We start from the raw sequence: 72089 nt of genomic DNA, 5'->3' as shown, positions 1-72089 counted from the left end.
TCTGTATTTTGGATCTTTCCATATATTGGAATATTTTGGAATTTTTGCATATGCATAATGAGAATTTGGGGATGGGACCCAAATTCATTTATGTTTAATATACAATGGCAGGCTTTCCGACTCCACCTACGATGCAGTATACACTGTATTTTATTTTTTTAGGTGAGAGGAAACATTGAAAGCAGGCAGCACAAATCTGCCTGCATGTCAGCTCAATGGGTCTGGTTTTCCGATCAGTCCAGATATGGGATGTCCGGATAAGGGATCTTCTACCAGTATTAATAGAACTGTTTAAAACTTAGTGATGCATTTAGCTGGAGCCAATTAGTTTTTCTCAGGATGGAAACAGTCAAACCAACCGGGAAAAGACCTGTTTTATCAAAGGGAGTAAATCCACAGTTGCAAATGAATCGTGCCATTTGATTTAGGGTGGGGGCTTGTCATGTGAACCTCCCTAATTCTAAATGCCTCAACCTATTTCAGGTCTGGCCCAGATGTTTACAATTCTGGTCCTGGCACCGAATGGTGTTTGTAAGCCAGCCCTCCCTGCTAGTTACCAAAACTTGTTTGGGCAAGGAGAGAAGGTAGCTGGCAGCATGAAAAGCTTGCCATGTACAAATCCCATGCTTCCTGCATTGGATCAAGAGGCAGTGAAAACTAGGGGTGATTATCTCAAGTTATGAGCATCATTCTGTGGGGGAAACAGCATGGATCTGCATGTAGCAAACCATCTTCACTTCCAGCTATCACCACCTTATCAAAGGAGAGGTTTTTTGCTTAGAAATAGTGGAGGTAGTAATTGACTACAAAGAGCAGATGGGGTGCTTTGCCCACTTGTATTTTTTTTCATTCTTTCCTGTCAAATGCTTCAAAAAGCCCTTACGTTTTTCAATCATTTGACAGGAAAACTTTAAAAACCCAAATGATTTTTGAGGTGGTGGTTGTGGTTTTCACATCACTATTGCTAATTTGCAGGCGATATCATGTGAACATAGTGTCTCTTGACTTGTGTCAAATGAAGGAATAAGAATAACTGAAAATGTTTACCATTTGTTGCAGATCAGTGAAGACAGACGGAAAGAAGTGAAAGATGAAAATGAAGTATCAAAAACTGAATCAGTCTAATATTACACGTTTTGTATGGGGAAAGAACACAATTAAATTGACAGTGTTTCAACTACCAATTTCATTCTTTAAATCTTTCTCCAAAGATGAATTTTAATGAAAAGTTTCTTGATTTTAAAGGAAAAACCAAACTGGATATTTGCTCTTGCTCCCATTTGGTTTTAAATCAAACCAGAATTTAGGCGTCAATGGAAGACCCAGCAAAAATTTCATTAGGTGGGGAGGTTTGCTGTGCCTTTGAGTATTTTCAAGCTTTCACTGAATAGTGTGAGCAGGGTGCCTGCACTAGAAATCAGAGTTCAAATCCTGGTAGATGATATTTCTCCCTTACAGCATAACACCTAATACAATTTGAAGCTGATGATGTATAACGCCAAAGAATGGAAGATGAAGGACACTGCTACGCATCACTTAAAGGGAGAGTTTGAGATTGAAGTTCAGTAATGAATGATGTGACCTGATGCGATAACTTGTCCAGATGTTCTGCTTCAAGCAGGAATTGGGAGTTGGATTTCAGTTTTGTTCCTAGTTGATTCTGTTACTGCTTCAGCCTGTACCTAGCCATAGTGGACATATTTGATAAAAGTACAAATGTTACGGTTCTTGTAACATTTTAAATAATTCTGATAGGCAAATGTGGGTATAAGATGAAACCAAACAGTTAAATAGTAGGACTAGAACCCAGTGATCTCTTCAGTTTGTCTTCTACGACAGGATGCATTTTGAGCAAACACCCATTTAGTCTCCAATAGATCTGACCTTCACAGCTCAGCCATTTTTGAACCTCAGGCTATGTTATTCAATTTGGAAGAGGGTCATTGCTGCAGTAGTGGAGTATGTGGTTGGTAAACTACTGGATTCAGTCTTTGGTGTTTCTGGTAATAGGGTTCAAGAAGGGGAGAGACTGCTAACCAAAAATTTATGTTCTCATCTATATCCTACCTGTACCAAAACCTGTGGGTGGCTTGTCAGGTCCTTCACCCAATGAAGTGCTCGCCCTGCTCTCTGCGCTTCTGGCTAGTTGCCAGTATATGCTCTCCCATATTTGTCTCTCTAACTGTAGCAGTGCCTTCGTATGGGTTATCTGATACATAATGGACAATATTCATATGTGGGGGAATGGCAGCCAGCCATATGGTTGTGTAGTGGGCAGGTGCAGTTGATTGTGGTGAAGACGTTGACTTGTATTCTAAGTAGTTTATTGATTTAGAATATCTGGTACAGACTTCCATCTGTGGAGACAGAGTCTCACTATAAATAAATTACCGATGAGGTGGTGTTAAGCATTGTGAGAGAAGCTTAAATTAGAGCAATATTACACAGAAAAATGTGATCCACTGACCACAATATCTGAAATACCCTCTTTATTCCTGCATAGTTGCTGTGAGTGCCTTTTTTGCTGCTGGTATTCAAAGTGTTGAAAATGTAGACGACTGGGGAAGGCAATGGCAAACCACCACATAAACATAGTCTGCCTAGTAAATGTGATGTGGCATCACCCCATGGGTCAGTAATGACCCAGTCTTTACACAGGGGACTACGTTTACTTTTTATTCAAAGATGTCTTGAATTAAAGATACAAATCTTCCAGAAGGTTTTCGACCATGGGAAATAATTGATTTTATTTTTGAATAAATATATTCTTGAAAATGCTAGCGAAACTCAGTCATTTTCATAATTGGAGTCAGTGTGCAGTCTGTGAAGTTCAAAGTAATCAGAAGATAGGACGTTTGCATGAATTAAAAGCAACTTCTCATGCTCGCATTCATTTGTTCCATGATGTTATTTGTCTGTTTGAAACATCAGTTTATTTTATTTGAGGCCAAAGCCTGGAAAATTTGAGCCAACCGAGAAGCAAGAGGAGAATGGCTGTAGTATATAAAGGTGTTGTCAGTGTTACAGGAGCAATATTCTTGGCAGACTCATTGCAGTGTGTATTTGAGATTCTCTTCTAATCCCAATATCAGGATGCTTTAAATTGTTTTTGTGGCTGAACGAATTTGGGAGTGGGAATTAATTAGGTTTGAAGAAAGTATTTTTGTTCTGATCTTCAACTGCTCTCTTCTGGGAAAAACTTGGTTTCAAAGAAGCTAGAGCCCTTAAAAGCTTCATACACCAGGGATATTGGTGTGCGTGCTTGCTAGTGTTGGGACTTGCATGCTTGTCATGGAACTCCAGCTTTTATTAACTGCTGTTTCAAGTTTGATTGTTCCAAGCTCTATTTGTGGGACCAGGTTAAAGGCCTGCATTTTTTGATCACTTTGTTACCTTTTTGCTATTGTTATTGTCTTCTGCTTTTCTAATAATTTACATAGGGGGTTACCGCATTATGTATTCCCAGCGATGTATTTAGAGTTTGAAAATGTTAGAAAAACACCGCTTTAAACGGGTTTTTGGATGCCACGGCTAAAAAATGGTTGGAAGACGTCTTCACAGCTAAAGGGCCCAAACAAAGTGCGAACAGTATTTTTTATAACAGTTTCAAACTCTTAATACATTGGTGGGAATACGTAGAAAGTGCGAACAGTATTTTTTATAATAGTTTCAAACTCTTAATACATCGCTGGGAACACATAGAAAGCGCGAACAGTATTTTTTATAACAGTTTCAAACTCTTAATACATCGCTGGGAATTCATAGAAAGTGCGAACAGTATTTTTTATAACATTTTCAAACTTAATACATCGCTGGGAATACATAATGCGGTAACCCCCATTACTTTACATTTTGAGTTTTCCGTTAATAATAACTTTATTCCTTCTCAACCTACCTATATACTAATGACTACCGATTAGTAATAATCTCAAGCTGCTGGAAGCTTCAGCAAACTAATGTTTCCTGTTTGCCTTCAGCATTCCATGACTCCTGGAGGTCATTGAGTGTGCTTAGTCCACGTTCGTGTTTGTTTTTCTTTTATGTGCTAATTTTCATTTGCATGCCTAGACAGTCCAGCTCCTCTGAAAGGTATCTGTGGGTGGTCCCATTTCACTGCTCTGCGGATCAGAACCATCTAAATCATGATTGGACAGAGTGATGCTCAAGAAGCTGTGGCTGAAGATGGAAGTGCTGGCGGCACAATGGCTGCCCTCGACGCCCTGCTTTGTCTCTGATGAGGTATACAAATTCCTCCCATGCTATGCTTTTTGCCAACTGTGCTATGGAAATATGAGTAATGTGTGTAGGCAAATTAAAGATGTAGGCAAATTTAAGATGTTCCATCACTTACAGGTTGAGTATCCCTTATCCGGACCGCTTGGGACCAGAAGTGGTCTGTATTTTGGAACTTTCAGTATACTGGAATATTTTGCAATTTTTGCATATACATAATGAGACAGTTTGAGGACGGGACCCAAATTCATTTGTTTTATATACAATTCATACACATCGCCTGGATGTAATTTGAAACAATATTTGTAATAGTTTTGTGTACATTGAACCATCAGAAAGCAAAGGGGTAACTATCTCACCAGAATACCTGTATCAGCTGTTAAACAAGATCAACAACAAAGTAACAATTGGCAGGCTTTCTGTCTCCACCTACGACGCAGCGTACACTGCATTTTAATTTTTTTAGGTGAGAGGAAACGTTGAAAACAGGCAGCACGGTTCAACCTTCATGCTGGCTCGAAGGGTCCTTGTTTCGGATCAGTCCAGATATGGGATGTCCGGATAAGGGATACTCTACCTGTACTAGAAAGACAGTCCACACAAGACCTGGTTGACATACATAGAAACTGTTCAAGTATGCTTGTCCTGATAGAGACTTCTTAATTAAAGCTTTGTTTATAGCAGAATTAAACCAATACATGTTGTTGCTCTTCCAGCAGTTGTTCACTAGCATCGTAGTGTGGCATTCATGTTTCAGCTTTTCTCCCACATGTGGAATCTCAACTGAGAATAGGCATCACACACTGTTAATGCTAATATGTAGGAGTCAGTCAAAAGATAAAACCCCTATCACGATTAGCATTAACTACATATGGCCTGCAGATGACATCCTAAACTTAGAGTAGGAGCTCAGAACTGAAGTTGCAGCATTTCTCAGGTGATTCATCTGTAATGCAAAGAGAATAATGACGTTACAGAGAATGCATCCTGGCAGTAAAATGTTCTATAAACTTGTAAAGTTTTTCAGTATGTGTAAATAAACATACATTTTCTGAGACCCAATTTATTTTCTCCGTTTCATAAAGTTTGATCATTGTATTTTATTAAAACATATATAACCATGTTTCCCCATGGCTCAAGACAGTTTACAATACATACTTAAAACATCAAACAAAACAGCCCCCAGCTCCTCAATATATACCAATAAAAGAAGGCTGTGTTTCCTTGCTTTTTCTTACACTGATATCTTTACATGCTCTGAGAAGACTTCACTGTGAATGATCCAGTTCAGAATGGGTATTCTTAACATTCAAGTGTATACAGTCACAAGTTCAGTATTAACACCACGCTTTTACCCTTTTCCCAAAAAGCTCAGAGCAAGAGTTTGGTTCTCGAGCATTCTGCCAGTAGGCCAGGTTGAGAAGCAGTGATTTGTTTAAGGGCCAGTCTGTGAGCTTCATAGTTGTGTAACAATTTTTTTGGGGGGAGAGGGAAAGGTCTCCTTTGTCCAGATTAAAGGCAGTAGCTTCTATATTTCATTGTATGGTGGAGTTTGAATTGTTCACCACAAGGACTTTTGCAGTGTGGCCTATGCACGTGTCCCAGATTGTTTCAGAAAGTTATTTCTGTAAAGTCAAGAACAAATATTTTACAGTTTCTCTTTTTCAGGAAGTGAATGAGACTGCATCTATTGCATAGCAGTATTTATTCTTCACTGATGGGCATTGAGGAAGTGAGTGCTAGGTTAAAATCCGGGGGGTTAATTTAAGTGATAAATGGAAATGGCCTCTTCCTTTATTCTAAATTAAACTACTTGAGTGAAGCCACCAGGCAACACGTGCAAAAGGCCGGAAGACACAGTTGCCGAAATGCGGCACATGCTGCAAGTGTGCAGCTTTTTGTAAACATGCTTTCAAGGTGACTCAGCATTGGAGTGAGTCTGTAGAATAAAGTTAAAGCTGCGCTGCTGGGATTCAAAGCTGGCCCTTCGCAGTACTGATGAGTAGAATTAAGAGATCTCTCCCTGCCTAGAACATTAATCACTGTGGCTTCAAAATGCCCAAGTAAGGTTACCCAAGTATAATAGCAAACTGCTAGTCTTCCTGTTTGTTGGAGGCACATACTCAAAGGATGAGGACCAGCATAACAAAACACCATGTTGCTTTCCATATGCCAGAGAAACACAAATGGGGGTGGTCCATTAATACAAAGTAGGGTTGTGAACTCTGGGTTGGGAAATTCCTGAGTATTTGGGAGGGTGGAGGCTTGGGGTGGGGAGGGACCTTAGTGGGCTATAATACCATAGACTCCACCCAGTTTCTCCAGGGAACTGACCTCTGTAGTCTGGAGATCAGTTGTAAATTTGGGAGAACTCCAGACCCAACCTGGAGAACGGCAACACTAACACTAAGTCAGACCAATATATTGTGGGGAGCAACTGGGCAACTGGTTGGGGTTAATATTCTGCATCTGAGTCCTATAAAAATTAAACTCTCCTCCCACTTTCTACCAGTAATTGATACCAGTTTAATTGTAGACTCATGAAATACCCACAGCATTGGTTATATCATGGACATTCATTTCGATACCTCATTTTCTTCTGTTCACAAAAAAAAAAAAAGATTTCTGAGACTAGCTGAAAGTAAAGAATGCAACCTCCTCAATCGAAAGAAACATTGATCCAGTTTAAACACAATACTGACAAGGCAAAGTATCTCTTCACCTTTGCATGGGCTTTGTGATTCCTTTACACTCGGCCCTGGATTTCCCTCAAGGTGCACAACTTTGAAAGAAAAGCACACTGGCCATCCACCGGCTAAGGGACTGAGTTGTACATAGTAAGACTTTTCCGGATTTGTATCATTATGCTGCAGAAGGGCATTGCTTTGTACACAGACTCAAATGATATATTTACATGGGTGTGTGTGTGTGAACATATATAGTTCAGAATTTTAAACATGTTTATTCAGGAACAACCAAGGAAGACTAGATTTGTCCACAGCAAATAGTTTGGCCATAGCATATGTTCAATTCTATCCTTCAGAAGGGTTTGACATTTATTGGCCATAGCTGTATGGGCTGAATTAAAGGCTGAATTTCTCATACAGCTACCTCAAAGATCTATGTACCTGTATAAATATTTTCAAAATTGCTTGCACTTCAGTACATCTGGACACATGCACACAAAAATAGTAGGGACGGGATGCCAGACTTGGGAGCTTGGCCAACTTTCAAGCTGACTTGTACACTTTTTATTTTCCAAGGCAGACACTGATATTTTCTTTGTGTGCAGTTTAAGTTTTGCATTATTTAACATTTATATAGGTTTTTGTTTTTTAAATGTTGCTATTATACATCACTTTTTAAAATCCCTTAGAATATAGAAGCAGCAGTAAGTGTTCTAAATGAGAATTGAATTGTACTTTAACTGTATATTTATGAAAGAGGACTGCAGCAAAGTGGTTGAATGAAATTTCCCCACATTACAGAATGTCCTCCTCCTCCTAACTTTGAATACTATTAATTTTAACAGGGCATCAGTGGAACTAATTTTTGGAATGGGATGTTTGATCTGTGGCCCTCAAGTTTAGCAAGCCAATGCAAGTATGCAACTTGCAAAAATAAAAAACTGCCTTGCAAAAATCAATATTTTTTTTCCACTTATGTTATTTACAGTCTGCCTTTCTCAAAGGGCTCAAGGTGGATTACACATAGTGAGTCAGTACAATCAACAAAATGGGATATTCAATAACCAATGTGTTAGGATTGTAGAAGTCTGGAACCACCAGAAAGAACTAAAGCATAGCATACGTGTTGACAAATTAAGCAGTGCAGAAATTACATACGTAATAGGATCCTACTTACAATAAGCTATACACAGTGGTATAATCCACAGTCCTAATCATTTATCCAAGTAGGTTTGTGAACCATTTTGTGTAGTGCAACAATAAAAGGTGGTACTATTAAACACTGGTCCTTCTGCAGATGGCATAATGTTAAATCAGAAGCAAGTCTCGTAAGATTTAAAGCATTAAGACTTTGCCTCTATCCTGGAGCTCCTATTTATGTGTATTTACATCAGAGTATGAGTCTAATGAACGTTTAAATATGTTTCTATTGGTGAAGCAAAGACTTTGAAGCTCCTCTCCACTCATTTCCAGCGCTTCCTCCCCCCCCCCACCTGCCCTGTATCTCATTGCACATCATCTTTTAAAAAAGCATCAATCCTCCTACCTGCTGTTGGAAGTCGTTTCCACACCGATGCGAGCTGTTCAGCAGAGAAGCCACTGACTTCCTTTTCTTTCACCTCACACTAACCCAACAGCACGAAATGTGTTGATGAGAGAAAGAGAGAGAGAACATGCAAGAGCGCACACATTTGTACAAAGCAAGCGTTAAAGAAAGTGTTCATTAACCCAGTGGTGCAGTTGGCTCCTGTGCCTGGTTCAGTGCCTGTCATCCTTGCAGTATAAGTTAAGTGAAGAAAGCTAGCACCAAACAACTCTGGGACCCTTTATAAGTCGTGGATGTGACTCATACCCTTGCTTTCAGTAAATCCCCAGCCTTTTTTTTTTCACTCTTCTCAGAAAGTAAAGTTTGAAGAAAAAAAATAAGGAAAACAGAAAATTCCCATGTAATGTTAAAAAAACCTGTGTACTTTCCTTACAAATTATGATTTAAATATCTAGCTTTACTTGTCACAAATGCAAATGATTGGTTTGTAGTTGCGGCCATGTGTTGAAGTAAGAAATGAGCTTAGACGGAGGCAGATAGGCATATGAGACCACCTGCTGGAATGTGTCTTGGTATAGTTTACGTGGTTTTATTATTATAGTTGGGTGGAAGGAGTATTTATATAAGAAGTATGCCTGCCGCTCCTCTTGTAGAAAGCCAAAAGACCTTACTAGAAAAATATAACACCCAAGAAACCTACAGCAGGAAATGTCCTTGGGTCATTAAAGGAAATTATGGAGTTGCGTTCGTTGGAAGTATTTGAAAAAACGTTAGAGAGGCATCTTCAGAAAGGCTTTAAGTATAAGGAATCCCAGTGGTTCTTAATTTTTTTGAGTTGGAGTCCACTTTTAAACTTTATATTTTGTGACCCACTGCCACAGTACTACAAACTGCTGACGGTGCCGGTCTGGAAGGCAGTGACTATAGATTATATCTTTCACCTCCCATTGCTGGTATCTAGGAGTGAGTAGAAGTGTGGAATGGACAAGGATGCAGAGCAAAGGAATGAGGAGGGGGAATGCAGCAAATATGTCCAGTTATTGAAAAATGTAGTCAGGATCCAACCCATAGGTTCCAGTGGTCGAACCTGTTACCTGCCACTCCTAAGAATTTTGTTATGAAACTTTGACCTTGAGCCAATGTTGCTATCCTTGTGGGAGCAATAATATCTTATGTTTTAGCTAATTCAGAACATGTTTTATGTAATCTGATGTTAATACGTGCTGAATGGAACTGGTAGTATCTCCATTGAAAAGCATATAACAAATGGAAGGAAGGATCCATCAAAACTAGCAGATCAAAACTAGCAGATCTAGTTAGAGCGTTGTAGTAGGATCTGAGAGACCCAGGCTTGAATCCCTAGTTTGCCACAGAAGCTTGCTGGATGACTCATAAACTCTCAATCTGACCTACCCCACAGGCTTGTTGTGATCATAAAAGATAAAGGCAAGAATACTGTAAGCCACTTCGGGTCACCATTAGGGAGAAAAGTGGGGTATAAATTAAGTAACTAAATTATTAAATAAATTCTACTGGCTGGTTGTTCTGCCAGTATGGTATAGTGATTACAGTACTTGACTAGGGCAGTAATCCCCTATGCCCCCAACCCACAGTCGGTTGCCTGCTACCCATTCCCCACCCACAGTCGGTTGCCTGCTACCCATTTGCTTCTTCACTAAAGTGTAACTTTGCCAAAGAAAAATGCTGGTCCTGGCTTTCTGCTGCCTCGCTGGAGTAAGAGGTGCTTCAGAAAAACTCAGGAGGCATCACCCTTGTGTCTGTATGCAGCACCCGTTCAGAAACAGCTGTCTCCATAGTTCCTTTCCTACAAACTGATTTAAAATGCATTATTTATAACTTAGCATATAAAATTGTACAGTTTGGCATATTTATGGAATTTAAAAGTATAAATGTCTTCATTTTTATAGGAAAAAATTTAAGTATTCCCAATTCTTGATATTGCTTGAGTTGCAAACTGCTATGCTACCATAGCACATGTATATTTAATTTTTGCCATTTGGGAGGTAGGAAAAAAAGTTAAAGTTGAAGGCAGAAAACAAATTAATTAGTTAACAAAAGAAAGTGTGTTATTTGGACAGAAACTCTCCTGTAGAACTACCACTGTATTTAGATACGAAGCTAAGCATTATAACATCAAAAACACTGAACTTTTAATAACTTATTGTTATTAAACACATTAAAGCATATTAATTGTTTCCCAAACTATTTACATTTTTTAATCTTTTAAATCTTGAAAATGTTATGTATGTCTACAGTGTAACAGGTTTTCCACCAGTGTTTCCCCATATTTTCAAGTTTTCCCCCTGGAAAAAGTCCTCAAACTTTTTTATGGTATATATTTCAAGTGTGATAAACTTTGGCTTAAGAAGCATTTAACTAAGCATTCCTAAAACAGAAAAAAATTTCCATAGGATTTTTTTTTCCTTCAGTGCTCCCTCAAAGTTTTCATCATAATTTTTTAAAAACCTCTTTCTATCTCCCCCCCTATGCTTTTACATTTCTAGGATCCATTATTTCCCCCACTGGAGAAAATACATACACTGATAGGCTGCAAATAAGTTTCCCCAGTGGAGCAAATAGCAATCCACGATCCATTTCATGTTGGGAAAATGGCAGGGGAACCTGAAGTGCTCTCTCCCTGCAAGATATGATCCCAAACTGAATCAGGGCCACACATGCCTGGGAATTAAGTTTCCAGCACAGAACTCACAATGTGTGTCTGATGACATGAACCCTGGGAGGATGCAAAGAAAATGTAATCCATAGAAGAAGCACTGTTTCAAAAATTTTGTTGTTCTTGTTCATCTGCTCTACAGGTACCTGGTATGATGGGCTTTCTATAGCATTTTGAGGATTCTCTTGCATTGTAGATAGTTGCTAACTCTACCCCTTATTTTATATGTTTGTGTCCGATCTTGGAAGCTAAGCGGCATCAGCTCTGGTTACTATTTGGACAGGAGACTACCAAAGAAGTCCAGGGTCGTGATGCAGAGGCAGACAATGCCAAACCGCCTCTGAATGTCTCTTGCCTCGAAAACCTTATGGGGTTGCCATAAGTCAGCTGCAACTTGATGGCAGCTTTCCACCAACAACCATGCAATGTGTCCCCAAACAGTATTTTTTTCAGATTCGTATGTTCAGCTATAAGTGGCAGGTCACTGACAAATGTGATTGTGAATGAAGTAAATAAACGTGACAACCAGCCATAAGCATCCTAAGGGTATGGCTATATGTAGAATAATAATTATATTTATTTAGGTGATTGGCAGCCCATTCCTGAGCCGAAAGGTCAAAAGTCCTTAGGAGGCCAGGAAGGGGGCTGCTCCGGCGTCTGGCCCCCCTGCACAGCCGCACATGCCACTTACGTTGCCCAGGGTGGCGGGGTGGGGGGATGTCATCCTCCCAGCGCTGCCGTGGCAGTGCTGCCCAGGGACACCAGCACAGCCTTGCGCATGCGTCTAGATGGCACACCTTTGTGTGCCGTCCTCCCAGGGGCATTCCTGGGAGAGTCCAGGGGAGGAGCTGCATTTAGACGGCCTCCTAAGCCCTTTGGGCCCGGGAATGCCCCCTTGCCCTTACTTGCACTTACGCCACCTAGGGAGCAGTTCCACAGGGCTTGCAAGTAAGGGCAAGGTTTCAGCTTCAGTGTGTGTGGGGGTCGAAACCTCCTTTGAAGGCAGCGCGACTGCGCTGCCTCCAGTCACCAGTGCAGCCCTCCCATTCAGGAATGGGCTGTCAGGCATGTAAGAACACCCATTCTGTAGGTAACACCAGCTTCAGGCAGGTAAAAACACCCACTCTATAGGTAATGTTCTATATGTATCTCACACCCAGTCTATGGGGCAGGTGAGCTGCCTATCACCAGTTCGGCACGGCAGTAGAGGTGTGCTGTGGCGCCTTTCCCTGCTGCGGACATGCCTCCTATCCCCACACAGGGGCAGGCAATGTAGCCTAACATTGTCTGAGTCTCTATCCCCAATGCTTTTGTTCTGCCTTTAACATGCAAAAGAAGGAAATTTATGCTCGCCAGACTGAACGTCCTTCCAACATCTGAACTGAGCGACCAATTTAATAAAATCCCACTCTCAGATAGGCTTTGCTCCTGTGCATCAGGAACAACTGAGTCACTAGACCACCTTTTGCTATTCTGTGATCTGTGGGCTATATCCAGGGCCACCTGGATCGCACCTATTTTATCAAGATACCATCTTCCTGCTGAATCCTGGGTGGTCTCATATCTGATGAGTGATGTTGATCCAGAAATAACTAAATCTGTCGCAAAATATTTGGTAACAGTAATTTCTCTAAAGGGACGACAAGATTAAAATCATTGTTACATTATGTTTACCACTGTAGTTGCTGTTGTATCTGTAGAGCGACATGAGCACTATTGCATTCTCTGCTGTGTCTGTAGAGTAATTTAAAATTTGTCAAATGATCTTGATTTTAATGTTTAAGTATTTTAAGAATCCTAAATTACTCCTGTTGTCTATTTTAAATTTGTATACTATAGTATTTAACTTATTTTAATTTACGTATTTGTGCTTAAGACCTTTGGTCAAAAGACCCTGAAATAAAAAGAAAGGCAAAAGAAAGTCTTTGCCTTGCTTAGTAGGCAGTGGGTACAACCCATGAGAACCGAACAAACATATCTAATGTTAATACAGGACCTATTCTTAGTGCTTTTTGTTTGTTTGTTTGTTTGTTTAAAAAAAGGAAAAGTGCCATATAAGGATGCGTCAATTTCCTCCATTTCCTCCCTCAGGTCTTGGGACAACCTGGGAAAAGGGTTCTGGTTGTAGCAATGAGTCGTGTCCCAAAAAGCCCTACCTTTTATTACGTAAAATCAGAAAGGCCTCCAAAGTGAGTGAGATGGTCTGATGAGTGGAAGAAATTGGAAACACTGCATACTTAAGTACCGATCAAGATGGTACCGTTGGCCAGGAAGATGGGATAACTCTTCTGGTTATAAGGTACTCCTGCCAGGCTAAGTGACCTTACATTCCTGCTCCCTCCTGATTCTCACTATGAGAAGATAAACCGGACAGCAAGGTACAGGAACAATAGTCAGATCGGAAGGTTTCCGGTTGTCCTGGATGTCAGAAAGAACTCTGTTTGAATTCAGAGAATGCACAAATGTGTCAGATCTTGGTTAGTACATTTCCAACTGTACCTTCCTACTAGAAATCTTTGTATTATTAAGTATACTGTTGCTATGGCTTCATGTAACACAGCTTTATTTCTACGTTTCATGACTTTCTTCTGTTTCTTCTGGCTTTCTTCTGTTTTGTAAAAATATTTGTCATGATGTAGGCATAAAACTACGTTGCTTTAACCATATGAAGAGCGTATTTGTTAACATAGGAAAGACTGTGCGCATTGCCATGGAAACATTTATTAAACAGGTTTCGCACCAAAGTTTGACTGTTAGTAATAGAGAATGACTAATGGCCCCATATGACACATGTTGTTCAGAAGCAAAGCTGATAAGAGTCACCACTGAGCCCCAGGCAAAGATTCCTTCAGTGTCAGCCTCACAGCTAGCTTTGCCAACCTCCAGGGAGTAGCTGGAGATCCCCCGCTATTACAACTGGTCTCCAGCTGATAGTTATCAGTTCACCTAGAGAAAATGGCCACGTTGGCAATTGGACTCTATGACATTGAAGTCCCTCCCCGAACCCCGCCTCCCTCAGGCTCCGCCCCAAATATCTCCAGGTATTTCCCAACCCGCAGCTGGCAACCCTACTCCCAACTCAAACATCATATGAAAATAAACCACTTGACTTGCCTAGTTCCATGGGCTTTCAGGGTAAACATAAACTCAGGAATTTTGCCTCCCTAGATACCCGCATCCCCTGCCTTAACAGCCCTGCTCAAAAAGTGCATTGCGTTACATTCAGTAGGGCTAGGGTATTGTGGTAATAGTTTACAAGTGAACATTTTTTCCCATTCTGTGATACCACCTGGAAGACATGATGAAAGCATGGACTCAGCAAGGATTTCCTGACCTATTGTTCAATGGGTGAATATGAAAAATGGTGGTGCATAGTTAGTCTAGGTTAAGTATTTAAGGATATATTATTTGTTTTGTTTTCTAAGATTCTATTGATTCATTAAATAAACCATTAGTATTAGTAGTTCATCGTTACTATTAGGCCTTTATTTTTTTTAATTAATTTTATCAAATAAACCATTTTAAATTTAAATGTTCCTCTGGGTTGAAGATTAAGTCAGTCTTCAGTCACTGAACATGTGCCATGGATACATAATTATTAAGGTTTTTTTTTTAAATTCCCCTCTTTGCAAAAGTGCTCCCTAAAGAGGCTTGCAAAATATAAACCTGATCAATAAAATAAAAACACAGAACTAAAACAACAGAACAAAATCTCAGTAAGCTCTTTGCGTGACTTACAGGAGACTAATTTTAAACAATATCAATGTACCCGTGGTGACATTGCTGTTATGTTCTTAATCTTTATTGGCGCAATGCCGCAATAAATCTACTACTACTACTACAGGAGACTAATCACCAAGAACTTTTGATTAGCAATATAATGGCCAGATCCTGGGCAAAGGAGACTTCTCCCCAAGACAGCCAGTTGGCTCCCTTTAAGGCAGTGGTTCCCAACCTTTTTTTGACCAGGGACCACTAGGACTTTTTTGATCGGTGAAGACCCCAAGGTTCAAAATAAAAATTCCGAGAATTTGAAAATAAACTTTAATCATAACTGTTAATTAAATATTAAACTTAGAATAATATTTGAATATATATATTTTATAATAGAAAGCTTTTAATCAAAAATATTAATTTATTATGGGTTTATAACTTTGTTTCGCGGACCTTAATTTAGTTCTCGCAGACCCCTGGGGGTCCTTGGACCTCTGGTTGGGAACCAGTGCTTTAAGGTGATGAAATGAGGTGCAGTCCCTCTACTTTACTGGTTCTTTCTTTTGTCTCAGCAATAGTCAGAAATTGTTTCCTGACCTGAATCAAAGACAGAAGGGAGATTATTTGAACACTAAGATGGTGTATGCGGTGGGGTACAGAAATATGAACCAAAATGAAGCAGTTTGGCAAAACAAATTGTATTGACATACAGATTGGAGATTAGACGTCGTCTGGTGGTTTTATTTTACGGAATAATGGCTAAGGTCTTAAAGAACCACTTCAGTCATATACTTGGAGTTACACATCTTCAGTGGGATTTTTGATCTTTCCTTCTCTGAATAGTAGTTCCAGTCCCCATGCCCTGTCACCTTCTGCTTTTAAAAGCACCTTCAGTTTCAAAAGCAATTTGAGCTATGGCATGGGAACGAGATTCCACTTGAGGAAAAGAAGTCTAAAGTCCCTTTGAGCGTGAGGCACTAGTTTTATTTGGATCCTGGCCAATGTGCTTGAAAAAAATTTATTAATGTAATGTAATGTAATGTTTCTTTCTTTTAGAGCACAAAACATGCTAGAACTAAAATATGTATCAACTGTAGTAGAAAAAGGATACATCTAGGGCATTGCAATTGTTTTTCTTTATATAGCAGTGTATGCATAGGCTGGATTGGGGAAGGGTTGGTTCTCTGTGTGCTTTATCTGACATCTCTATACAAGCCGGAAACTTCTGAGCACAAATTTCCTGTAACAATAAAAAGTTTAGCTATCTATATTTAGTACAACAAAAAGTCTTAAGTGGGTATCAGTTACGGCAAGAAAGAGAAGGACCAAGTCTCCGTCTTACAATGAACCACGTAGGTGGGGAGATTTTAGAAGCTACTCATAGTTCAGAAACCTTTGAACTATCTCTATTCACTGATCACTGGGTAGGGGATTTTAAGGCATGCATCATAATTTGCTTTTGCTTCCTAGAAACTTGTGTATGGCACAGTTAGTTAAATGAAACTGGGATTTTTCAAAGGAAATAAGTGGATGCCTCCTAAATTAATAGCTTTGTATGATCATCTAAGTAATTTTATTCTACAAAAAACCTCTTTCAAAACAAAATTCAGCCTAATGACCATCAACATTTTAAAAAGGGTTTTTCAAAATATAGATATGAGAAATACATAATTCATGGGATTAGTTCCTATGAACAGTGCGTGCAAAGTGCTTTCCTAATTCCTCCTTCCCCCCTTCCAAAAAGGGGGTGTTAAGCTAAGGAGTCTTGTGGGCAGAATGTAATGGGGTGTGGGCGGGGGAATGTAGTTAGTAAAGGGAATTGAGTGAAATTTCCTCTTTTTCCTCTTTTGCCAATGACACCTCATGTACCAGTGAAAATTCTACTAGCAGAAGACAAAGAGAGGTTATTTCACCGGGTTCTGTGTCCTCACTGCAGCCCCCTCCCCAACTACCATGGCAGTTTGTTCACAAGATTCCTGTTATGTTTGGGGAGAGAGAAGATGTGAAAAATCCATATCCATGAATGCCTTTATACTCACAGTTTGTAGAATCCAATCCATGTTTTCAAAATGACCCTGGGTAGTAAATAGTAATGTAATTGTAAGAATATGTAATTGTAAGAATGGCATTATGCAGACATGTTGTTGGAGAATGTACAGAAATAGCAAAGATTGTGTACATTCTTATGAAGATGTGAAGTATGTGCGTGAACTGGGGATGTCACACTTTGAGTGGTCAACAATGTACAACCTGAGGACTGAGTCTAAACATTCAACTAACAAAATTACCGGTGTGTGGTGTTTAAAACACATGCAACACTTGCACTATTTATCCAATGGGATGCTGGGAATTCACAAAGTTGAACAAGTCTGAGGGGAAAAGTTGCACGTGGTATTGGAGGATGCACAGAGGAATAGTGTGGGCATTGTCTGGTCAGTATCAGCTCCCAAAAACGTTTATTAGCCTGCATCCTCTCCAAAACTGCCTCCAGACACTGGTTCAGGGTTTCTACAGCCTCCCTGGGATTAGCTGGATGCGTAATATAGAGATGAATGCCATCCACAGATTGGTGACAACCCAGCACGAATCTTCGAATGATCTCACCCAACATTTCCATAGAGATTACAAAGAGCATGAGGGACAAGATGGAGACTAGCGGGACCCCAAATGTCAAGAGGCTTAGCAGCCGTCTGCCAGCACCACCTTCAGAACCCTCCCTTCAGGAAAGACCAGAACCAATGAAAAAGAACAATTATCCCGTATGTTTTATATACGTGACTGTACACAATACTTTAGGGTAATATGAATGCTCTTGGTCTCGGATGCTGATCTCTTATCAGTTCCAGACACTTCCAGTTTCATGAGTCAAGATCCTTCCAGTCCTAATTAATCACAATCTCAACACCAGGCCTTTCTAAACAGCAAGGGGGCAGAGCTCCTTGAAGTGTTGAGTATCCTGGAAATGCCTGGGTGACGTGTGTCTTGAGGTGAGCATTCCTTGGTCCTAATTTCACCTCTCCCAACTCTCTTTAGATCCTAGGGATGGAAAACATTCACTTCCTCTGCTGTACCTCATGGGTTTAGGGCTTGAGGAGCAGCTCCCTCAGCCTCTAATCTCTGCAAACTGGGCAACTGAATACTAGCATTAGACTTCTGAACAAGGGGAGTTGGAAGCTACTCATCCAGCTTCAGTGAGCCTCCAACTTGCAAGGTAATAATTCCCAACTCTTAGAATATTGCCAGGAATTCCTTGGTTTGGGGGTAGGATGGGGGGGGGGGAGAAAGGCAATGGCTGCAACTGTGGGGAATTCTGTAGCTCTTTTAATTATAGGGTTGCAAGGTTTTTACTTGTCCTACTTACTGTAATAAAGATATATATATCTTTTCCAACTTTCATGCCCCACATACACAAAGTAAGCTGCTAAAACATTTCCCTTCACTTTATATCCATGTTAAGGTACATCTACTTCTTGAGCTACTGAAGTGGGCTGGACCAGTAAAATGTTGTCAACTCTGTTGGAGAAGAGCTATGCCCCCATGTTTGGGGGAGTTCTAGCTCATCTCTGTGCTGAATCACATACATTCTGTTTGTGCATGTTCTCATTTTCATTGACCATTGTTGTGTTTTGTCTCCTTGGGCAACAAATGACCACTCTGTATCATTCTATGGGTTGGATCCAGACTAAACTGCCAATCTCCACCAACTCTGGATTCCTGCTGCAGACCTCCCCCTCCCCCCGGTCATTCCTGAAGGCCCCTTATCTCACGAGAGCAACATTTTTGGAGATCAATGGGCTGCAGTGGAAGGAGGGAGGAAAGTTCCATTTTGTCACTGGAAAATTTAGCCTGGATCCAACCCTATGTTATTTTTCCTCCCTCAATTTCTGTGACAAATAAAGCTAGGCAAGGGAGCATTAGAAAACACTGCTAACCCATTTCTTAGAATTGTTGACTTGCCTCTTTTACCTTGGAAGCCACTGTTAAAACCATCTGTCAACTATGATTAATATAATGCCAGTTAAGCATATGCATGTTCAGTTATTCCTAGACTTACAGGATTTGTTCTTTATATAGTCATGTTTCTAGCTGCAGGGTAATATGGCATAGAAGACCACTGTTTCTCAAGCGCCCAAGCTCCTGTTCAAGTCTGTTGAAGCTGCAGCCGTTCTCAGCATGGAGACGATGTGATGGAAAAAGCTTCATCTCTGGTAGGGATGCACTTTTGGGTATTAACTAATCCAAAGGTGAAGGGGAAATGCTCTGTCCATTAATACAATTATTTGAACTAATCCAAACTGAAAAAATGTGGATGCTAAACTAGCCCCTCCCTCCAGTTGCCAGGAGCATGCACCATGGCATTTTCTATTAATAATGGGTGTGCACTGCAGTCAGTTACAGTTAGTAATGAGAGAGAGAGAGAGAGAGAGGTCGAAACAGGCATTTCAGGATCTGAGATATTAAGTTTCCTTGAAAACAGAGACATTGGGGGAATCTTCAGAGCTATTTCCTTGATTTAAAAATCCCCTACTACCAAGCAGCTAGAAAAGAAAAATAGCAGGCAACATTGTTTTTTGTTAATTAAACTAAGAGCCAAATGAGACATGATGAAGGGAGGTTGCTGTGTATTTGAATAAGTCCCCTGTCTGTTTTTGAGAAAAAATGGAGTTTGTGGACTGTTAGTGAAACGCTGCTCCTTCCCATACCTCCTCTTTCTGTACTTTGGTGCTTTCAACATATTTTATCAGCTGGACTGAGACAAAAAGACATCAAACTATGGTGAACTTGGACCAATCGTATTATCTCAGCATAAGCTGCCTCACAGGGTTGTTGTGAGGATAAAGGAGGAGAAGAGAGGAAACAAATGTACATCACCATGCTGTTTCAAGGAAGTGTGGGATAAGAATGATAAGAATGCAATAAACAAACAAATAAAAATCTGTGTTGAACTTAGGGTTGCCAACCTCCATGTAGCAGCTGGAGATCTCCTGCTATTACAACTGATCTCCAGCCAATAGAGATCAGTTCACCTGGAGAAAATGGCCACTTTGGCAATTGGACTCTATGGCATTGAAATCCCTCAAGGCTCCAGCCCAAAAATCTCCAGGTATTTCCCAACCTGGAGCTGGCAACTATAGTTGAACTTCCCTGCACAACTTGTGTGGATATGCCATTAGTGTGAAATATTGTGATTAGTAAGTGGTGGTAGAATTTGTAGGGATGTTGTTGAGACTGCCTATGACACCTTATGTTTCCAGTCATTACTGCTGAGAACAAATAGGGGTCCAATTACACTACACAGGCCCTGACCTTACTACTTAGTATAATGAGAATATAAGCTTGGCCTGTTTATGTACTTGCTTAATTATAAACTTCCATTTGTGTGATATTACTTCCGGAGACACCTTGAAGTGATGTCTCACCACTCTAGGAATTGGAAGAAACGATGGGTTTATTATAGAGCTTCTGCTGATTCCTAGAGTGGCATAATTTCACTTCCATTTTTCCCCAGAAGTGACATCACACTGTCACACCAATGGTGCCCCTATGTCCCTGCCCTCCATCTCCTGCTAGATGCCAGCCATTGGCTGGCCACACTAACTCTGTGCTATGAAAAGCGGTGGGCCTTAAAAGTGGTGATCTTTGGCTAGATCATGCCCAAGAAATATAATTTAAAGTATGAGCGAATATTCTGTCTTTTACATAGATGAGAATATTGGGAAAACACCTGTTTACCCTCTGGACCTAACAGAGTAAAATAGATTCTTGATTACTGCATGAATCACATTTTTCACTTCTGTTGAACTTCAGCAGAACCACAGAAGCACAGGCAAAATGAAAATGAAACTCCTCGGTTTGCCGTTCATATTGTTTTAGGACTTTTGGTGTTAATTTTGCACTTGCATAGATTAGTGCATCTCTGGAGTGAATGGAAAACTCCAAATGATACCAAATGATACCACATGCGGCTTTTGCATGAAAGCTGGCAGACTGATTTTCACAGTGTCAAACTGTCTTTTCCTTCCTCCTTGTTTTACAAAGCCAAAAGCCAAAAAAAAAACCCTTTAAAAGCAGTGAAAATACAAGCAGACTGCTTTTCTTGTCAAATTCCCCCCCCCATATATGAAAAGAAATATGAATAAGAAATACTCATAATTACACAGCTCTCCTGTTTTACAGTATTCACCTGTTTCACGTGCAATGTCTGACATAGCTAGGGTTGCCAAACACAGTACGGGAAAATTTCTGGAAATCTGTGGGTGGAGCCTGGGCAAGGGTAAGGACCTTAGCAGAATATAATGCCATACAGTCCACCTTCCAAAGCAGCCATTTTCTCCATGGGAACTAGGGTTGCCAGGTCTCCCCTGGCCACTGGTGAGGAATAGGGGGAGTAGGGTTGCCAGATTCAGGTTGGGAAACTCTTGGAGATTTGGGGATGAAGACTGGGGAGGACAGGGACCTCAGTGGGACACAGCTGATCACAACATCGTGGAAAACAATAGGAAAACAAAGCTGTAGAAACATTAAAAAATCAGCATACATTTCTAACTAGATAAAGTTCTTCTCCGATAGTCCCATCAAAACTAACTAACTGCTTTAAAAGTGCTAAGTCAGGGTCCTGAGGCTACCTTGTATATATTTCCTTATGACCTATTCAGAAATCCTTCCTTGGCCCTATTTTGATTCAGGTAAAAACTTTTGGAATTTGAATGTCATGAAATTTAACCGAAGACTCGCAGAATAAGATTTAGCTGCTTTCTTCGCTTTCCCCTTCCCTCCTTGTGTATCTAACTTCATCAGCTTCTGGGCCTGCGTATCAATGCCACTATGTAAGCTTTTACTTCCCCGCCGTCTTGTCTGTTCTTTCGCTTTGTCACATTTTACCTTTGTTCTGGCAGTTTTAGGTTGCTCAGTCCAATTCTCATGCTTCCCTCCAATTGTCTCTCACTGAGCTTCCGACTGTGTCAGAATCTCGCTTCAAGAACCGAATCCACTTAAAGAATAGATAATATCATCATCATCATCATCATCATCATTTATTACCACATTATCATTATAATTGTAATTGTTATTGTAAGCCTCCTTGGAATTTAAGAAAAGCGGAATATAAATGTTTTAAGAACTCTGCTGGATCAGAACACTTCAAGATCCTAATCCACTTAATGAATAGATCAGCGTGGTATAGTGGTTAAGAGTGGTGGTTTGGAGTGGTGGACTCTAATCTGGAGAACCAGGTTTGATTCCCCACTCCTCCACTCGAGCGGTGGATGCTAATCTGGTGAACCAGGTTGATTTCCCCACTCCCACTCATGAAGCTGGCTGGGTGACCTTGGGCTAGTCACAGTTTGCCCAGAACTCTCTCAGCCCCACCGACCTCACAAGATGTCTGTTGTGGGGAGGGGAAGGGAAGGTGATTGTAAAGCGGTTTGATTCTTCCTTAAGTGGTAGAAAAAGTCGGCATATAAAAACCAACTCTTCTTCTTCATCATCACCATCGTCATCATCATATCATCATCATAAATTCTCATAATATCATCATTATTGTAATTATTATTGTAAGCCTCCTTGGAATATGAGAAAAGAGGGGTATAAATGTTTTCATAAGAACATCAGAAGAACATCAGAAGAACCTCAGACCAAAAGCCATTATTATTATGGATCCGAAACTGGCCAGTCGCATGCTCCTGGGATAGGGGCCTGGTGCTGTCCATACACCACTAAGAATTTTATGTGTGTAGTCACCATTATTTGTATTTGCATAAATGGACTACCTACCACAAAATGATTTTAAAAACCCACAGAAATTAACTATGTGCCAAACAGAAAATGTAATTTATTCTGACAATGATCTGACCACATCCAGAAAGTAGCTACAGGTATGACCACTGGTGTGCACATACACACTGGAAAGGATGAAGAGAGATACCATTTGCTTGCCCCTGCCCTGCCTTTCCAAAGGGAAGGGGGAGAAAGGAATAGGCAATCTACCTAAACCAGTTGGTTGGTTGCTACTTTCCTCACCTCAGACAGGGCTTGAGTGGGCTAAGTCCCACTTCCCACACCCCAAGTGGGCTGATCGCCACTTCCCATGCCTCAGAGGGGCTGGGTGCCACTTCTCTGGTTTTGCAAGGAGCTTGGGTGGGTTGGGTAGTGCTTCCCTTGCCTCAAATGGGGCTTGGGCACACTCAGCTGAATGCCACCTCCCTCTCCTCACCTTGGGTGTGCCAAACTGGGTGCCACCTCTTACATTGCCCCACCTCACAGGGGCCAAACTGGGCGCCACCTCCATTGCCTTGGGCGGGCCAAGGCGGATGCAGGCCTAGCCAGGTGCCTCTGCCTCCCTTGCCTCACACAAGCTGAGGCATGCTACAACCTCCCTCGCCTTGCATGGGCCAAGCCAGATGTTAAGTCCCTGGGGCTCAGGTGGGCTGGGCACCTCCTTCCACACCTTGCATCGTGCAGGGCTCAGGTGAGCTGGGCATTGCCTCTCTCACCTCACCTCTGGTGGCCTGGGAGCTGCTTCCCTCACCTTGCATGAGGGTTTGGTGGGCCAGGCTCAGTCCTTCTGTCATAGGTCTGGCCCAGCCCAATTCAGGGGGAGGCTATTGGCCCACTGGGAGGCATCCTGGTGCTTTTAATGGCCAATCTGCCCCTGCCTGTGAGGTAAATTAGGCTGAATCCACCCTTAACGGCCAAAACAGCCCTGCCTCCACCCCTGCATTTTACTGACAGAAACCAAGCCTGGAAAGCTGGCCAAAACTGCTGTGGTTCCCTAGCAATAACCAATGAGGGCATCAATTTCTTAAAGCTACAGGAACTCCTTGTATCATTTTGGGGTTTTTTAACTCCCCACAATGAATTTTTTTAAAACTTCAGATTTTTCTGAAAAGTTGGGGTATTTTTCAGGTCTGTAAAAAGAACTGTTTTGTCCATTCATGGATCCAGTCTCCAGATTTAAGTATTCTCAGATTCGGCCAGGTTGAGAATTAGATATATTGATTGGCTGATTTTGAACCACCATGCTACAAACATTTCCCCCCCTTGGGAGGGTTGGCTCTGGTGCTTGGGAAACATTTCCTCCAACTGGTTCTCTGGAAAGGTGACATAAACATTTTCTAAATAAATTCATGCATAAATAAGCTTGTTAATTAAGTATAAAGAACTTGTTGTGTGCCTGCTCTGTGGACTGAGGTTTATATGCATATTATTATACTATTACGTTATTTCTACTTGTAAAATATGTATTTATTATTAAAAAGTTTGGGAGACGTTTTCATCTGCATAGTGGGCCCTGGTCTGAAAGCAATGCCTTCTAGAAGGAGGTAATTTCTACGGAGAGGCTGGGTAAGTGGTTGTCTGGCAATAGGACAAGAGAAGGAGGGGGCTGAACAAGAGAGAAGCAGCTGAGGCATTTTTCTCCTGAAGGAGCGGAGAATTTCTGAAGAAGCACCTCCAGAGGAGAAAAGCCTGGGGAAATGGAAAGCAACAGAGCAGAATAGTGTCCATCTTCTGGTACAGCTTAGGTTTTGAATGGGGATTTCACAATTGTGTGACAATCACCTGGCCCTTTTAAGGCTAAAAGGGTTACGCTACTAACAGACAACATTCCTGATGTCATGGTGTAAAAATTCTAATTGAATCAAAGAAAAAAACCCTACAGAGGTATACCTCTGCTGTTGTCAGTAAACAGAAGAGGGAATAGAGAGAGGAGCACAATGTGCAGACTCTGAAATAGGGTTGCCAGCTCTGAGGAGGGCGGGGTTTGGAGAGGGGAGGGACTTCAATGCCATAGAGTCCAATGGCCAAAGCAGCCATTTTCTCCAGGGGAACTGATCCCTATCAGCTGGAGATCAGTTGTAATCGCAGGAGATCTCCACCCACCACCTGGAGGTTTGGAACACTGCTCTGAAGGCAGACAGAGACCGTTTTTGCGCAGGCGACCTGTGCACATGTTGATACCCCATGTGAGGAAGGAGTGTGCACATGCACATGCTGGCCCCACCACTAGCCTCTGCATGATTGCTAAGTCATCTGCATAGTGCAAACATACAAAAGAACTGCCCAAGTATCCATTCCCATGACCAGCAGCATTCACTCATACTATATTACAATCCATTATGCATCTAATGTAGGGGGCTGGACTTCGTCCACCAAAGCTTACTGCCAATAAATTTGTCTGTCTTTAACTGCCACAAGTTGCTGTTGCTATTCTGTGAAAATGATAATTAGAACCCTTCAACACTGATTTAAATTATATGACGTAAACAAGCAAGACAATGTAATATTTTGAGTAACTATCGAACACATACTTCACTAACTGAATTATCTATTTGCCCTATTTCTAACTTCTTTCTGCAACTCTTTTTTAATTTAAACATTTCTTTTACTTTGTTTAACCACTCTATTTCTGATGATCTAAGTTTCGCCTTCCACGCTTCTGCATATATCAGCCTTGCCTCTGTCAATAAGTATAAAGCGATGATCCAGTACTGTTTAGGGATAGCCTGGCATTTTTTGTTGTTGTCTTTAACACCATGAATGCATGATTACTCTCTGAAAAAATCATTTTGGAGATTATTCACACACAAAACTCCCTTTTATCTAGGACATTTAACTGACTTTCATTTTTACTCATCATAAACGCAGACTGGCTAATACAAAGTTCGGTTATATATGAATTCCAAAACTTCTTACCAAATACAGTTTGCAACTGCAAATTCTTATACCTTGAAATTGGTCTGAATACTAGTAAAGAGTAAAACCATGTGTCCCACTGTGTTTACATGTCACATGGATTTTCATAGAACTCCATGTTTAACTTAGGATGTTTTTTACTTCTCAACACATATATCAGCTTTACAAAAATCAGATCCCAGTACAAATATATATTCTGGCTTTCTCTCAATTCTTTCCTGAATCAGCCATAAAAGAGAAGTTCCTATGTGCTCTTTCATTTGAAAATGGCCTTAGATATAGGAGTTCAGCTTCAATCCATTTTTAAAAGGCTCTGATAGCTTTAAGTTGCTTATGTCTGACACACAGAAGACTGTTTTACTTCTTAAAGCAGTTTGAAAAACAAGCTCTTCAAAGAAACTGGCTCAAATATGATAATTATCAGGATTACTTCTTTTTTTCCCCCTGATCACAAAACCTGACAAAAACTTCTATCTAAAGGAGAGCCATTTCTTTTGTTTTTTAATTGCATCAAACATCTGATCGGGGACAATTCTCCCCTCCCCTTATCTGGTGTTCTGTGTCTCCCAGGTGTGGACAGGTCCACTTTGGATCAGACCTGTAGAGCACAAGGAGAAGGTGCCATTTTCCCAATTGCCCAGGGAGCTGCTATTTACCACAAAACCTACACGTAGTTGTTGGAATAGGCAATGTCAGTTGTACAAAGAAAAGAAGACGCTGCAGTGGGGAGCAAGAAGACCCTTAGATAGGATAGTGAGCACCTTCTCTCCTGTAAAGTGTCATTCCTTGCGTGTCTGCAGATTCCTACTCTTAGGGCAATATCCTCCTTCTTCTCGGAAGTTCCACACTTGCTCTCTCTCTCTCAGCTAGTGATATAGCTAGGACCCTATCTCTGTCTCTCCTCTTTACTATCACGTATATTAGTTCCTGAATAAAGCTTTATCTACACTTTTATCAAGTTGTGCATCTTTGCTGTGTTAATTACTCTGCCAACAGTACTGATAACTACAAATAAGTTTCTACAGTAGGGCGAACAATAGCTTTGGGGTCTTCTCAAGTTGAGAAAATGGCACCGGTGGACTTTAAGCACCATTTCCCCAAACAGCACAGTTCAAATCCAGACTGGGCCTGCATGCACCTGGGAGGCATGGATTCCAGAAAATGTCTTCATAACGTGTGACTCACCCACAGAGAAATGTGAGGATCCCAATAGGTGTTCTATCCAAACCTGGCCATTGACTAGTTTAACCTCCATAAAATTATATCAGTATTAGTTGATTCTCATTTTATTTTCCCTTTGAGCTTTTTTAGGACACTCTAAGATACACTCTAAAATGCAAAAAAGGGGTGCTTTTAAGGATTTTCCTGTCCTTTAAAGCACCTCTACTTTTGTCCTTATGTGTGTGCATATGTGTGCACATCTTGACTCTAAATGCTGAGATGAACAAGCAGTGTAGCCATGGCTGGTAGGAGTTTGTAATTGCAATGAGCATGAGAGTAAATAGAGAGCCTAGCTATATGTGACCTACACTGACCTGATTCACAGTCATGCATTCATGGGGGATTTACCTTAAAACCTCCTCTGTTGCTCAGCTTGGATTGGAGTGCTGCAAGGGAGAGGAAGGACTTCTGTCAGGATTGGGTCAATCCCAACAGCTTCTGCCTTCATTCCTATGCTGTTTTCCTTAGTGGAAACTGCTGTGGAGGGTCCTGTTTGCCCCTTCTTCAAGCTCCACATGTCTCGGGATTGTGTGATCGAAGACACATGGGGCCTGAAGAAGGGGCAAGCAGCCCCTCTGCTGCCATTTCTACTAGGGGAAATTGCACTGGAGTGAAGGCCTCTCCCCTCATAGTGCTCCAAACCACACTAAACAACAGTGTGATTTTTAAGGTGAATTCCTCCCACATGGGGGAGCCAGCATCGTGCAGTGGTTAAGAGCGGTGGTTTAGAGCAGAGGACTCTGATCTGGAGAACTGGGTTTGATTCCCCACTCCTCCACATGAGTGGTGGACGCTAAACTGATAAACTGGATTTGTTTCCCCACTCCTCCGCATGAAGCCAGCTGGGTGACCTTGGGCCAGTCACAGCTCTATTAGAGCTCTCTCAGCCCCACCTACCTCACAGGGTGTCTGTTATGGGGAGGGGAAGGGAAGGTTTGGTTCTTCCTTAAGTGGTAGAGAAAGTCGGCATAGAAAAACCAACTCCTTCAATATAGTTGGACTCAAATATCCTTTGGAGACAGAGGGACTATGGGAAACTAGTCTTTTTCAGTTTACCTAATGGTAACACACACTCACACACAAACACAGAAAATAAACAAGAATCCATAATGAAAACAAGATTTTGAAGGACATTGAAATAATAAAGAAGGGCTGAGTGGAGATGCACAAGAAACTTGCAGAGAGGGTACTGTTATGTATGTACATAGTTGGGTGGATTTGCAGGAGAAACCTTAGGAGCTTGAGTCCCTGACGAAGGCTCCTAAGCCTGCATGCCCTATTGGCCACCACTGGCCATCGCGGGCGAATGCTATTGGCCCTAAGCCAGGACACGCCATTGGTACTCCGGGGTTGTTCTCCCCTATCACGGATCGGGGGGGAGCATGGCCGCGGGTGACCAGGGGGACATATAAGCAGGGCCAGGTCATTCTGTTTTCAGTTCAGTTCTGTTCATTGCTGAAATCAATAAAGCTGTGTTGTTGTTGGAACTCCGTCTCGACCTCATGTGTCCTCCCCACGCGGACTTAACAGTGGCGACGAAGGCTGGTAGGCAGTCCGGCTTGCTACCGAATCACTCTCGCTGGAATCTCATGTGAATCCCTCCCCCCTTTGCTTCCTTCCCTCTTCCCCCTTCTCTAACAAACTCCCCTGTCTTTCTCACCCCTTCTGTCACAGTCTTTCCCACCTCTCTTTCTTCCTTCTCCTTCAGTCAGTCTTTCCCCCTCTGTTTCTACCACTCCCCTCATCTGTCAACTTACCCCATCTCTTTTGATGCCCACCCCTTCTCCGTCAACCTACCCCATTTCTCCCTCTTTCTCCCCCCCTTATCTGTCAATCTACTCTCCCTCAATCTACCACTCCCCTTCTTTCCCAACCTACCCCATTTCCCCCCTTTCCCTTATTTGTCAAACTACCCCATCTCATTTGCTGCACCTTTTCTCCATTAATCTACTCACCTACCCCCACCCTTGGCCCTTCACTCACTCCCCACCTCAATGCTTTCCCCTCCTACTCCCTACCATTGGCACATTACTCACGCCTCCTTGTTGCTCTCCTCATCTACCGTCCACCCTTAGCATTCCACTCACCCATCACACTTGCTGCTCTTCCTAACCTTTCCTTTTATCCCTTAGAAGCTCCTTGATCAATTGATCTTGAGCAGCATATATCTAGTGTTGGAGGGATATGAGGATTGAAACAAATCTTGCCACTGACAATGTAGCCTTGGGGTCCCTATCGCTTAGTAAAAAAGGCATTATGTCAGTCACAGAGGCATTGGATTTGTATATTAAAAGGGGGGAAATATAGTGCGATCGAAGTTCCTCGTAAAAGCGGCATTGCAAAAGGGCATGGGCTAATGAGTCAATAAAGCCAGAAGAGCAAGGGCAGATCCTGTCTGAGTATGGTATATTCAGAATTCTGCCCTGCATTACCATAGAAGGGTTAGCATTCAATCTAGCCAAGCAAAAAGCTCTACAGAGACAAGGAGTTGTCAGATAATATGTATAGGCAGGCAGACCACGTGGAGGGGCTCTTCCTATCAACCCCAACCCTTGGCAATCGACTAACCCTCCACCCTCGCTGCTCTCCACATCTTACCCCCACCCTTGGCACTTTACTCAACCCCACTCTTGCTGCTTTCCCTATCTACTGCTCTCCCTACCTAACCCCCAAGAACAACGCACCTACCTTCTCCGTTGGTACAGGGCCTGCAGACCCCCACCCCATAGTCACCAGGTCCCCCTCTGCATCTTCTGGACCACTGCAGCTTCTGGCCTCTTTGTTGCTGGGCCAGCCTCTTTCCCACCAGGTGACACTCCATGGCTGCTGGCCTCCTCGCCAGCAAGCCCCCTTCCTCCCTCAAGATTGCCGTGCTACTGCCACCGCTGAAGCCAGGTGGCCCTCTGAAGCTGCCGGACTACTCACGGAAAACCCCCAATTCCCTTACAGCAGGAAGGCAAGTGGGCTTGTTGGCTTAGCAGGGGGGGGACTGAGGACTCCTGTGCCATTCTGGTTTCTTCCTTCCTGCTCAGTAGGGGCGGGGGCTGCATGGCTTGCAGGAGAGGGAATCCCATTCCCCCCACACACACACTTTCTCACTGGGCCCAGTGTGGCTCCTGGTCTGCGTCGCTGCCAGGCCCAGTGCAGCTTCCAGGTTCCACTGCTGCCACCAAAGACTACACTTTTATTTTTTTTAAAGGGGGAATTTAAACCCCCAATGTTTTTTTTTAAAAAGATATAAGATATTTCTGCAAACCTAGGGGCTCTCCCAAGTTTGCAGAAACATCCTATTCAAATCACTAGCTAGTAGGAAGGAAGTTTGCCCATCACTGAGAGGGGTTTTTGTTTCCCCAGTCACTGCAGCCCTGCTGCCTTACCAGCTAGTACAAGCATAGTGTTTCCTTCCGTTACCTACAGAGCAGGTGATCTGGCAGGTGCTCTGGGCGGCACAAGCAGGACAACCTGTAGCTTCTGTGTCTCCCTATCTGCAAGACCTGTCTGGTGGCAGATACAAGTCAAATGGTTTCCTTGCAGCCCCAGATACGAAAACTGCTCAGGTAACGAGGACACAAACCCTCTTCAAGTCTGTAAGGTAATGCAATTATTGGCAGAAAATGGAAATGGAAAACACCAAATCTAAATCAGTACGATCCAGTTTTGAAGGAACAGTTCTGGTTGTAGAAGGTTGCTTTCACACATATATCTGTCATTGCTCCTGCCGCCACTCAATTGCTGCTTCGTCCCCTGTTGCTACCCAGAAAATGCAACCAGACGATGAGTAGGTGCCAAAGTGTCAGATTAGAAAACTTTTGTTGGCTCTAGAAGTAAGAAATAAGTTTGATTTCACGGGGAACTTTTTGGGTATTTTTGAATGTAGTGTTGTGACTGGATCTCGATTAGTACAAGACTACATATCCCCTAGTACACAGCACATGTTGAGAGGTCGGTTGTAAAATTGCCTTGACACATCAGATGTGGGAATGCCAGTGATGAAAAACGATAGGGAAATCCCCAGCTCTGTTTCCTTGCGGTTTCCTTGTATGCATAGAACTCTTGGATTGTGGCACACAAGCGATAGCAGAAAGGACACACATTACTCATTGAATAAACTACATATGCTTAACCAGCCCTATCTTAACCCTGTGAGAAGTAAGTCTAATTCAATGAGACTTATTAAGTAAGTGCATATCAGGTTGCAACCTAATTCAGTGACACTTATTTCCTCATTATTAGCAGGAACTACCTTTGGTTAACCAAAGTTTTTGTAGTTGTCTGATGTAATTGTATTCTAAAATCAAGGGCGTACGAGAGAATTTGCCTTTCAGCAGAAAGAAAGTAACTTACGAGAATGTCAGTGCCATCCTAAGAACACTTTCCTGGGAGTAAGTCCCACTGAATACTCTTGAGAAGGATTCTTAGTAGACCTGCTTAGAATTTCACTGTTGTAAAAGACCCCCCCCCCCCCCATATTTTAAAAGTAATTTCTGTTTCAGAATGTGATGGGAATCTGGGATTTCTTTCCTACATATGGGTTCTGTTAAGCCATTCGTGTTTATGACACAGCTTGGCCTGGCTGGTGATTGAAGGGTTGCTCTAGGAAAACAGCTTTAGATAAGAACATAAGAAAGGCCCTGCTGGATCAGACCCAGGCCCATCAAGTCCAGCAGTCTGTTCACACAGTGGCCAACCAGGCGCCTCTAGGAAGCCCCCAAACAAGACGACTGCAGCAGCACCATCCTGACTGTGCTCCACAGCACCCAAGATAATAGGCATGCTCCTCTGATACTAGAGAGAATAGGTATGCAGCATGACTAGTATCCATTCTAACTAAGCCATGAATACCCCTCTTCGCCATGAATATGTCCACTCCTCTCTTAAAGCCCTCCAAGCTGGCAGCCATCACCACATCCTGGGGCAGGGAGTTCCACAATTTAACTAACCGTTGTGTGAAAAAATACTTCCTTTTATCTGTTTTGAATCTCTCACCCTCCAGCTTTAGCAGATGACCCCGTGTTCTAGTATTATGGGAGAGGGAGAAAAACCTCTCCCTGTCCACTCTCTCCAAACCATGCATAATTTTATAGACCTCTATCATGTCTCCCCTCAGCCGCCTTCTTTCCAAGCTAAACAGCCCTAAGCGTCCTAACCGCTCCCCATAGGACAGTTGCTCTAGTCCCCTAATCATTTTGGTTGCTCTTTTCTGTGATGCTGTATTGAAAGAAAAGGAAAAAAGGAACTGCTGTAAGAAATGTACTCTGAAAATCCACCAGGGGGAAATAGCACCACATCCCAGTTTAAAAATCTCTTGACCATATTTCCATTTTATTTTCTTTCTCCTCCCCCCTTTGATAGTTTGATGTGTTTTTTTTTTAAAAAACAAAACCAATTCAACAACAGTCACTTTAAAGTTTAGGCAGTCCTATTATGCACACAACTAAATGCAATAACATCCTAAAATAAATAGAGGAAACAGGTTTATCTTACCTTGCAAACAGTCCACATATTTAGCAAGTAAAAATGAGTTTTACCATCACCTGTTCAGTACATTCACAATCTGGGTGCAATTTTTTTAAAAAAAACTTATTGAAAGACTCTAGAGCCTTAATAGATTCACTGGGAAAAAAGGGTGTCAGGGTGATATTTTCTGCAAGGGTGAGGATATATATATTTTTTCTAAAACGCTATGAGGAAAAAAGAGCTGCAGGCACATACTATGATTAACACCTGCAAATTCCACTGCCTCTAAAATCCTCTGAGAACAGAAATGGGATTAAAGTGTGTTATAGGCTTATTAAGGTGAAGAGACAATTTGTGTGAACATGGATTAAGCCAATTCCTGGCAGCCCAATCTTAAACATTTGTGCCGGTGTAATTACTGGCGTTACTGGCATAATGTCATGATTCGTAATATCGTACTGTTGTAGCTTTTGGCTTGGGAAAATGCATACAAACACTATAACAGCACAGCAAGGTTCAGGATTCAGCTGTCAGATTGTAAACCTACTCAGCAGAGGGCTTGTGTCCTTTATAACAAGTGGTTTCATGGTCATTCTCTCCAGTGCCGGCTCCAGGACCTCGTGAACCCTTCTGCCACAAGCTGGAAAAGGGACAAGGAGAACTGAACACATGAGTCAGACCTCTGCTCTCTCAAGGCCAGTATTATCTACTCTGACCGGCAACAGCTCTCCAGGGTCTTTCGTATTGCCTTTTTACCTGATCATTTGGCTTGAGACAGTGAGACTTGAACCTGGCACCTTCTGCATACCAAACAGGTGCTCTGCCACGGAGCACAATCCACAATCAGGAGTGGCCAACCTGAACTCTCAGTGAGCGTATATGTGTGTGTGTAACCTAGAATGCGTAAGTTATTTAAATAAAGAAAGGAAGTATCCTTTCTTGGGAATCACTGGTTTTGAACCCACATGGTGTGGCATTCTGCCCCTAGATCGGATCAGCCTGGGGACACGCGGTCTAGGACTGCAGGTGATAGTTTGTACCGAAGTGGTGGAGAAGTGGCATAAATTTCTAGGGAGGATAGGATCTTGCGGTAGGCAGAGCCTTCTGCACGCAGTCGGGCAAGGCACAGTTCAGTTGAATGCTTCATAGCTGAAGATACCAAACCGGTGCTCTGCCACTGAGCTACGGTCCCTCCCAAATTCTCTTTAGTGCTGATGACACTCTTGGATGCTGCAAGCAAACTGTGAATGATGGTGGGCCTTTACAGGTCGTGGCGCGCTGGCAAATATGCCTTGCTGCACTTTGGAGCAGGCCTTAGTTCCTTCTCCCTATGGAGCCCTGAGAGCTGTAGTTCTTTGTGGTGGCCTAGGGTTCTCTAACAGGGAATTGTCAGCATCCTCATCAAGTAATGATTCCTATAATTCTTTGGAGAAGTTACAACACTTAAGCTGTATGTCTGTAGTATTGCTTTGCCCTGTTTCAGAAGACAACTGTCAATAATTTCTCAAGCCCCTTAAGGGGAGTATAAAATGTTTGAACGTTGTGAATGTTTGAACCTTGTGCATGGACAAACTAGGGAAAGTAGTGCATGAAGAAGGACTTGGCCCTGTTCCCCATTTCCATGGCCCCGATTCCAGTCCGAACCCCCACGGAACTGCTTTTGTGCATTATAACTGTCACGTGGAGCTGTTGTTCTATAGTAGCGTCTTCACTGGGTTATAAATAGCAGAATAACATAACAGTTGGTGCTTGCCCTTTTATTCAGAGTGGTACATCACATCTATGAGCATGTTCTTTTAAAAACCGAAAGTATACTAACACAACCTAAAGTTCTTCTTTTTATCACCAAGGGGCAAAACATAAGTGGTAAATATCATCTATACAGACATTCTGCTTTAAACTTTTCTGACAGCCGTTGCTTGCTTCCTGGATTTTTTATCCTCTTTAATGCAGTGTGGGATGCCAAAATACACACCTACCCAGTGGAATCCTAATCCACTTAGCTGTTCAAACAACATCAACCTATCAAAGGATTTTAGATTTCAGATGCTTTCCCATTGTTGTAGCTAGAGAAGGGATTGGTATTTGGTCTCGTCGAAATCCCCTCTACACCTACTGTGTATTACGATTACACACATTTACTAGATGCTATTACTTAGCTTTTGTATGTACACACACACACACACACACACACACGCACATGAGGCATTTGTAACAATATGGAACATAGAAAAAAAAAGCTCATAAGACCTGGCTATGTTGTACATTAGAAGTTTGGCCTTTATGGACATTTACTTTGTCCCCAAAAAATGATGGATCTTGTTTCACACATTTGTGCTATTTAATGAGGCAATGGGACAATGAATTTCCTGGAGTTGTTACATGCATCACGGTTCATTTCAGTTGCTCCAGGCATTTTTAAAATACTGCTCCTGTGTATGGCCTGGATGGAATCAGACGAGGAAAAAATATTTATGAGAATTCAATATTACAGATTTTTGTCTCTGAGCACCCATTATGGTATTCTTCAGGTCAGTTCTCTGCTTAATACTGAAGAATCATAACACCAGTGGTTTACTTCGGCTCTTTCTTGGAGAAGGACATTTTCTGATTGGATATTACTGACACATCCATTACTTTCTGTTTGGAGGAGTGAAGCAGAGATGACCTAGGACAGTTTTAATTTATCACTGGGGCACCAGTGGCTCTTCTGAGCATTGTTTCCCATGGCACCTGCCCCCTTTCCCAGGAGAATGGGCAATTTCTTTATTTCTTAATTTCATCATTATTATATAAGATGGTTACGTTTTTTAAAATGCAGTGCAGGTTGTCCGTGATGACTACGTCAAGCCATTCTGTCTCTTGTCTTTGATGACATAATTTTCAAACATCGCTATGAATGAGAATCTACATTGAAGGGAGGTTATGAGGGCAGATAATATTTACTGTAAACCGCTTTATGAAGAAAAAAAAGCTATAGAAATGATTGCATGCATAAACAGCAAATATCTATCCACTGAAAGGTTCCAGAACTTGTCAATCCACTTGAAAGCTCACAGTAGATAAGCAATAGTTATATGAATTATTGTGGCAAAAGTTGTACTTGGACTTCAAGATCTTGTTAGTCGTCTTTAGTACTATCTTTAAAAGTGAAGCAGATAAATACCCTATTTAACTTGAGAGTCTGCTAATGTATCAATTTCCTGAACAACGTGTGGTCCACTATGAATAACACTAGTATGAAAGATTGTTAAGAACATGAACATATGGAAGAAATATCTTAAAAGGATTATCATAAGAAGTCATATACAGGTCTGCACTTGACAGAAACACAAGTATGCCAAGGATATATTAATAGCTTGGCACAATCTGTCTGTTTCTAAAAAGTGCCAGGGATATACTCTCTTGCTTGACATATCATAGTGGTGTAGGGAAGTTATCTATATATTGCCACAGTAGATCTCAGGGTGTAGCTTAAAAAAGTAATTCAATCGTGGCTGCTTATATTAGAACCATCCAAGCAATTTAACCCATAATTCTGGAATCTCATTATCAACCATTAAAATTTAAAATACAGATCTTTTCCAGGTACAACAAGGGTTCAGTCTTTGCAAAGGTATATATGGGTGGCATTACACATTGCACAATACAGATGGTTTCTGCCAGTTTGTGTCTTATTTATGGCCCTGTAAAATAGGTGAAGAGAACAAAGGAGTCACTTAAAGAGGCTGTGACGGATGCAGGGTTAAACTCTGACTTGGTAACCATCAGCCAATGCCAGCAAGCAGTGGGCGAGTCTGGAGAGCTGACAGGCTTCTTTTTGGAGGGAGAGAAAGGGCGAAAATGCATGGTCGCTTTAGCCTCCTTTATTCCCTGTTTCAGCCAGGATCGAATACACGTTCGGCGATACGCATGCGTTCGCTCCTGGCTGAATCCTGGCTGAAACAGGGAATAAAGGAGGCTAAAATGACCATGCGTTTTCGCCCAAAAGATCTTGAGTCTTTAGCTCTGAGCTCCTGAACTGTGTGGTGGTGTGGAAAGACTCTGAGAACACTTGTTCATATACTACCACGCTTGTTCAGAACCAAACCTGAGTAGTGTCAAGGGGAAGATGGTGGCAGCGTGTGATGGCCCTTTCTTCAGTCACTTCTGAAACACCTCCGCAGGAGGTGGGCAAATCTAAGGAGTGGGAAAGGCTGTGGATGAACCTCCACTCACTGGTATTTTGTGTGTGCTAGGTTAGTCTGAGTCTACACCAAGTATTTTGAGTCTATGAATATTTTGAATAACATCTAAGTATCCTGAAGAAACTGAACTTTGAACTAAGAACTGTGCCTCGAAACCATCTAAGACTTTGAACTGCCTGTAACCATTTAAGCTTTGTGCCTCTCTTAAAGAATAACCAACAATCTAAAAAAAACCTTTCTGTAAATAATCATTTTTATTCATCCTTTTAAATTCAGCTTCAGCCTCTAAGCCTTTCTATTTCTCCTGGGGGGAAGAAAAGGGTGACAGCCTGGGGGTTATAAAGAGTATTAAATCCTCCTCTCATCTACTGGTAACAGGGAGAAATTTGTGAGGGTCCATAAAGGTGGGGAAACAAGTACAGAAACCCCTTCCCTGCTTCTTCACAGAGGTTGGCAAGAGCAGAGACGCTATTCTCCCTATTGTTTCCTCTAATTGATAAGGAAATTGTTTGCCAAACTAGAGCCCAAAGACTAATACATCAAAAGAACAAAGCTTTTTAGCACCAAATGCAGAGGTATAGAGATATACAGAGATCACATGCAGACACTTAAAAATTTCACAACTGCCATTAGTTTTATGGAAGATGATGTTTAACAGCCCGTTCCTGAGAAATGGGCTGAAAGTGCTTTGGAGGTGGCATGACCCTGCGGCCAGCGTAAGCGCTTTCTTATTCAGTGATAAGAGGCACTTATGCTGGTGGGGGGGGCAGTTCCATCGGCGCCTGGGCACCACTCCCCCACTTCTGCAGTCTCTCCGGGACCTAAATCCCAGAAGAGAAATGTGGCGCAGGCATGGGGAGGCATTCCCAGGGGCGGAGCTGACATTAGTCCCTCCCCCAGTATTTTAAAAGGCTTTTTTTTTAGCCTTTTGGCAGCCAGGAAACTGCTTTGGCGGCAGCCCGGCACTGCCTTGGCTACGCCGTCCCCGGCCGTCGTAAAGCTCAGGAATGAGCTGTTTAGTACCCAAAGTAAGACCTTTGGCAGGCAAAAGGTGTCAGGGTGGTCATAATAAGTCCTCTCAATGTCTTTAACCACTCAATAAAACACTGGTACTTAGAGGGTAATTAAAATAATAGCACCATCCACTGGCTAACTTACAGTGAAAATAAAAATCCAGTGGCATCTTAAAGACTAAAATTTATTGCAATATTAGTCTTTAAGGTGGACTTTTATTTTGCTATAGCAGACTGACCCCTTTGCAATTAACATCCAGTTGCAGACAAACAATAGTTGGTTATGTCTGATCATTCATTATTCTGCTCTTAAAAACAGGAAGCCAGATGCAACCCGAGGAGTAGTCACACAGTTACAAAGGATAAGGCGGCAGATGCCAGGGTTGTGTAATGTGTAATAAGACACTATACATTAGGAATCCTTCAGTAACAGATTCCACATATCCAATTTTCACACTGGTTTTGGGAAGCTGTAAAATGAAGTGCAGTTGACTCAGTTATATGAAGGATCCTCACACGGGATAGAAATAACATTTACTAGCAGTTATCCAAACCTCTTTGGTTCCAACTTCTCCCAGTAGTTTCATATAGATATTAAATAGCATGGAGGATAAGAGCTTCACAGGCCAATGGCAATGGGTCAGAGCAGGAATCGCCCAACACTACCTTCGGAGACTAATTCCCTAGATAGGATTCGAATCACACATAGTGCCCCTTAGTCCCAGAGCTGAGAAGCCTGGGTTCCCACCTAAACGGGAGCCATTTTGCTGCCCCGGGTGGAGGAGGAAAGGCCGAAAGCGACGGAGGGGAGGGAGATCGGGCGGGCCGGCATGTGCGTTCATGAGCGCATGTAAAGCTCGTGCCTGCTCCGATCTGCCCGGTTACAGCCTTCCCATTGGTTGGAACCGGGAGGCCCCGAACCAATGAGGGCTGAGGGCAGGAGCTGGGCTGGGGCGTGGCTAGTCCCACCCCAAAAACTATATAAGGCGGAACGGGGCCTGCCCACAGCTCACTCCGTTTTCTTGCGAACCCACCCACCCACCCTATTCTTGGTTTACTTAAAGTCACAACTTGGGGCAGTTTGGCTTGAAGATGTGTCACGTTGGGGGAAGCGCATGGAAATGGGGTCGCTTCCCAGTTTCGGGAATCCCAGTTTGGAGTTTTGGGAGAGGCTCCCAGGACATGCCCTTGCGGCAGGGCAGGTTGTCTGCCTCTTTCCATGTGGTGGGGGATAACACCCAGTGGCGTTCGTCCTGGTGTCATCCTGGTGCTGCCATCCCGGTTGCTCGCACCGGGAGCGCTGTAGGCAGGTGCTAAGTCATGGCCATGGGGGGAACGGCCTTGGCACCTGACACATCACACATGCTGCGCTAAAAGGGTCGCAGCTGTTTTCCAATTCCAAGTTGTGGCCCAATTCATTCCAATTCATTCCAATTCATTCCAATTATTGCAGTTAAATATTAATAATGTTGTTTAATGAAGTTGTGTTATAATAAAATTGTTAACTATAAAGTGTCTTTAACTTTATAAAGAGCGTCGGCATTCCTTATCCAATTAACCCTGGGTCAGCAAGCGGTTCAGTAGGTTACTGTGGTTGTAGTATCAAAGTCTGCTGAGCAGACTGGCAGGATCACATTCCCTGTATCACATCCCCTGTATCTAGTTCTTGATATAGGTCATCAACCAAGGCAAATGAAGCATTCTCTGTTCCAGATCCTGGCCTGAAGCCAGATCGAAAGGGATCCAGAAAATTGATGGGAAACTATGGAAGGAATCTTGTTCTCTCAGAATAAGATGTATTGTGTTGGATCAGGACTTCTCACTTAAAACAATCCAGTCACTGGAGCCAGTGCAATGTAAATATTGCCACCTTTTATCCAAATAGTATTTGAGATGCCACTCAATCAATTTGCATGCTATCCAATCCACCAAAGGTGTGATGTAAACTACTAAAGGATGGCCTCAGAATTAGTTCCTTAAGAATAAATGCTTTAATTATACATTCATGGGAAATATCACATATACACTTTAGGTTAAAAGGAATATAGATATCATTTATGTAAAATATGTTAGTACACGTTTTAGGATCAGAACAATAATCTTATAGAGAAAATGTTGTTTTATTTTTATTTCTTGTTCAGTTTAAAATGTACCCTTACTTCACTTTGGAAACTTTCTGCGTGACCTTCTTTAAAGCCTATGATGTATAGCAGTGGTTCCCAACCTTTTTTTGGCCACCCCCCACCTAAGAATCTCTAAAATCCTGATGCCCCCCCCCCCCCCGGTGACATTGTCATCAGCTGACCGCTGGGTACATTCTGATTTTAATTTTTAAAATGTGTATGTCACAATATATATATTTATATACTGTATAGGAGGCCCCTAGAACCATGAGGAATGCAAAAAAAATCCACAGTTAATAACTCATTCTCGAATTGCCCCCCTTAAAAATCAAATTGCCCCCCTGTGGGCGTGTGCCCCACGTTGGGAACCACTGACGTATAGTGTTTGACCACTGGTGTGTAATTAAGACTTTCTTAACAAGAGATAAAGATGACTGAATAAATCAAGATTATAATATAGTTACATACCAGGGTTTTATGTTTTTGTGGGTCATGGTGGAAATGGCCATCAAATTGCAGCCAACGTATTGTAACCCTGTAGGGTTTTCAAGGCAAGATACGTTTGGAGGTGGTTTGCCATTGCCTGCTTCTGCATAGCAACCCTGGACTTTCTTGGTGGCCTCCCATCCAACCGTGCTTAGCTTCCAAGATCTGATGAGTTCAGGCTAGCCTGGGCCATTCAGGTCAAGGCTTTAGAGGGGGGGGGAGGGGTTATGCTTGAAAAGTATAACATATTTTTCCCTTTAAAATCTTGGTCCTTCTTAAGTAATAGAAACAGTAATAGAAACAGGTACTACTGGTTTTTTTTTTAATCTAGCCACTCAAAAATCAAATAAAATGGATGATACATATTCCAGTATTTAATTTGTATAATTAATCAAATAATATTTGTAAGGAAGTACAAGAATGTATCCAATTCTGTTTTTATTACCAATAGTGAATAATGCATTTGCGTGGGACAGTCTATTATGGTGTGAAGATTTATTTTTGGATTTGTATCCTTTTTATTAGTATTGATGACAATAGTTATTCAGTGGATTTCTTCTTTACTAGTTATATTTATAGAATAAAAAGTATTTTTAGAACATCAGATAGAATACTTGAGCATATTAAAACATTAAAACAAAGAATAATTTTTTTAAAAGTTGCAGGAACCACACATAAAGCCGGGATGAAGTCTTGTGCTATTCACAGTTCTGGCAATGTATTAACCCTTGGGTAATCCATAGGTATTTTTGACTTATGGATACTCATATGTGGCTATTCATATCACAAGCACTATGAAGCCCATGACAAAATGCACAAACAGATCCTCTAAATTCTTATGGGAACTTACCTGTCAGAAAAATAGATAAGTTTCTTTTTTATCTTGTTAATATATGCACACATAGAAGCACCAGTATGTGCACATGTAGCCTGCTGTTACAGAATCATTAAAAGAGGCATAATTGTACTAATATTTAAACTATCATGTAAGCAATGAAGCAAAACCTAAAATTAAGTCGATTCTCTCTAGCTAAGGTTTAAATGATGGAGACAGATACATAAACAGCCCAGCATGTTCTGAAGGTAGAGCCACACTGTAGTATGCTTTACATAAATCTACCTTCTATTGGGGCCAGGGTGCCTGAAGGACCCCCTCCCTCCATATTGTCCAGCCTGCCAGTTTTCTTCTGAAGCCTGGTTTTTGTGCTCCAGCCTGCAGAGATGAAGTAGATGGTGACCAGAGACAAGGGTTTTTTAGCGGAGCTGCCTTGGCTTTGGAATATTTTCCTCTGTGAGGCTTGCCCGGTAAGATTGTCAACCTCTAGGTGGGTCTGGGATGCTTCTGTAATTATGACTCATTATAATTATGACTCATTTCCAGACTGCAGAGATTAGTCACCCAGCCAGCATGGTTTGGTGGTTAAGAGTGGTGGTTTGGAGTGGTGGACTCTGATCTGGAGAACCGGGTTTGATTCCCCACTCCTCCACATGAGCGGCGGAGGCTAATCGGGTGAACTGGACTTGTTTTCCCTCTCCTACACACAAAGCCAGCTGGGTGACTTTGGGCTAGTCACATTCTCTCAGCCTCACCTACCTCACAGGGTGTCTGTTGTGGGGAGGGGAAGGGAAGGTGATTGCAGGCCGGTTTGAGTCTCCCTTAAGTGGTAGAGAAAGTCGGCGTATAAAAACCAACTCTTCTTCTTTTTCCTATTGGAAATGGGAATCTATGGCATCTAGGGTTGTCAACCTCCAGGTACTAGCTGGAGATCTGCTAATACAACTGATCTCCAACTGATAGAGATCAGTTCCCCTGGAGAAAATGGCCATTTTGGAAGGTGGACTCTATGGCATTATACCCCACTGAAGTCCCTCCCCTCCCCAAACCCTGCCCTCCTCAGGCTCCACTCCCAAAATATCTAGGTATTTCCCAACTCGGAGCTGGCAACCCGAATGGCATCATATCCCCACTGAGCTCCCCACACCCCCCAAACTCTGCCTTCCCCAAGCACCATGCAAAATCTCCAGTAATTTCCCATGCCAGATCCTATATGCAACCGTATATGTCTGGCATTTACCTTCAGCCAGCCAGCGGGGGAACTCACCAGCAGTAAACGTAGGCTGACGCCTCTGGCGTCAGAACATGGCAATGTCATTTCTGGCATGCACTGGAAGTGACATCTTCATGTTGCCGACAACTGCAGGGGCACTGTGGTATTTGGTTAAAACTCTCTGGTAAAAACGGCTTTGACCATAGCATTTTGCCCAAATAACAGAGCATCTCCGCAGTCATCAGCAACATGATGGTGCCACTTCCGGTGCAAGCCGGAAATGATGTCACCATGTTCTGACACCAGAGGCCTCAGCCTGAGTTTACTGCTGTTGAGTCCCTGCCCCCTGTTTTATATTAGCCGACATCCGCAGGCTTTGATTACACGTCAAGAAACTTTCCTAGGAACTCTTCTGACCTGTATCCAAGGCGTTTGTGAACTCCCTCAGAGACATGCAAGGCTGATGAAGCCTCTTTTGGTGAAACGCAAAAGAATACCTGGGATTTGCATACCTTCTATGCGGTCCTGAACAATATTCCTATGGTGGGCCCCACCAGACGCTTGGCATTACCCTTTTAAGGGACTCATATCGGCTCCAACATTACAGGTGAAACTAAGGATATCTACCGTGCGCTTGAGGCTTGTTAAGTTCACATACGGTTTACCTCACCCTGTACTTATAAGATCTTAAAGATATATTATTGCATTCATATAAGCATGCTGTGGGACCTATTTGCTCATTGTATATATGTGTAAATATTAGTTTGTGACTGTTTGGTTCAGTACCACTTGTTTGTTTGTATACAGTTTGCATGTTCTTAGCTAGTTAGGTATTTCCTAAATCCTTGTCACTTCTATATTAATATATTATGTGTTTGCTATAAGACATATTGTGTGTGCTGTTATTTTGATTGAGCATCTCTCAGTACAGCACCAGGTGATTGTTATTTTGGTTTTTCTCTACATAGAGGCAAGCCTGTGGAAGTCAGCTAATTGAAAATTCCCATAATATAAAACAATGGGGATTTTTTGCGAAGCTCCTGTGGGGGCATTTTTGGGGGTAGAGGTCCCAAATTTTCAGGGTAGCTTTCAGGGACTCTCCTTGCACAAACCCCAAAGTTTGGTGAAGATTGGGTTAGGGGGTCTGATGTTATGGGCTCTGGAGAGGTCACCTCCTCCCTCCTCCATAGACAAGCATTAGCTGATTAACAAACAAATAGAGAATCTCTTACCTTCCAATGCTTGTGTATGGAGGTGGGAGGGGTGACCTCTTCTACACCCCATAACTTTGGACCCCCTGGCCCAATCTTCACCACACTTGGGGGTTCTTGCAAGGAGAGTCCCTGCAAGCTACCCTGCAAGTTTGGGGGTTCTACTTAAAAAAAATGCCCCTCCAGGGCTGAATTTTTTCAGGAAATTTTCAGAAAATTTTTCCAGTATGGGAATTTGGCTTATTTTGGGTTTCCATAAAAAAAAAAATATATTGGGCCCAATAAACCTGAACCCGAATTTTACTCATTTTTGTGTGTGTGTGCACACCCCTACTTGGAACTAAGTATTATTTTATTCAAGGGAGTTTACTCCCAGAAACATATCATGAGGATTGCAGTCTAAATGGAACAAAGCCACACAAACCAGCATTGCCTCCATGAAAAGGACATTGCTCTATAGGAGACTGTTTCACATGGGTTATCTGTCTTGAGTTCAATGCTTTTGGGAAGCAGCTTTTTTTCTGCTTCCACACAGCATCATGGTACATTAGTACACTTTTGGAGGCTTCCCCAGCTTTCCTCTGATCTTTCTGAAACCTTTTTTGCTCCAAACTCTTGGGAAAGATAGCAGTAAAGACTAGATGGTTGCTGTGTGGGTGGGGAAAGTTGGATTTTCCCACTCACAAGGCAGCAATTTTCCTTGACCCTGTCCTTGCGGCAGCTATGTTTTCACCACTGCCATGGGGCTTTAATGTTTTTTAAAGGCACTAGAATATTATATCACTATACCATTGTAACAACAGGTGCAACAGGTTATCTGAATCTTCAGTTTTCATCACAAAAAGTAACTCTCTAGTGCCTTCCTTTGCAGAGGTATCAGGAAAAGGCATCTCTTCAGAATGGAAAGGACTAGGGACTTTCCTTTTTAGAAAATGAAAGCTGGGAATTCACAAAATCTGTTACATCTATTTTTATAGCGATATATTGCTATGACAATATTCTAGTGACATTTTTTTTAAAAAAAAATGCAGAAGTGCTGGTGGCCAGTGGAGAAGGGGTGACCCCTGCTGGGGAACAGAAGCAGGGAAACTGCAAAGAAACCTGCCATGCGGAAGTCTCATTGCCACTGAACTTTATCAGCAGCTGCACCAGCAACGGGAAAATCACAAAGCCAATCCCCATGCAGAAACAACCCCTTTCCATGTAGAAACAGCCCAGTAAGGGATATGTGGTTGCCAACCTCCACGTACTAGCTGGAGATCTCCTGCTGTTACAACTGTTCTCCAGCCGATAAGAGATCAGTTCACCTGGAGAAAATGACTGCTTTGGCCATTGAACTCTATGGCACTGAAGTCTCTCCCCTCCCCAAACCCCACCCTCCTCAGGCTCCACCCCAAAAACCTCCCACCAGTGGCGAAGAGGGACCTGGCAACCCTAGATATATATCTGCTTGAAATCACACACAGGCATACATGTGTGTTTGCACAGCTAATTTCTTTCTTTCCTTAGAGCAAGGCATGGGCACTTGCCCAGGTAGAATTGGCAGTGGTGTAGCAGCTCACTTGCTCTATACCATCATCAAAATGTACACTTCGAAGGTGCAAACAGGTATTTTTTTAAAAAACGACCTTACAGTCAGTTCTTTGTTGTATTATTTTTATTGTGCTCTGTATCCCTATTCAGATAATTAATATATGGGAGCAGGATCACAGTGGCTAAATCCCTGACCTCTATACACGCAAATGTCCTAAATGGGAACTTAGCAGTGCACTCCCAAGCTGCCTTCTGAATCCATTGACTTCACTGAACTTAGAAGGGTGCAACTCTGCTTAGGATGACACTGTAAAAGAGCAGGATTTTCTCCATGTAATCAGGAACCTGGATTGTAGGCCCTGGGCTGAATCCTATAACTACCTTTCACTAAGTGAGTAGCCTTGCTTTAAATCAGGGGTGGGGAACCTTTTTTTCCGCCAAGGGCCATTTGGATATTTATGACATTATTCGCGAGCCATACAAAATTATCCACTTAAAAATTAGCCGACCAAGCCCCAAGCAGGCAGCTGCCCCAGATGACTCCCCCCCCCCGGTATGGGCAAGCAGGCAGGCATCCAACCGGTGGTGCACTTGCCCACCTGGTGGCACAGGATGGTCTGTTGCACCAGCCGGGCGTAGCTGTCCAGCCACATGCCAGAATTGCTCCTGCTCCACATGGTTGGGGCCGGATTCTACAGCCGGCTCCTGCTACCTCCACCTGTTGGGATGAGATGAGGACACACTGGCTAAGAACTCCCCCCCCCATGCATTCTGGCCCTGCCACCTTTAATCCTCCATTGTCGCCACTTCCGTCCCCAGTCCTCTTGTAGTACAGAGGGGATACGTTTCTCCATGGCTCAGGTGGGAAAGAGTTAACACAGTTTCTTGGGCGGTCCTAGCAGCTCCATAGCTAACGACTCTTCTGCAAGGGGCAAAAAAGGTTCCTTTTTTTTTGGCAAAACAAACTCACACCCACTTTGAATAGAGGCTATTACTTTCTGTGGGAGGGGGCAGATCACCAGTCTTAGATCCTTGTGAGCTAGAGATCTGCCAGGACCCACAAAGGGCCAGACCAAATGATTTTGCGGGCCTTAAACTGCCCCCGGGCCTGACGTTCCCCACCCCTGCTTTAAATGAAGGACTCTTGATCTACCCAGAGAAGCCTTTTCTGTCAGAGCAAGACTCCATCTCTAGATTGCTCACTTAGTGAAAGGGGAACCACAGGATACAGCCATCTGTGCAGACATTACAACTGAACACATGCCGCTTAGGAGCAGCAGAGCATATTTAACCATCTCCCTGCTCTACTCATTTATTGTAATATCTGCATGGTGCTGCCATAGATAATGCATTGAAGATGTTCGGCATGTGTATATACTGGCCAATGTATCAAATTCTGTAGAATGAATTTTGAACTTGACTTTTTATTTTTTAACGTGAACTTTGTATCTACAGAATTATTGTAAAAAATATAGTCTTAACAATTATTCTTGTGCCACTTTGAATCTGAGCAATCTGGTTATCTTCTTGTTTTGTTGCTATTACATGGTTGAAGCAAATAAACCTAGACAAGAAGAGCTAACTAAACACTCAAATCATTTGGGATTTTTTTAAATATGACCCAGGGCATAAGTAAATGGGGTGCTAAAGCCTGTATTGGAAGGATTTGCAGTTCCATGGAACCAGAGAAAAGCTCACTATGTGGTTTTGTTTCTCTGCAGAAATAAATAATGGCATGCCAATTCTGGAAACAGTAATTGGCAAATAATCCTAACATGCTGGCCAACATTTAGGTCTTATTAAAGGAAATGCTTGAGGCTGTGTATGGATGTATGATGATTTTTGCAGCTTCCTAACTAGACATTTGAAAAATGGACCACTAATGCGATGAAATAGGAAATTTGAAACAAAATCACCAGACTGCAGCACTTGAAAGTATGATAAACCATGCAGTCTGTATGCAAAGAACAGTTGACTCATTTTATATACCAACTTGAATATAATTGCCCCATTCGCAGCAGCTCATTTTGGGATCTTTTCCCTACAATTCTGTTGTCATCTTCTTCCCCCTTCAGCGAGTTGCAGTTGAAGCAGACATGCTTATTCCTGAAGTGCAGGAATTTTCCAGGGGTTGAGGTTCTGAATCTTTTGGGAGGCGTAGCAATGGTGTGGCTCTGACCATATATAGGAATTTGCCTCCTTTACCTAATGTTACAGAGCCCCATGGCGCAGAGTGGTAAGCTGCAGTACTGCAGTCCAAGCTCTGCTCATGACCTGAGTTCAATCCCAACAGAAAGTTGGTTTCAGGTAGCCGGCTCAAGGCTGACTCAGCCTTCCAACCTTCCGAGGTTGGTAAAATGAGGACCCAGCTTGCTGGGGGTAAAGGGAAGATGACTGGGGAAGGCACTGGCAAACCACCCCATAAACAAAGTCTGCCTAGTAAATGTCAGGATGTGATGTCACCCCATGGGTCAGGAATGACCCGGTGCTTGCACAGGGGACCTTTACCTTTACCTTTTACCTAATGTTAGCCTGGCCCAAAGGCCAGCTCTATAATGGGGTAACCTAAAGCAGTCACCATAGACAATAGACAGTGGGAGATGGCAATTTCCCACCTTGCCCACTGCCAACAAGCCATCAGCAAACCTGTTATTTTGTCCCCTTCCCAACTGTCACCCCCTCAGATAATTCTCAGTCCTCTTTAAAAATATTGTGGCAAGCTGTGCACGCCCATTCCAAAACTCTTGTGAGAATGCGCTTCATGAAAGTTTGCCACTGTTGTTGACAGCAAAACGGTGGCTGAACTTTGGTTCTCGTAGGTTATCCGGGCTGTGTAACCGTGGTCTTGTTATTTTCTTTCCTGACGTTTCGCCAGCAGCTGTGGCCGGCATCTTCAGAGGAGTCACACTGAAGGACAGTGTCTCACATTGTCCTTCAGTGTTACTCCTCTGAAGATGCCGGCCACAGCTGCTGGCGAAACGTCAGGAAAGAAAATACCAAGACCACGGTTACACAGCCCGGATAACCTACGAGAACCAATGAACTCTGACCGTGAAAGCCTTCGATGGTGGCTGAACTCTTGCAAGAGAGAAAAATCTCACAAAGGTTCAGAAAGGGCACATGCAACTTGCTACATTATTTTGAAAGAAAGAAGGGAAGAGGTTAGGAGGGTTATCTCTTCTGGCTCCTCGGTGGGAGTAATGGCATGAGGGGCAGAAATGTGACGAAACAGTTTGAGCCACACTGGCTGGTATTCTGGAATGCTCATGAAGAAGCCGTCCTCACTGTATTTCAAGGAACAAATTCTCTAAGGGCGAAAACGCATGGTTGCTTTAGCCTCCTTTATTCCCTGTTTCAGCCAGGATTTAGCCAGGATCGAACACACGTTCGGCAAAACGCATGCGTTCGATCCTGGCTGAATCCTGGCTGCAACAGGGAATAAAGGAGGCTAAAGCGACCCTGCATTTTTGCTCCAAGAGAGACGAGAATTCAGGCTAGTTCAGTATGAAGTGCAGCATTGTCAGGTTTTACGCTTTAGCGTATATGAAGGAAAGGTATGATGGCTGGAGCCAAGCCTGGTTTCACTGCAGCTCTAGTGCATTTTGTCAGGGTGAAACAAACCTATATTTCTTATTAGTGGTGTTTCATTCAGGGGACTCAAAACAGAGGACGAGAAGTACCCCTCTGGCCAATTTCTTACAGCCACTTGTACTAGCCTGTACTGTTTCACTTTCACCCCTGCATTTTGCTATGTGTCCACTTTCCATGTAGAAGTACCGGCAGCGGCAGCAATACCAATAGCAACAGCCATGACAGATTTTCCTTTCGTCTCATCTTGCACAGTTTGCAGTTTTCTCCCTGGAGAGCAAAACCTGAGAACTTGGAGATTTACTGTGAAGATTCCAAATCAGTCATACGGCAGTTTTCTCTGCGGCCCTTTAATCTTTCAAATGAACATATTATTTACTGTATACCTTTCCAAATTCCTCTATATGCTGTCAAAATGTCTTCTCTTTTATGGTTATATTTGGCTGACTATTGTCCATTTCTGTATTCAAACTAGCAGTAGAAAAGAGTCCAGTAGCACCTTAAAGACAAACAAAATTTCTGGCAGCTTTCGTGAGCCACCGCTCACTTCTTCAGATACAGCTAGAATGTGATTCCATCTATCCTTAAATAGAGATGAGCGAATCAGACTCACAATGGCATTGTAAATGTCAAAAGCAAGTAGATGACATTAGCAGGCCTGATTGGAATTAGGTGTGATATGCTGAGGGGTAGTAGGCATGGAGAAATTAGCATTGGTAATGAGACCTGATAATAGAGATCTGGAATCCCAGATCTCTATTAAGTCCAAGGGAATGCATAGTCTTGAGCTTCATTATTAGTTGTAATTCAGCAGTCTCTCTTTCTAATCTCCCTTTGAAATCCCTTTGTAAGAGAACTGCTACTCTGCAACTGAATGTACTGGACAGTTAAAATGTCCCCCCACTGGTTTCTGAAAGTTGTGGCTTCTGATGTCAGACTTACGTCCATTCAATCTTTGTCGCAGGGACTGGCCTGTTTGTCCAGTGTAGAGGGTAGAAAGGCATTGCTGACATGTGATGGCATACTTCACGTTAGAAGATGAACAGGAATATGAGCTTGAGATAGTATGGCTGTCATTGTTGGGCCCAGTGATGGTGTTGCTAGAATCTATATGAGAGCAAAGTAGGCACCTTGGTTTGTCGGGCCTTGGTACCAAGGTTCATGCTAAGTGGTTTATCATTGAAGGTGAGAAGTTGTTTTAGATTAGCAGGCTGTCTGAAGCAAGAAAGGGTTGGCTCCCCAGTGCCTTAGCGAGGGAAGTGTCACAATCCAGCTTTGGTTGGAGATCGTTAATAATACGTTGAACTGGCTTGAGTTGTGAGCTGTATGTGACCACCAGAGGTGCTCTTGTTGGGAATAATTTTTTATCAGAGGTTATGAATCGTATGATTATGGCTGGTGAAAGTCAATTAAAGCACATGCACACAATGACAAGACAAAGTCCTTTGCCTTAGCAAAAACAAAACTTTACTCACTATAAAATAGGGTAGGATAAACTCGAGTTTAAAACAATAAATCCTTACTACATCTCTAGTTCCCTAAACGTGCCAGAAAAGAACGGGCAGGAATCTAAACTTAAGCACATGGCATCTCTAAAATACAGAGTTGCCCCATCCTCTCTGGTTGAGATCCAAAAGGTAACTGATACTGCTCTAGCTGTAACATGCAGATTTTGGGTACGTGACCAACAACATGTTTACAACTGATCCTCACTGACCAATAGCTAATTGACACATTGGAGATTACATCACCTTCTTGAACTGGTCAACATCAATACAATCAATTTTAACCCTTATCTGTCTGACATGTAATGAAGCTCGCTATCTATTCCCCAACAGTTCTGTTGTCACTTTCCTTGGGCTTGTCTTGTAGCAAGCTGTGCCGGGCATCATTCTGGCCTTTCGAATCCTCTTTCTTGCCACATTAGCAGGATATTGTAGTTGCAAAAATGCTTGTCTTAGGTCCTTTAAGTGAGTATCTCTGTCTGAGAGGTTGGAGCAGATGCGACTATAGTGTAGGGCTACCTATCATGATCTATATTCAAACTATTGTCGAAGGCTTTCACGGTCAGAGTTCATTGGTTCTTGTAGGTTATCCGGGCTGTGTAACCGTGGTCTTGGTATTTTCTTTCCTGACGTTTCGCCAACAGCTGTGGACGGCATCTTCAGAGGAGTAACACTGTCCTTCAGTGTTACTCCTCTGAAGATGCCTGCTACAGCTGCTGGCGAAACGTCAGGAAAGAAAATTCCAAGACCATGGTTACACAGCCCGGATAACCTACAAGAACCAATATATTCAAACTATTTAGCAGTCTAATTCTTTCACAGAGCCTCAGCACCAATGAGAAAGGATTTGATGGACATCAGGAATCCCCACCCTACAGACCAAGCCCCTCCCTGTAGACTTTTCCTGATGGAAAATTCATCCCAATTTTCCTTTCCCTTCTAGGGCAAAATTCCATTCACAAATTTGTCAGGAGGTCATGAGTCAGTACCTCTTTACCTTTGAGGGCCAGGTATAAGACCCACAGCCTCCAGAGGGTTCCCAGAAGCCTCACAGGAACAATGACAAACAGCAAGAGGTCAAAAATGGTGCAAAACAAGAGCACTATTCAGAGAGCTTCTGTCTTTGTTTCGATAATTATAGTTCTCCTAATGAATAGATGATATCCCAAAATTCACTGGAGCTTTAACAATAAAAATATTTTTCATAACTCTGGACTTTATCCTGTTTGTCGTTCTGTTCCAGAAGTGTGTGTGTTTTCAGGAATCAAGCAATCGCTGCTTGCCAGATACTTAACCCCCTCCGCCCGTTGATCACTGCAGTTTACATACAAACGCTATAAAATTTTTAAAACGGCAATACAACATAAAACACCACGGCCGAAAAGCTCATCAGAACCCAGCAGCCGTCAAATTAAATCTAACCAATCTAGAGACTGCCCGAGCAGCCAAAAAGTCTTAAGAGAAAACCAGATTCTGATTTCACTGGAAGGTCGTTTCAAAGTTATGAGGCAATTGGAATAAATGATTTATTACTATCAGTTCATTTCCCACCTCACTTAAAGGAGGCTATACAAAACAAAATCTGACCAAGACTTGGTTTGTGCACACATTTCTAGAGGTGTAAATATGCCGTTACTTATGACTTTCTTTGTCTGCCACTGTCTGACCCAGCTGTCCTTTTCTCTTCCATACCACTAGATTCTTCTGGGGCCATTCCATGTCAGGCCTTGCTGAAATGATCCCCCTTTTCCAGACATCTTCTGTTTTTTTCCTTCCTTACATTAACTCAGTGCAATCCTAATGTCAGTGATTTTGGGTTTCCCCCAGTGCTTTGTAGGAACATTTTGCTTCAAAGTAGCCAAATGCCACTATTCTTTCTTTTTTTCTTGCATTGCTGTCCGCGGAAGAGCCTGAAAAGGCATAGGAATTATTATTATTAATTATTAAATATGCCTGGCACTTTCCAAAATTCATAAACACAGTCCCTGCTCTAAGCAGGGCTTTTGTGTGTGATGGTACTCAAGTCACCAGTACAGAGCAATAGCAGCTATTTTCGGGGCTCTCCCAAGCCCTAATCCTGATGTGCCAGCCAGCCCACCCCACTCAGCCAGAGAAAGAGAGAATGGACCTTCAAGAACAGCCTAGTGGAGATTTTCAGGGACATTCGTAGAAATTGGCACAGCCTTTATATATGAGTACTGGCACTTTGTTTTTTAAAGTACCAGCTCAAAGCAACCGTAATGTAAAATGTGACAGAAGGGAGACAACAAAGAGTGGGAAGGATATGGAGGTGGAGAGACACAGGGGAAGAACATTTGTTCATTTCATTTACACATGCTTAGGCATAGTTTCACTAGTGAAGGGAGCTGTGTCATTTACAATTTGCATCTAACTGGAATTTCCATTCTCTCAGTTAAACCTACAGAGACAGTTTCCTGGAACACAAGTCTGATTGTAAATGCTATCTCCATAGTAATAATTGCCCACTACTTAATGAAACATTAAATTTGGATTTTAACAGAAATTGGTGGACAAAAGCTCAACTGTCTGTAGGATTAACAGCCCATTCCTGAGCTGGCGGTGTGCGGGGACGGCGGGGAGGAGGCGCCACCGTGGTGCCTCCTAAGCAGTTCTCTGCAAGCTGAAAACATTTTAAAAGCCTTTTTGCAGCTTTAAAAAATTTAAATGGGGCTTTTCGCCCCATTTATGGTATAGTGAGTATGCAGAGTATAGTGAGTATGCAGAGTATAGTGAGTATGCAGTGAGTATAGTGAGTATGCAGAGTATAGTGAGGTGCAGCAACACTGTTCTCGGCACTGGTGTCTGGGTCCGAAAGGGGACAGGAAGCTGCCTACCGGCAGCTCCTCCCCCCAGAATGCCCCGGGAACGCCTCCCAGGATGCCGAAATGCCCCCTGGAACACCGGCGTGGGCCTTTACGCCGGTGGGACTCTGGAGGAATGCCCCACTGGCATCCCAGGGCAGCACTGCTGCAGAGCCTGGAGCCCGGCATCCGGGCCTCCCCGCTGGTGTTGGGGCCACTTATGGTGGCGTAAGTAGCCCGGACGCCTGTGTGGAGGGCCCCAACACCGGCGTAGCACCTTCCTGGCCTCCTGAGGAGTTTCATCCTCAGAAGTCAGGAATGCGCTGTTAGTTTTGGATATCCATTGTACATCCAAGTATCACAGGAAAAGGAATTTTCTACAAGTAGGCTATGTTTTGCATTATTTTGTGGATTGAATCTCTCTGTTTGTCAATTATGTAGCTTTTGAGCCCCATATTTATTGCCCACCAAGTACAAGTGATGCTAGGTAAAGCCCACTACCTGCTATGGTACAACGCTGATGGAAGAACCCATAAGGGTGATCCTATGCACTCCTGAGATGAAGAGGTGAACTGAAAGACTGGGTTGTTAATTCAGGCATTCCTTTAGAACTAGAGACAATTGGTCATTGGAAAGGACATGTGATTCCCAGATCAGAAAATGGAATCACTTTCAAAATTGCACCTGGTAAACATGAATGGAACCTACAGTTTTCAGTCCTGCAGAAAGCACTGAACCATACAACAGATCTGTCAGGTCTGAATAGAGCAGAGAAGGCCTTGTGTCCTGTGTGTGTTGTACTGACAAATGCCATACACAGGCAAGAAAAATCATCCAATCATTCTTAACAGGCAGAGTTCAACTGCACCAGATCAGTGAATAATGAGATTTCTGTACCATGTACCATAAGGCACCTGCCTTCTATTAGATTATAAATCCTTGATGCAATCACATCAATATTCATCTTCTCGAGTGCCATAAAAAGTCACTGCAATTATGAAAAGAGCCCCCACTGACTTTTGTACACTGTTCTGAAAACGATCAATATTAACTAATTCAATAAAAACACTAAGTGAAAGGCAAAGCTACTAATGCAGTAAGAAAAAAAAAGTTTCCAAATGGAACACCATTCTCATTTTTCCTTACCTGTGGGAAAGAAACATGGCATTACAAAGGAAGTGACTCTCCCCCTCCCCACCCCTGAGTTTCATATGCTGCTTGCTATTTTATATGCTTATTTTTGAGCTCCTGTTAAGTCTGGTGGAATTAATTGCTGAAATGCACTGGCTCTCTGCCTCATGCATGCAGCCATGTTTAGAGATCGGTTTCCAGAGAGATGCTGACATTCGGGACCTTGAAAAGGTTAGCTTCATATCATGAAAAATAAACACAGGAGATGAGAGGGAGAAGCAATATTTTTGAATGAGTTTAAAAACCTCACTATTGTTGGTTACAAGATATGGGGTGGGCCTCACAGATCCATTCCCCCAAGTGTCTGTGGCAGGCTCCTGGAGTTGAAAACACCAAATGCCAAATGGATCTGTGGGATCTAGCCAACTAAAAAGTGTAATGGTAAAGGGGGGAAAGTGAAGGATGTTTAAAAGACCTTCAAGTTTATTTTTTCCCTATTCATAAAATAAAAAGGAGGAAAAGTGATGCCAAATAATTCGATTTTACAGAAATTACATGGATATAGCAAAATCTGCATTTTATTTAGTCGAGTGGATCCTAAAGATGGTAAACAGAGTGGAATTCATAGAATGACTTTGCTGTCTTCTTTTCTATCTTGAGACTTCTGAAAAATGCTCTTGAGGGTCAAGGGACCATTAGGAATGGCAATAAACTAGGTGCCAGGGGCTACTGTTGGAAGGCAAAATTTGACATGCCTCTTGTGCAAGCTATTGTTCCGTTTATGCAAGAACTCACACAAGTGTGTATCAGATTTCTGTCAATTTCGCTTCCTGCTGAAGCCTTTACTACACAGCCTGTGGATGAACAAGTTTCACTTCCGCACATGCCGAATAATACACTTTCAATCCGGTCTCAATGCACTTTGAAGCTGGATTTTACTGTGCAGAATGGCAAAATCAACTTGCAAACTGTCGTTAAAGCGCATTGAAAGTGCATTATCCAGCATGTGCGGAAGTGCTTAAGAATGCTTAAAACTTCAGGAATAGCTTTTCAGAAGGTTCTGGGCGGGTCGGGGGGGAGGTCAAAGACAGCACAGGTCACTTCCATAAACTCTGCTCCATTCTCAAGTCTCAGAATCCAAACCTTTGACAGCAAAACACAAAACAGGCTGTCTGCTTTGGTGCAAGGGTATAAAGACAATTGTCATATTTCAAGCACATTTTAGGAATTATATTGATGTATTTAGCCGACTCAAGTGTTAAAGCTGTACTGGCTCAAACATTGATAAGGAATCACATGGCCTTCTACCCACCATGCTAGTTTTGATGCGTAGATAGGGATTGGGAGTTCTTGCTTTCATTGGAGAAAGCACTCCACACACCTCATCTCCACTACAGCCTGCAATGGATCTGTTCAGGATATACTTTAACTTCCCCCAATCTCATTTCCCCAATTAAAAATGCACTCTTCCCAGATGCTTTAAACTTTGCTATGGGAAAAAAGGCAGGTGTCCATATTGTGATTTATTCCTTTCCTATGAGGGCTTAAATTAACCTGGAGGTGAGACTGATTAAAAGCCCCAGTAAATGGAAGAATCAAACTCCAGCACGTTGACGCGTGACATGAGCCCGCAACAGCTGCATTTTAGGTCCCCATTATACTTCTAGAGATCCATTCATTGAACTCTATCATCACATGTCGTTTGCCCTGTCACTCATCAAGGAAGGAGTGTCACCATCATGCCAGTTTCTGCAAAATGTGTGAACTGGCTTTTCACTGGTTGATCCATCCATATGCAGTGCTGATCATGGCAGATCCACTACACTTCACCATGATTCTAGAAGGGTCCATTGTGGTTGGAAAGGCTGCATTTAAATCCGCAAAATGAGCCCAATGGGAAACCAGTTTTAATCTGTATTTCATTTGTGCAGATAACAACGTTTATGTAGATTGTCTCTTTAAAAGGTCATAATGTTAATGTAACCAAAAGAGTTCCACTGTCCTAAATTACACTTCAATCCCTCTGTTAGATTTGTGTTGGAGACTAAATAGCTGTCTTAATTTAATGGCAATATCGCACTAATTGAAAAAAGGACCTTAAAGTGCTGATGCAGCAGATGTACTTCTGCTAACAACAATTACACAGAAACTCAGACAAACAAATCATAAATACCATAAAAGCTTAGAGAGAGAGAAATAATTAAAACGACAAGAAAAACACTTCCCTGAAGTGTCACTGTCAATCAAACACTGACTCTTATAGAACATGAATTTTCCTGAGGGCTTCATACAGTTCACAATACTTGCTAACTGTTCTCACAAATGATGGCTACTTTTTCATCTACTTTCACAATATTTAAGTGGATTGCTCCCATTAGCAGTAATAGGAGTGACTTGTATTAATCCTTTAAAGCATGGTACAAACAGGAGTCTTCACTAAAATCAATCAGAGAGCTGTAAACTGTAACAGCACTGCCCTCAGAGGGCAAGCCTACATTACAAGAAAAGCACAACAATTTTCATTTCCTTTGAAATATAAGGAGAGAGGAGGGCAGCCAACTAAGTAACTATTTGAGGGATTCACAGAGGTCGAGTCAAGGTTACATTCTCGATGGTCAAGATCAAAATAAAAGTCCAGCGGCACCTTAAGACTAACAACATTTATTTCAATGTGAGCTTTGTGAGTCTCAGCTCCCTTCTTCAGAAATATGATGGGGAAAGGAAAGAGAAAAGGAAAAGCGAGACCAGAAGCTGTTATTACATGAACCAAGCTCGTTTTAAAGGGGGTTACAAACACAAGTTGGTGGTATACAGCTGTGAAAGGTGCTAAACAGGTTGAGTTAGTTTGATGCTGTGGGAGGTGTAATGATTTCTCAAGCTTCTTGTAGATTACTGAGACAGCTAAGACAAGGCAAGAGGCAAAAGTTGGTGTTCTTCAGGACAAGGCTGACTTGCATCCAGGCTAACTTGACCAGCTGCCTCTTTGTCAGTTGCTCGTGGAGCTGCTGGGAGGATTATTGGCCAAGCCTTATTGGGCACATCAGCAGGACTGCATGACCCATCCAATGCAGGTTTCATTGATCAAATTAGTTGATCAAATTAAGAGTTTGGGTGTGCTCTTGGACATGGCTTTGTCAATGGATAAGCAGATCAGCACTGCTGACTGGAAAGCCTTTTTTTCAGTTATATCTGGCTCATCAGCTGTCCCCAGTTAAGACTCTGCCAACCTAACTCTACTGATCCACACTACCATAACCTCTGGATTAGACTAGTACAATGTGCTCTACATGGAGCTGCCTTTGAAGACAACTCAAAGCTGGTACACAATGGGGTGGCAAGACTCCTGTCTAGTCACCCACTTGGAACATGTAACTCCAGTGCTAAATTAATAGCAGCGGTTACCTAGCACTGGTTCTTTGGAGCAATTCGAAGTGCTAAGACCTTAAGAGTGCTTTACAGCCTGGAGCCCTCATGTTTCCAACCGCATCTCCCAGTATACTCTTACATGCTTGTTTTACTCACCAGAATGGGGAGGGGGTGCAACTCAGTGGAAGAGCTTCTGCTTTGCATGCAGAAGGTCCCAGATTCAATCCCTGTCATCTCCAGTTAAAAGGACCATGAAGTGGGTGATGGGAAAGATCTCTGCCTGAGATCCTGGAGAGCTGCTGCCAGTCTGAGTAGACAATACTGACCTTAATGGGCCTATGGACTGATTCAGTATAAAGCAGCTTCTTGTGTATTCTTGTGTGTGCATGTTCAGACAGCCTTCTTTCCTTGCTTAGACTTGTCCACTTGGCAACAGTTAGCTCACAGGCTTTCTCTGTGGTGTGCCTTTTCCTTTAGAATGGTTAACCAGGTGTAGATAGGTGGTCTTCACTTACTGCATTCAGGAAGGTGTGTAAGACATTTTGATTTTAGAGTGCTTTTGTTGGAGGACAAACTCATTTGGCAGATTAGGCTGCATTTTAACTGTGTATATGGGCTTTTAACAAATTTTTTTAATTGTGTATTGCTTTTAACTCATTGCTTGATCATTTTGTGTCCTTTGTTAGCCACCATGAATCAGAAAAGTCAGGATACAAACAACATCAGATTTAAAACCAACAGATTCTAGAAATGGTTAGATCGTCAGGTTTTAGCATTTACTCTACATCTATAACAAAGATCCTTTGTTGTGGAAAGCAGTTGGTGAAAAGCCAAAAAAAGAGGATGCCTGGCAAATTGCCCTTGGAAGAGCTCCCCAAAGGTATATCTTGCATTCTCATGACTACCCACTATGCTTATCTCGGTGTGCAGCAAGGTCTGTATGGAAGAAGTCCGCAATGACTTCTGTTCTTTGGAGTAATTAATACAACTATGCTAGTAACACTAAAACCTCACTCTGCTGGATATGAGGAAAACAGTTTTGAAATGACAGTAACCACCAATGCTCTTTACTGAAATTACAAGGGTTCACCTTTTACTTGGCTTATTTTTTATTTCTGGTTCCTTCATCCCTTTGTACAGCCCACTTGACTAGTATGTAGTTTTCAATAAAACTGCATTTCCTCTGACAAGGTAGAATACTAGACATCAAAGGTAATGCATCCAAAGTTTAAGGAGTCATGCACCTTTATGGTCCATAAGGTAACAGATTTTTCTTGAATTTATGCATTGGTTTGCCTATTCATTATAATATTTGATAGAGGACCACTATTTCATCTCTTCTACCCATAACTTATAATGTGTACTTACTCCTACAACGCTGATGTCTTTTCCTTGTATTTTAGATTATTCACCTTGAGAAGCCTTGGAGAGGAATAAAGCAGAAGGAGAAGATAGATAAATTCTGAAAGTAAGAGGAATATTTTCAAAGGAATAAAGAGCACAATGAATTATGAAACCAGGAAGCGGCCATCAGAATCAACATTCAACCTTGGTCTTTACTGCTGAGAGTCTGCTCAGCCAAGCCCACAAAGGAGAAATAGACACTAACGTACAGAAATATATTTTGAATTACTGATTTGTTGCTAGTTCCAAGCTAGCTTCCTCCCTCCCTCTTCCTCTGGAAATATGCATGAAGAATGTGTTCAATGGATGCATTTTGTATTGAAATCACATCTGTGAATCCCTTCTTTTTTTACAGATCTAAATCTCCCAGGAGTCACAAAATCCTTTCCATGGTATATTTCCTTGCCCTTAGAATGTATAACATGCCTTATATGCTTTGGTGGATAACCCAATATTCAAATGTTATTCACCTTTTACATTTTGTATAGAAATAGTCTTTCTTTAAAAAAGAAAAATGTTTAGAATAAGCACATTTTCTGTCTGATAGCTCTTAGCTTTCTGCTAGACAGGTTAAATAAATTGATTTACACACTGGGATGATCTTAGAAACATATTTTAAATCTGAAAATCTTATATTCTGCTAAATGTAGCAAATGTCATGGAAAAATGCCAAATGTGCAGAATCTGTCAGTGTTCCATGGTCATATCCTTCAAACATGTTGGCATGGGGAAAACAGATGCAGGCATAGAACCAAAGATTAAGGGACATCTAAAAACTATGACAGTGAACAGAAAATAAATTGATTTATGTCCATCTTTAATCATTTGAGATGGCTAACAAATTAAAAACATACACAATAAAAAAGGTAAAGGTCCCCTGTGCAAGCACCGGGTCATTCCTGACCCATGGGGTGATGTCACATCCCGACGTTTCCTAGGCAGACTTAGTTTTATGGGGTGGTTTGCCAGTGCCTTCCCCAGTCGTCTTCCCTTTACCCCCAGCAAGCTGGGTCCTCATTCTACCGACCTCGGAAGGATGGAAGGCTGAGTCAACCTTGAGACAGCTCCCTGAAACCGACTTCCGTAGGGATCGAACTCAGGTCATGAGCAGAGCTTGGACTACAGTACTGCAGCTTACCACTCTGTACCACGGGGCTCCCTAATACACAATAAACACACCCTTAAAACCATTAAAACCAAACAAAACACATAATTAAGACAAGGAAAAGATACACATAGAAAAATATAAAAGCAGCCATTAGAACAGAAGGATTATTAAGGAAATGCCCAGCGAAATAAAAATGTCTTTACCCACTGGCAGATGTTGGCCATAGAAAGGGACAAGAAATTCTCTGGGGAGAGAGTTCCAGCATTTGGTGTCACAACCGAGAAGCATGCATCCGACTTACCCTCGATGAGCTCAGTTTGCCAGGCTGGGTGGGGTGCGGGTGAGCTGGGCATGGCCATGCCTCAATGGGTGGCATTAAGTAGAACTGAATTCAGAGAGGGGACAGCTGGCTGGGAGGAAGGCAAGACAGCGAATGAATCACTGTGTGGTTTCCTCTTCTCCCAGCAGGGCGGCGGCTCTGGGGTGTCTGGCCTGGAAGCTGGACTGGGTGTTTCCACACAGGCCTGGCTTCTCTGCATAAAAGGGGCCTGCCCGGGAGCAGCTCACAATCAGCTTCAGGTTGAACCCACCACTGTAACAAATGTTTTTTGTTGATTTGTATTTGTTCTTTGTCACAACTTTATCAGTTGGCATCGAGGCCGGATCTAGTTTTGGGGAAAAGCCAGCCTGCGTGTCCCCTTTCCCCAATTGGAGGACCCCTTTAAAGGGATTTTTGGGGAGGTCTGAAGGGGACATGCCTAACACGAGGGTTGCCAGGGACAAGGCAGCTCGGGGCTGTCAGAGAGCATGCCTTGCCAAGGGGGCTGTCAAAAGGCCTCCCACCAAGTGGCAGGGGACCACACAGCTGGCTGCCATCCACATGAGTCACAGATACAGCCATCTCTGTTGGTGCCATAAGTTGGGCTGGGAGTTAAGGGCATCAGCCTGCAGGTGGGCAGGTCGATGGAAGAATCACACCCCTATGCCATACCAATGCCATGCTGCTTCAATCAATAAAGTTGTGGCCATTTTCATCCAGCTTCAGTTTCTGTGCCTTCAACTGCATGTTTTCCCAAAGGGAAAGAGAACTGTGGGTGGTCTAGGGGTAGGTCAGAGGTATGCTGCTCACACAGCGCTCCCACATACTTAAGCACTGGACTGGCAAGGACCTCTCCTTCTCAGAAGGTAGGGCCACCCAAAGCAAGGACTCAGAAGGTTAATGTAGTGGTTGGTTTGGTTTGTAAGGGAGTGGGATGTTTTTTAGGTATGTTGGTTCCCAAGCCTTAACAGGACTTGAAAGGTAAACACCAGCACCTTGAATTATGCTTGGAAACAGATTAGGAGCCAGTGTAAATGAGCCAAGTCTGGAGTGATATGGTTCCTACCACCAACTCCAGTCGGGTCTTCATTTCAAATCCTTTCACCCACATCATCTGAAAAGAAACCTTCCGTACAGCCATTTTTTGCATTTAAAACGCAACTCCACATATGTGGAAGATTATAATTATGCTGTACAAAAATTGGAAAGGAACTTATTAAATGAGGATTATCCTCTCAGGATATTATCCATGGCTAAAACTAGAGCAGATCAATATGCAAGAAGTGAATTACTCCAAGACAAACCTACATCAAGAGCACAGACACAACAGAATAAAATTTGCTGTTCCTTAACCTATAGTCCATATTCAAATGATATACAAAAAATTATCTGTAAACATTGGCACCTGATCCAATCTATTCCAGGGTGTACTGAAACACCTACTTTTGGTTTACGTAGAACCAGATCAATTAAAGATGAGTTGGTACACTCAGATAACATCAATAGGTCTTCTCCTGTTTCTGTTTCTGCATCAGGCCACCATTCTTGCTGTTCATGTTCAGTATGTAATTTAAGTTTGCCTGTTAGAAATATGAGTTCCGTTAATACTAACTTTAAATTTGAACTAAGACATTTTTCCAATTGCGGCGCATCACGTGTCGTTTATGCAATTTTATGCCCGGGCCGAAAATTATATTTGGGATCCACAATTAGATCAATTAGGGTCAGAGTGGAAGAACATCGCTCGCGCATACGCGCAAAAACTATGGAGGCTCCATTAGTTTCTCATTTCAATAATTTTGGACATGATGCTAATGATTTGAGATTTTTTGTGGTATGGGTATATAAGGGTCACCCTTATAATGAGAGCAATGTCCAAAAAATTCTTCTTAGACAAGAAATGAGACTCATGTTTCAAACTTTATCCCCAACGGGCTCAACACAGATCTGTCATGTATTTTGTAATCATGTTTTTTGCAATTATTATGCTTGTAATTTGACGTTAGTTATATGACATCGTTGAGAGCATGACATTGTCAGTTGCCCATTGTAATACAATGTAATATAATATAATTTCCAGACTAGTTTTGAGGATGTATAATAGATCCATGTTCCTTTAAGATCATTAGAAAGTACTGCAGCTGCCTAGCTGAGCCGAGCTGTGCCGCTCCACCTGCAAATCATTGAGCCTTTGTATTGTTAAATAGTCACTGCTTGTTCTCACTTGCATAGATGGAGAATTCATTGTGACTCCTGCTGGAAAAACAGAATTAGGTCTTTTGAGATCATATTCTATGGTATGTATATATAATGAGATTTATGGCAATAATTTGTTAATAACTTGTGTAAGAAATATTGTCGAAGGCTTTCATGGTCAGAGTTCATTGGTTCTTGTAGGTTATCCGGGCTGTGTAACCGTGGTAGAGACATTGTCCTTCAATGTTACTACTCTGAAGATGCCTGCCACAGCTGCGGGCGAAACGTCAGGAAAGAAAATACCAAGACCACGGTTACACAGCCCGGATAACCTACAAGAACCAACATGTGTAAGGTTGTGCACTAGAAAACTGGTTTTATTTTAGAGAAATTGGCTGATGAAGTTTTTTGGCGAAAACGTTTCCAGATAGAGCGTTCCCTCCCTACTTTCCCGTGACGCTGGGCACTTCCTGGCCCTCACCCCGACACGGGGTGAAGATATTCCACTGATCTTTAGGTTATTGCTGTGATACAAAACGCTGACAGATCACACAGTGACTACCGGCTACAGCATTTCATCACAGCGTTAATTTCATCATCCTTCGGGAGCTTTACAGACTCCGGTCTCTTTCGCTTTGAGTTATATGAGACCCTTTCGCATAAGTAATGCACTTTGTTTGTATATGTAATGCACTTTGTTTGTACATAGTTTGTGGATTAATATATGTAAAATAACATGAAAGAAATTGTTTTTGGAAAATTATTTCAACATAGAGTGTTCCATATATAGTGAGCCCATGTGCTGTTTTTTCCCTATACATTCCTGAGAATGTGGCTGAAACTAAACAGGAGGTGGCGTGACCCCGCCGCCAGCGTAAGTGCGTGTAATCACGCGCTTACATGTACTTACGCTGGCAGCGAGGCCAGTCCCGCTGGCAGCAGAGCATCACGGGACCGCGCCTCGCTCCTCTGCTGGCGCAGCCTCTCTGTGGCACCGGCAACGGGGTAGAGAGGCTGCACCGGCGCAGGGGGGCGGGACGGGCGGGATGTGGGTAGGTGCCACCGGTTAGGTCCCTAACCCGTTTTGGCCAGGTACGCCAGCCCCAGGAATGGCGGTGCTGCGCCTGCTTTTTAGCAGGCGCAGCCTTGTTGTTCTCTATGGGGCAAAAAGCCCAGCTTGAAGGGAAACGGCTTTTTTCCCTTCAACGGTGTACGTAAAACGGCTTAGGAAGAGGTGCCACTGCGCCTCTTCCCCACCGTTCCCCTATGCCGTCAGCTCAGGAATGGGCTGTGAAATAGGCAGTAGATAAGACCGAAGTGAAATGCAGTTATTGAATACAGAACGTTAAAATCAAACTGTTTATCTGGGTAAAGATGAAATACAAGCCAGTCATTGATAGCATTGTGCAGCAATGACTTAAACCAACTGTTCTCAAACTTAAGCAACTTGATGATATCCATTTTGATTTAAAAAATTCGCGCAATCTCTGAGCCCTTCCTTTGTTTTTCACTCATACTGAAGCACATGCAACAAGATGCATATGCCCTCTGGAGGCTTTCATCCTCCTGTGTCATCAGCTACACTTTGAAGGCAAGTTTAGGGGGGGGGGAATGATTTCCTTGTCTGAACATGGACTACAATGTCAAGTCTCAGAGTGTAGCTGATTATATAAGGCCACAAATCAGAAGGTCCTGACCCAAGTTCTAATCAAGCTAACCTCTGGATAGGGAAGGATTTTGCACCAGAGATAACTAGAAGCTTCATTATTGGTTTATCACTTTAAATAGCAGCCAACTAAACAGGTGGAAAAGGCTTGGGGAAAAAAACCTTTCAAAGCTGCTTACAGAAATAGAAAACTATCAGCACGTTGAGTATTCAGCTGAAAACCACAATGTAGAGTGGTGCTAAAATCTTTTTTCATCAGAAAATAGTGGGGAAGTCAGTCACATTTTATACTGGAAGAAACTATGAAGAGTGCACCTTTTTGATGTTATTCAACCAATTACACTTCCTTGGGCCGAACCACTGGTTCCCAACAAGTGCTCTGAGGTGTTTTAGACCCAAACTAAAGGTTAAATTTTATATGTGATCACCACAGGAGCTTGCAGTAATATGGCTGCAGTGAGTTCCTTGCTGGAATTCAATTCTAAAGCCCTGCAAAGGACCAATTCAGATAGTGGTCAAGGCTCAGGGAAAAGAGGGGCTCCAGCCTTCCCCTCACACTGGTTTCCTGACCCCAAACAGCCTCAGGGGTGTTATTTGTCCCAGGGGTGTTATTTGCACATGCAAGCATTCCAGGCACATGCTCCCCGCCCCCGGATGGGGCAAATAATATCCTCTCTGAGTCCATTTCAGATTGGAAAAATACTGTGGGGGAGGCTGGAGCTCCTCCTCTCACTGTTCTACAGTTCGGATCCTAATCTGGCCACTACAGTAGTTTAGAATTGAGTTCCAATGAGGAACTCACAGCTGCCGTATATCTGCCACTTCCTATGATGATCACATGTTACATGTGGTGTGCAGCTTGGACCCAAGAAGCTAGGTGACTGGAAGTAACCATGGAAGCTGATTCCATCCCCTATTCCTGAAATGGAGAATCCCTGACACTATTCCTAAAAACAGAGAGTTCTTAATTTCCATGTTTCCTAGATGGCATGAGAAGGGCTCACTGGCTGTACTAACAAAAAACGTGCAAACCCCATGGAGTATCCTCATGGACCCACAGGGATTTCCAATCCCAGTTTGATTTAAGACTTTTGTGCTCCAAGCATTTTTAAATTAATGGGATACCAACTAAAACCCTTTTGTCAGACTGAAGATCAGGTGTCAAATCTACATTTAAATGTTGGCCACAGAGGAAAACTCATAAATATATGGCCTGTTTAGAGAGGGAAGGCAGAAAGGTATAGCCTGATCTCATCAGATCTCAGGGTGGGTATTTGGATGGGAGACCATCAAAGCAGACTCTGCAGAAGAAGGCACTGGCAAACCACCTCTGCTTCTCACTTGCCTTGGAAACCCCTTGCTGTGGTCGTCATAAGTTGGCTGCAACTTGATAACATGCAGTGCTGGATTTACCTATAGGCTTAGCAGGCTGAAGCCTAGGGTTTCAAAATCTAGGGAGCCTCTGGCCAAGCTGTATAATATTTTTGGCACTATCATAGGCCTTCTTACACATGCTGTCATAACATGCACTCTTGCAGGCTTACCATTCAGAGGAGACAATGAAAAATCTGGATCTCCAAATAACAGCAGTTATCTTGATCTTTTAGAACTAGTAGCAAAGTTTGATCCATTTTTACTTGCTCATATCAATCGGTATGGAAATTCTGGATCAGGAAATCCCTCTTCTTTGTCAAAAACTGTATGTGAGGAAATGATTCAACTCATGGCAAAAAAGAGTAAAGGACTCAATTCTGGTTGACATGAAAAAGACTGGATATTTCAGCTTGTCAGTAGATTGCACCCCTGACATTTCACATTCTGATCTGTTGACTTTAATTATCAGATATGTATCATCTGAAGATGGTTTACTACGTGAGAGATTTTTAACTTTCCCTGAGCTAAAAGACAACTCAGGAGAAAGCATGGCTGATTTAGTGTTTGTTGATGAACTTTTGGATGATTTTGCTATGAGAAAGGCTAGAAAAATGTTTGATATATTTTAGTTTTTTTATTTCTTAATATTCATTTTAAAGAATATAACAGTAAACTTACAATTTCATTTTCCTAAAAATTCCTGCTTATTCCAAAAATATTTACAAAGTTTGGTTATTGCAAAAGTTTTTCACAGTGTTAATTTTAAAGTTAATGCTTCCCCCCCCCCCTCAATCACTACGGTATTTAACAATAACATCTTATGTCTTTTAGAGGAGAAATTGTGAATTGCAGAATTTTAAACCCCGGTCATCACCCTCGGCTTCACTGAATTTTGTTTCAAACACTCTTCTATCTTCCACTAGCCGTGAGGATGGGGGATTGGAAGGGGCCTCACAAGTGGAATGGCCTAGGGCCTCTCTTCATCTAAATCCGGCACTGATAACATGTGTGAACATAAGGTCCTATTTAGTAAATGTTTTTTAAAATGTTATAATACAATCCATATAATGCATTTCCTCAGTATCAGCCCAATGATATATAACAGTGTGTGAGTGTTTGAGTTCACCAGAACTCTTCTTCAAGCTGGATGTTCCAAAAAAGGAGTTTTGGGAAGTGAGAATGCTTTAAGACATAGTGTTAAGTTCTGTTAAAGCCTGCATTGTGCGTTAGATGCAGAGCAAATTCAAATGAAGCTGGTTGCATGTTATTCAATCAATCAAGTTTTATTTTGATACAGTATCAGCTCTGAATAAAAATCAAAGTTAGGTTTAAAAGAATAAAATAAAATAATAAAAGTTGATGATTCTGGGAAGGATGATTTGAAGAGGAGGAGGAAAGGTGTTCTATGGGGAAGGGTTTTCAATTAGCCGTTTATGAATCCCACTAGACTGGAGGCAAAATTTGGCTATTGCATGTTATTCAAAGCAGTAGTCAATAGACTTTGCTTTGATGTCAAAATTAACGCACCTGTTGAATAAGAATTCATTGGATGATTTTAAGATGAAATGGCAGCCAGTTTATGATAAATACTTACCTGTGATAAGTTTATGATAAATACTTACTGCCAGAAGTAGGATACAGTTATAGGCTACTAGATGGTTACTAGATGTTTTCCAGTATCAAGAAATGATAATTTTAGCTAATGGTCAGATTTAAGATTATTGATCTGTATTGTGGTGTCAGAACATAGGTAATCAATTATTATCTATTAGATGTTTCTAAACACCAAGCTGAGTACAGTATTATACAAGGGAATAGTGTTTTACTACAGGGCACTATTAAGATATAGAATTGTAGAGGCAAGATTAAAGTTGACTTAAGAATGTATAACTCTGTCAAGGCTTGGACACAGACATGTGTTTGCTTTTTCTCTCTGTAATCCCCCTTTTCTTTGTTCTGTATCCCGCTACATAAAATAAAATAAAAATATTTTAAAAAAGTAGGAGTCAATTAAACCATTAAACTTCATAGCAAAACAAACCCAACAAATGTCTCTGGTATCTCTGTGAACCAGTGAGACTCAAAATCCCTTTTTGGAAGCGAGAAATAACTTGGAAGTCATTGTATTAACACAAAAGATTTAAGGTGCTGCATGAGGCATGGAGTCAAGCCAAATTAGATATTTTTACTTCATGTTGCATTCTCATAAACACATTGTTTTGCTAGGCACATTAGTTTACAGATGTCATATACCTCTGTTTATCAGTTGAGTTAAGATATCATAAAAAGTAAGAAGTTGTTTATAGCCACATCAGTCCAATAGTAAAATCCAAGTAAGCCAAGAGCACAGTCCATGTAATACCTTTTACTAGGACCACTCCAGTGACACTAAAAGTGTTTTCCCTTTTGAGTTAATCAGAACAATTCTTCAGGCTGGATGTTACTAAAAGATTGTTTAAAAAGGGTTTTGGGAAGGGAGGATGCTTCAGGACATGGTGTTAATTTCTGTTAAAGCTTACATTGTATGTTGGGAAAGTCAGCGCAATCACCAAGGGTGTGAGCAGTCAGACCCCTCCTCCTGTTAAAGGGCTTCATGGAGGCTAGGGGGTCTCCATGACTGACACCAGAGCAGGGCACTTCTCCCACAAAATGGAGGCCCCTTAGAGTTTTTGGGGTCAATTTTGATGGTGTTTAAGCCTAGGCAGGATGGAGGTTGGTAGCTCACCTTTTCCCCTGGTCTAAAGGTGTGCTTGGTTTAACATTGAGTCTAGCTAAACTCCATTGCGTCACCCTAAGGTGATTTAATCAGCACTCTGAGCAGGCCATTACTCACCCTATCTGCACCCATCCTTCCAACCAATCCATATTCAAGGGAATGGCCCAGGCATTCTCTTAGGACCTAATAACCCATCGAGCTTCTCCTACTCTTTTGTTGGAAGTCCGGAAAAGCAATAAATTCTTTGTTCTCTGGCTTTCCTGACAGAATACCTCATACTGCCTCAGGACCCATTTTGGGGTTTAAACACAGGTCCTTTGGCCATCATAATGTGTGTGTGTCTTGGTTCTCTGCATCCACCCCATTTGTGTGTGGGTGTTCTCCTCAATGCTCCCAGAAACCCTGGTCATTTTCCTTCTCAGCACTGCTCTCATGGACGTCCCTTCAAGACTGGTAACTATCACCCTTCCCTAAACACTATCCACCTTCTTCCCTTTTTCTCTTAGTCAGCTCTTGTATGCTTTGCATGTGTATGTTCATTGTTTGAAATATATTTCATGTTTTATTATTATTTTTCTTTAATAAGAACTGTTTCAATTATACAACTGCCTGCTCATTTAAGAGTTCTCACCTGGGATGATCCTGGTATACATAGGTTAGCGATCCCAGTTACCCCCCTCGCTCTCTGTCTCCAGCTATTTCCCCTAACTTAAGTGGAGACTACCTGCTAAGGGTAACAAAGATTCCAGTGGTGGAAGATGCCATCTGGCCCTATTGCCCCCATGCCCTATTTGGCTGCTCCCTCCACTTGGCTGCCCACCGGTGGCATTAAGGTCTGTCTTGGGAGGTGCCCCAACCTCTGTGGGTGACAGGTGGGATGCCTGATCTCTCCTTCTCTTCCTCCATCAGGGGCACAGGGTAGGGTGGGTTCAGCCCTCTTTCTGTCTGTCCTTTTCCTCCTGACTATAGCTGTGCATGTCACAGTAGTGGAAGAAGGCAAGGAGATGAGTAGAAGCTTTTTGTGTGGTGGAGGGAACCATATTCCCACCTCCCCCCACTCTTCCCCACCTCCCCATGGGAGAAAGCAAGGATAGTGAGCGCCATATTCCCACCTTCCCCACCTCCCTGCAGCATGTGAGTGTGCGTGGGAAGGAGAAAAGAATGGGCCCTGTCTTCCCATGTCCCCCAGTTCTCCAAAACATGGGGAGGAGCACAGCCTCCCTCTTCCAGCCTCCCTGTTATACCAGAGGGGACGCTTGAGAACCCTAGCCTAGTACACCCAAAATGCTGAGGCTGGTCCTGGAGCCAGTTCTCATGATTCCCCTTCCCTGCATTGTGTCAGCTCATGTTTTTGCTGAATATTAACCACTACCACCATGGGTAATAGTGGTGATGTGCAGATCATCTGTGCATGCAAAAACCTGTATGCTTTTAACATGCTGCTCTGAGAAACCTTGTCAAATATGCCCTGGAGTAGTAAAAGTCAATATATTTATCATTCTGTGCCCTTTTGTTGATCTGCATATGATTATCTCTACACAGTCTACACGATGACAATGACAGCTACATGACAATAAGCACAGAAGCTGCTATGCCAGGGACAGTTGTGTGGATGATTATGAGCTCAGAATGCTTATGTCTCTGCAGCTACCCTAGCATAGGTGGGAATGCCACTCTGAGTAGGATCCACATGTCACTGGATATCGTGCTATCATAACATTGACTTCCTGCCTTTTCCTGTGTGGACAAGAAAACCGAGGAGGTGAATAATCACAGAAGTGCAAGACTGCATTCGTACATTGTGATATCTTGATCATTCATCTCCTGATTGTCTTGTCCACAAAGGAAAATCCAAGAGACAAATGATTATGATATCCATTTCACATCTGCTTTGTCACCTTTGCCAATTCCTTTGTCACTCAAATGACACATACAATAGCATGTAAGAAGGCCACTGGTATGTTGTCCAGCCTTTTCTGCCCTGATGTCTTACAAACTCTATTACATGCATTGTCAAAACACATTTTTAGGATAAATAATACCGTGACAAGAGCCCCGTGTGCAGAGTGGTAAGCTGCAGTACTGCAGTCCAAGCTCTGCTCACGACTTGAGTTCGATCCCAATGGAAGTTGGTTTCAGGGAGATGTCTCAAGGTTGACTCAGCCTTCCATCCTTCCGAGGTCGGTAAAATGAGTACACAGCTTGCTGGGGGCAAAGGGAAGATGACAGGGGAAGGCACAGGAAAACCACCCCGTAAACAAAGTCTGCCCAGCAAACGTCGGGATGTGACATCACCCCATGGGTCAGGAGTGACCCAGTGCTTGCACAGGGGACCTTTACCTTTTTTAATACCATGACATCAGGAAATACTTAAAGGGGATCTGAAAGATAGTTCTATGATATTAACCATAGTATCTGCCCTTCTAGTACTTGAAATGAATGTGACAAATGAAGTAGTTTTTCCTAAACTTTGAGACTGTTTTTCCACCTCATCAAGAAGCAGTAAAGGGGACAAACAAAGCATTTCATGGTATGTTGCCAGCATGCGTGCCTGGAGGTAACTGTTCCATTGGAAGAACATTATCCATCTGTTGGCAGTTTCAAGAACAAACATGAGTAATGGTGGAACAATTAGTGGGCTTGAACGGTCCTATGATATACCTGCTGATAGCTTACACAGGAGACCAAACTCTATGGCTAATCGGCAGAAAAGAATTTGTCATTAAAGAAGCAACTAGTGAAGGAGAAGGAAATAATACTTAGAATTTAATAATCCTTTGAAGACTTTGCCAGCTGCTACTTAGAAAACAAAGCTGCAAAAACGTTTCTCTAAGTCGTAAGTAATACATCTGTATGGAAACTAGACAAATTCTGTCCTTTTTTCAATAATTGACATTGAAAATTAAGGGTTGGATCTCACAGCAGTGCTTTCATCCACCACTAGTAGCCTTCCCCTGATCCAATAAGCACTTCCTGTCAGGCCTTTGCTCTTAGCAGGAGTAAAGGCTCTTGACATGAGTAGGCCAGTTTCTGGCTACACGTCAAGTCCTTGGTTCTCATGCCTGTAAACTCTGTGTGCAGTTTCGCTCGTCCTGTTTTCCACAGTTGCGCTAATGTTTAGTCTTCCTTCCTGGGAATCACTTATCTCGGGGTTGCTTAGCCATGTTTACCTTCACAGGCTGTAGTGTTTTTAAACATGTAACCTGCCTATGTTTTGCCATTACCAGCCTCACCTGCCTGTGGGCAGTCAGCTCTTAAATCTGCCTTTTGCTCCCAATAAAGTCTTACTGCTTCAGATCTACCTGTCTGGATGAGTTTGCTTATAGGATGCTAGGAACAGACACCTGATCCTGTCACTTCCGAGGAAAGGGCCACTGCTAGCAGAATACATCTGTGAGTCTATATGCTGATAAGGCTACTGAACTTTCACTCAGGCATTAAATAAGGCAGAAACGATACCTGGCTAAATTCCATTCTAGGCATAATATCTGAATATTAATGCAGAAGATCAACATCTCCTTTCAGCATCTAAACAATAGGGGGCTTTTACAACAGTCATTGCTTGAGCTTTAGGGGCATGCTAAGGGGGGAAAGCATATTGAGATTATAACAGGCAAATGAAAACATTACCATATCAGGCATTGTACATCCTCATGTTATTATAGGAGTACTTTCCCTCAAGATATTTTTTAAAAATTGAGGGGCTTTTAGTTTACAAAATAACACAACTAAGGGAATGGTTAGGATCTATACATGGTGTAGAAAAAGTGGGTAGAGAGAACTTTTCTTTCCTGTCCCATAAGATCATAGAAGATAAGTTTATCAGCAGTTCTTGGGCTCTGATAACAATATGAGAACTCTAATTTAAGAAGCAGTATTCCTCAATTCTTGTTGCTGGGGCCAGATACAGGGGGATGGCAATTGCTTTAATTTCTTGCAGATAAGTTTTCAAGAACTATCTGGCTAGAACAGTGGTCGGCAAACAGCGGCTCCCGAGCCGCATGCGGCTCTTTGGCCCCTTGAGTGCGGCTCTGGAAACGTTTCTGAG

The 72089-nt window shown here is 42.4% G+C and overlaps 1 protein-coding gene across 1 annotated transcript in view; it reads left to right on the top strand.

The window, feature by feature from the left end:
• MRPL39 (mitochondrial ribosomal protein L39) overlaps positions 1 to 1134 on the top strand; it is a 17154-nt gene extending 16020 nt beyond the window's left edge. The window contains exon 10 of the mRNA XM_056858460.1: positions 1060 to 1134. Within this exon, the coding sequence (XP_056714438.1) occupies positions 1060 to 1125 (66 nt within the window). The 3' untranslated portion in view covers positions 1126 to 1134. The remainder of the gene's footprint in view (positions 1 to 1059) is intronic.
• Positions 1135 to 72089: the final 70955 nt, after the last annotated feature.

Source organism: Euleptes europaea, chromosome 12 (assembly GCF_029931775.1).
Source record: "Euleptes europaea isolate rEulEur1 chromosome 12, rEulEur1.hap1, whole genome shotgun sequence".
Classification (NCBI taxonomy): domain Eukaryota; kingdom Metazoa; phylum Chordata; class Lepidosauria; order Squamata; family Sphaerodactylidae; genus Euleptes; species Euleptes europaea.
Note: the sequence above shows the minus strand (reverse complement) of the source record. Positions and strands in the feature narration are given on the sequence as shown.